The sequence below is a fragment of the Glycine soja genome, chromosome 12, assembly GCF_004193775.1.
Source record: "Glycine soja cultivar W05 chromosome 12, ASM419377v2, whole genome shotgun sequence".
In the NCBI taxonomy this organism is placed as follows: Eukaryota; Viridiplantae; Streptophyta; class Magnoliopsida; order Fabales; family Fabaceae; genus Glycine; species Glycine soja.
The window spans coordinates 37,626,178-37,676,700 of NC_041013.1; the positions used below are offsets into that span (position 1 = coordinate 37,626,178).

General features: G+C 31.7%; 4 protein-coding genes across 4 annotated transcripts in view; all 4 read right to left on the reverse strand.

Annotated features, from left to right (window-relative positions):
• Positions 1–323, reverse strand: part of LOC114378984 — a 1,500-nt gene extending 1,177 nt beyond the window's left edge. The window contains exon 1 of the mRNA XM_028337558.1: positions 1–323. This exon is cut by the window's left edge and continues 393 nt beyond it. Within this exon, the coding sequence (XP_028193359.1) occupies positions 1–323 (323 nt within the window).
• Positions 324–23,971: 23,648 nt separating this feature from the next.
• LOC114378120 (UDP-xylose transporter 1-like) lies at positions 23,972–27,546 on the reverse strand. Its single transcript, XM_028336664.1, has 9 exons — positions 27,355–27,546; positions 27,146–27,224; positions 26,513–26,638; positions 26,213–26,397; positions 26,035–26,102; positions 25,810–25,942; positions 25,484–25,645; positions 24,555–24,830; positions 23,972–24,320 (listed from the first exon to the last, which is right to left on the reverse strand). The coding sequence occupies exons 3-9, from the start codon at positions 26,631–26,633 to the stop codon at positions 24,216–24,218; spliced, it is 1,050 nt and encodes a 349-aa protein (XP_028192465.1). The 5' UTR covers positions 26,634–26,638; positions 27,146–27,224; positions 27,355–27,546; the 3' UTR covers positions 23,972–24,215.
• A 3,122-nt stretch (positions 27,547–30,668) lies between these two features.
• On the reverse strand, positions 30,669–37,172 carry LOC114378265. Its single transcript, XM_028336831.1, has 15 exons — positions 36,996–37,172; positions 36,071–36,180; positions 35,857–35,965; positions 35,604–35,747; positions 34,518–34,622; positions 33,963–34,046; positions 33,750–33,865; positions 33,469–33,570; positions 33,270–33,383; positions 33,096–33,152; positions 32,912–32,978; positions 32,729–32,782; positions 32,088–32,162; positions 31,218–31,253; positions 30,669–30,961 (listed from the first exon to the last, which is right to left on the reverse strand). The coding sequence occupies exons 2-15, from the start codon at positions 36,079–36,081 to the stop codon at positions 30,860–30,862; spliced, it is 1,176 nt and encodes a 391-aa protein (XP_028192632.1). The 5' UTR covers positions 36,082–36,180; positions 36,996–37,172; the 3' UTR covers positions 30,669–30,859.
• Positions 37,173–39,882: 2,710 nt separating this feature from the next.
• LOC114378247 (cytokinin riboside 5'-monophosphate phosphoribohydrolase LOG1-like) lies at positions 39,883–44,992 on the reverse strand. Its single transcript, XM_028336808.1, has 7 exons — positions 44,775–44,992; positions 44,219–44,316; positions 44,102–44,132; positions 43,174–43,273; positions 40,614–40,684; positions 40,320–40,463; positions 39,883–40,194 (listed from the first exon to the last, which is right to left on the reverse strand). The coding sequence occupies exons 1-7, from the start codon at positions 44,892–44,894 to the stop codon at positions 40,129–40,131; spliced, it is 630 nt and encodes a 209-aa protein (XP_028192609.1). The 5' UTR covers positions 44,895–44,992; the 3' UTR covers positions 39,883–40,128.
• Between the last annotated feature and the right edge of the window lie 5,531 nt (positions 44,993–50,523).

A 50,523-nucleotide genomic window follows, 5' to 3' on the forward strand; every position in this document is an offset into this window, starting at 1 on the left:
CCTCCTGAATGAAATCCTTGCCTGTTTTGATTCCCCATGTAATTTACTTTTTTAGCAGCATCATCTTGGGGTATACAACAGTTAGATTCATGAGCTCCTCCACAAATACTACAACCTCCAACTTGCATAACAACAGAATGAGAGGGCTGAGCCGCTTGTAACTGTGTTGTTAACTTGCTGAGTGTCTCGGTGAGTGATTCAAGCTGCTTAGCTAACAACTTATTTTGTGCCAACAATGCATCTTGTGAAGAGAGTTCTAACAGGCTTCTCTTGGTGGGTACGTGAGTTCTATCACGTAAGATAACATGATCACTAGAAGCCATATTCTCAATGAGTTTCGTTGCTTCTTCGGGAGTCTTCAACTTAATCTTTGTTGAATCAAGTGGCCTCAGAATAATTAAGAAGGGGGGGGGGGTTGAATTAATTATTAATGTGTCTTGACTAGTTAAAAAATTATCCTTCTTAATGTTACTAGATTCAACTAGGCTTTTACTACAAAGTTAAGAAAGTAAAGAACAGAAACAGAAACTTAACCAAAAGTAAAAGTGACAATTAAAAGTACACAGCGGAAATTAAAGAGTGTAGGGAAGAAGAAGACAAACACAAGATTTATACTGGTTCGGCCACAATCCGTGCCTACATCCAGTCCCCAAGAAACCAACGATTCTTGAGATTTCTTTCAACCTTGTAAAATCCTTTACAAGCCAAAGATCCACAAGGGATGTACCCTCCCTTGTTCTCTTTGAATAACCAAATGGATGTATCCTTCACTTAAACTGATCCACAAGAGATGTACCCTCTCTTGTTCTCAATACAACAACCCAAGTAGATGTACCCTCTACTTGTACCACAAAGGATGTACCCTCTAATGTGTTAAGACAAAGAATTCTTAGGCGGTTAGTCCTTTGAATCTTTGTAAGGGGAAACAACAGATATCTCGGGCGGTTAGTCATTTGAAATCTTTTGTTTAAGGGGAAGGGAAGAATCAAAAGAATTCTTAGGCGGTTAGTCCTTTGAATTCTATTGGAAAGAGAGAAGGGAGACACAAAAGAATTCAGGCAGTTAGTCCTTCTATTCTTTTGGCAAAGGGAGAAGTGAATGGAGAAAAAGAATAACACAAGTTTTTGAACAATGAACTTTTCTTGAAAGAGAAAGTATTGAACAAAAACTCTTAGAAAGAAGTTGAGAAATGAATTAGAAATTTCTGTAAAGAACTTGTTGAAAGATGAAGACAAAATGAGTTAGATGTTGGATCAAGTGGCCTCGGAATAATTAAGAAGGGGGGGGTTGAATTAATTATTAATGTACCTTGACTAATTAAAAATCATCCTTCTTAATGTTACTAGATTCAATTAGGCTTTTACTACTAAGTTAAGAAAGTAAAGAATAGAAAAAGATACTTAACCAAAAGTAAAAGCGATAATTAAAGTGCACAGCGGAAATTAAAGAGTGTAGGGAAGAAGAAGACAAACACAAGAATTTATACTGGTTCGGCAATAACCCGTGCCTACATCCTGTCCCCAAGCGACCTGCGGTCCTTGAGATTTCTTTTCAACCTTGTAAAAGCCTTTACAAGCAAAGATCCACAAGGGATGTACCCTCCCTTGTTCTCTTTGAACAACCAAGTGGATGTACCCTCCACTTGAATTGATCCACAAGAGATGTACCCTCTCTTGTTCTCAGTTACAACAACCCAAGTAGATGTACCATCTACTTGTACCACAAAGGATGTACCCTCCAATGTGTTAAGACAAAGTTCTCAGGCGGTTAGTCCTTTGAAATCTTTTGTTTAAGGGAAAGGGAAGAATCAAAAGAATTCTCAAACTGTGTCATTTTGAATTCTTTGAAAAGGGAGAAGGGAGACACAAAAGAATTCAGACGGTTAGTCCTTTGTTCTTTTGGAAAAGGGAGAAAAGAGACACAAAAAGAATTCAGGTGGTTAGTCCTTGTCGAATTCTTTTTGACAAAGGGAGAAGAGAATGAAAAGATATAGCACACTTTTGTTTTCTGTAAAAGAACAAGGTTTGGAAACCAGAAAACTCAGAAAGCTTTTGGCAAAGGAAGAAGAAGAAGAAGAAGTTCAAAAAGATGTTCAAAGAGATTCAAAGGTTGTAAAAGTATATCTTAAAAGTTTTTGAAATGCAAGTCAAGGTCTTGCTTTTATAGACTCTCCATGTCTGGTCAAGAAAAACCATTGGAAGAGTTATAACCTTGAGAAAAACCTGAAAACCATTGGAAGAGTTACATCTCTTGATTTTTATTCAAAACTTGTCACTGGTAATCGATTACCAAAACCATGTAATCGATTACACAAAACATTTTATGAAAAGATGTGACTCTTCACAATTGAATTTGAATTTCAACGTTCAGATACACTGGTAATCGATTACCAATATATTGTAATCGATTACACCATTTAAAAATCAATTGGTACGTTGCAAATTCAGTTAAAAGCTTTTGAAATCAAACTTTGCTACTAGTAATCGATTACAGGAAACTGGTAATCGATTACTAGAGAGTAAAAACTCTAGTAACTTAGAAAATTTTGAGAAAAATTCTTTTGATAAAACAAAATTGTGCTATGTTTGTTTTTTGAAAAATCTTTTCAATACTTCCCTTGTGAAGTCTTCTTGATTTCTTCTCTTTAATCTTGAATTCATCTTCTCTTGAATCGTGAAATCAAACTTCTCTTGATTCTTGAATCTTCTTGATTTCTTCTCATGAAACTTGAAATTAATCTTGATCTTGAACTTGTTGACTCAATCTTGAAATCATTCTTTGGGCTTTTTGTCATCATCTTTGTCATCATCAAAACTACTTGATTCGTCATCATGAAGCTTGCTTCTACATTAGAAAGTTCTATAACAACTTGTTGTTAAATTCATGCCATGGTCACATATTTATAATCATTTGATGACTCAAGTTAAAGTTTGTAACTCTTGGCAATTTCTTTAAAACTAGTCATTTAAAAAAGTTGTGACTTTTGAAATTTTTTTTTAGAAACAAGTCACTTTAAGAATTGTGACTTTTGGAAATTTCTTTTTTGAAATCAATTACTGGTAATCGATTACCATCAAGGAGTAATCGATTACACATCAACAGATGTGACTCTTCATGTTTAAATTTGAAAATCAAAATGTTTAGAAACTCTGGTAATCGATTACAGGTATTGTGTAATCGATTACACAAGTTTAAAATGATTTGAAAATGTGTTATCACTAGTTGTGAATCTTGAAATTTGAAATATAACGTTTTAAAACATTGGTAATCAATTTCATGATTATGGTAATCGATTACAGCTTTGTAAATCAGTTTTGAAAACAATGCTGGCTACTGGTAATCGATTACTACGTTCTGGTAATCGATTACCAGAGAGTAAAACTCTTTGGTAAAAGATTTTGTGAAAAATTCTTGTGCTACTCAATGTTTTGAAAAACTTTTTTTGGTACTTATCTGAATTGAGTCTTCTCTTGATTCTAGAATTTTGAGTCTTGAATCTTGATCTTGACTGTTCTTGAATCTTGATTCTTGAAACTTGATTCTTGAAACTTGATTCTTGAATCTTTGGAATTTGCTTAACTCTTGATTCTTTGGCATCATCAAAATAATCTTGAAAGACATTGCTTCCACAATCTCCCCCTTTTTGATGATGACAATCCTGAAATCAAGAGAATACATACAAGTTTTGTTCTATCGTTCATTCATCTCTTTCTCCCCCTTTCTTTTTGAATTTATGTTTAATTTTAAAGCTTTGAAAATATAATATCTTGATTTCTAAAATACCCATTTTTCTCTCCCCCTTTGGCAACATCAAAAAGGCCAAAGTGCGTAAAATAAAATAATTTAAAACATACAAAGCATACTTTGTAAAATAAACATAAAAGATTCTAAACCATACATACATCAAAACATGAATAAAACCAAATTGAAATACAAACCACTTAGTCATATATCACAACCCATAAATATTCAGTCATACCAAGCAAATATTAAAAGAAATAAAAAGTGTTCAAATGTCATAATAATATAGCCAAATACATGGCTAGAAATCAAAATACTAATAATAATAATGTCTAAACTGATGGTGGTGGAGGTAAATAAAGGCAGTCGTGAATGATGACAACATCTTCTTCAACCTTTGTGATCCTTGAGTCCATTTTGTCGAATCGCGTGTCCACTTGTCGTTCCAAAGCATCAAACCTTTCACCAACATAGGTTTGAAGTCCATCGAACCTTTCAAGAATTCTGTGCATAAGAGATGAAGAGTCATTTCTCTGAGAATGTGGTGATGGAGAGCGGTCTTCGGCGGCCTGTACTGGAGCATCCTTCTTTACCCAAGAGCCATCTCTCTCTTTGCGGTAACCGAAGGAAGAGACTACATTTGCACCTATAGAGAAGGATCTTTTGACTTTGACAAAAGGCTCAGAGTCAAGAGGGACATTAAAATGTTATATAAACAAAGTAATCAAATAGGGATATGGGAGTGGAGCATTTGATCGCATTGCCTTATGCATGCGATATCTCACAAGATGGGCCCAGTCGATTTGACGACCGGTTAAGAAAACCCACATGATCATCAAATCTTCCTTAGATACCTATGCAAGGTTGGAAGATCTAAGGAGTAGGATTCGCACAATCAAGTAGTGCATGATGCGGCATTCGAATGCCAATGAACTGGCAAGAAGCCTTCCGGTCATATCCTCTTGGTTGGTGCAAACCATCCAGCGGGCATCAGACACAGAGAAATCAAACTTCCACTCATCATCAAGTGAACCCTCAAATGGTACACCATCACTTGATAATTGAGTGAGATCAAAGAAAAGGGACTGCTCTATGACCATCTTAATCCCATACACTTCGAAAATCAAGGAATCTTCTTGAATTTCTAAGTTTCAATAAAAAGCTTTAACCAATTCAGGGTAAAAAGGAAGTTTCATGGAGATAAGCTGAATTAAACAAGAATTTTGAAATACTTGAAAGCAATCATATACTTCATCATCAAAGAAAGCTAAGTCTACGAACTTAGGGTTGATAATGGAAAGAGAAGAGAAAAGAGAATTGTACCGGTTACATTGTTCTTCTGAGGAAAACAACGTAGGAGATGATATGGAGGGAGGAATTTGAGATGTCTGCTCCTTGGATGTTCCGTGGCTTCGTGTTCTAGTGACTGCGGATGAAGTCGCAATCCCCTTTCGCTTCTTCGATGGTTCCGCCATTTGAGAGACTTATTTGAAATTTCAATCAGTTGACATGAAAGAGGATGAAAAAAAGATGAATTTTGGGCTTTGTGGGACATGATTTGGTTGAGAATTGAGGGAGAAATGAAGTTTTGAAGATTTAGGGATTTTGGGTTCGAGTTCTGCAGAAATCGCATTCTCACGGTTTCTGAAATTTCGAATTTATAGACATAGACGCTCTGTAATCGATTACAGGAATGTTGTAATCGATTACACTTAGTCTAACTGCTTGTAATCGATTACATGAGAAGGTAATTGATTACCAGACACTTCTTCTAAAAATACAATGAAGACATCAACACTTACCAAGATAAACATAGAAATTGTTAATATATAAAAATAATTTTATATCATATAATGGTTTTGAAAAACATGAGTAATCAATCAAATACTTCTAAACATATCACACAAGTAATCATACAACAATTGAAAGATATAGATCATGGCATCATTAATCATTTTGATTTATGATAAGCTTCATATTTTGAAAAAGGAAGATAACTCAACTTTTTCATATGAGCACAAACTCATTATAGCAATCAAACAAGACAAACAAATAAAATTTTGTTAGTCATCATATAAACAAGTTAAATAAAAGAGAAATTTCAACCAACTTAATTTTAAAAGATAATGGTTTTGATGTTACCTTTTTTCATGATTCAAGTGCTTAGATCTTTAAAGATAGAAGTCAGACTTTTGCTTTTCTTACTTAAACTTCTTGAGAGATGTTCTCATCACTTTCATAGTCCTTGGATAGAAGGTCGATCTCCTTCTTCGAACCATCAGATGAGTCATTGTCATCCCAAGCAATATACGCCTTCTTGGATCTTCTTTCTTTATAACTTTTCTTCTCATTCTTCTCGGGCCATGACTCATTTGAGGGACAGTTTGCTTTTATGTGACCGGGTTGATTACACTTACAGCATTTAAGTGTAGGAGAAACTTCTTGGAATCTCTTCCCATTGTTGAAGTTATGGCTTTTCTCCATTCTTCTATTTTTGACGAATTTATGAAACTTCTTCACAAAGAGTGAGAAGTCCTCTTCATCATCAGATTCTTCTTCTTCTTGCATTGAGGATGAGGCTTTGAGTGCTATGCTTCTTTTCATTTTGTTGGTCTCTTCATTTTGGTTGAGACGTTGAAGTTCCATTTCATGTTCCTGCAATTTGCCAAACAAAGTGGCAAGAGACATAGAGGAAAGATCTTTACTTTTAGAAATTGAAGTTACCTTGGGCTGCCATTCCCTACTTAAGCATCTTAAAACTTTATTAATTAAATCTTCATTAGGGAAGGTTTTTCCTAAGGAGACAAGATGATTGACTATGTGTGTGAATCTTTTCTGCATACTTTGGATGTTCTTATTAGGGTTCATCCTAAATAATTCATATTCATGTGTAAGGGTACTGACTCTAGATCTTTTCACATCAGTGGTGTCTTCATGTGTAAGTTGGAGAGTATCCCACATCTCCTTTGCATTTGAACAGTTTGACACTCTAAAATATTCATTTATTCCTAGGGCAAAAGTGATGATGTTTTTGGCTTTAAGATTATATTGGATTCTTCTTCTATCCTCTTTAGTCCATTTATCTCTAGGTTTTTGTGTTGTTGTGCTAGTGCTTGCATCTGCTATGGTGGGTATGTAAGGTCCTAATTCTATTGCTTCCCAAATGTTTAAATCTATGGCTTCAATAAAGATTTGCATTCGGGTTTTCCAATAGTGGTAACCCTCACCATTAAAGATAGGTGGCCTATGGATGGAGTTTCCTTCAGGAAACAGAGAATTTGCGGAGGCCATGAATCTTGAAGTTGTGAAACTTTTCTCAAGAAACCTGCTCTGATACCACTTGTTGGATCAAGTGTCCTTGGAATAATTATGAAGGGGGGGGTTGAATTAATTATTAATATGTCTTGACTAGTTAAAAAATTATCCTTCTTAATGTTACTAGATTCAACTAGGCTTTTACTACAAAGTTAAGAAAATAAAGAACAGAAACAAAAACTTAACCAAAAGTAAAAGCGGAAATTAAAAGTACACAGTGGAAATTAAAGAGTGTAGAGAAGAAGAAGACAAACACAAGATTTATACTGGTTCGGCCACAATCCGTGCCTACATCCAGTCCCCAAGAAACCAACGGTTCTTGAGATTTCTTTCAACCTTATAAAATCCTTTACAAGCCAAAGATCCACAAGGGATGTACCCTCCCTTGTTCTCTTTGAATAACCAAGTGGATGTACCCTCCACTTGAACTCATCCACAAGAGATGTACCTTATCTTTGTCTCAATACAACAACCCAAGTAGATGTACCCTCTACTTGTACCACAAAGGATGTACCCTCTAGTGTGTTAAGACAAAGAATTCTCAGGCGGTTAGTCCTTTGAATCTTTGTAAGGGGAAACAAAAGATATATCAGAAGGTTAATCCTTTGAAATCTTTTGTTTAAGGGGAAGGGAAGAATCAAAAGAATTCTCAAGCGGTTAGTCCTTTGAATTCTCTTGGAAAGAGATAAGGGAGACATAAAAGAATTCAGGCGGTTAGTCCTTCTATTCTTTTTGCAAAGGGAGAAGTGAATGGAGAAAAAGAATAGCACAAGTTTTTGAACAGTGAACTTTTCTTGAAAGATAAAGTATTGAATAAAAAATCTTAGAAAGAAGTTGAGAAATGAATCAGAAATTTCTGTAAAGAACTTGTTGAAAGATGAAGAGAAAATGAGTTAGAAAGTTCTGTAACAACTTGTTGTTAAATTCATGCCATGGTCACATATTTATAATCATTTGATGACTCAAGTTAAAGTTTGTAACTTTTGGAAATTTCTTTAAAACTAGTCATTTAAAAAAGTTGTGACTTTTGAAAAAATATTTAGAAAAAAGTCACTTTAATAATTGTGACTTTTGGAAATTTATTTTTTGAAATCAGCCACTGGTAATCGATTACCATCACGGTGTAATCAATTACACATCCATAGATATGACTCTTCATGTTTAAATTTGAAAATCAAAACATTTAGAAACTCTGGTAATCGATTACACAAGTTTAAAATGATTTGAAAATGTTTTATCACTAGTTGTGACTCTTGAAATTTGAAATCAAATGTTTTAAAACATTGCTAATCGATTACATGATTATGGTAATCGATTACAACTTTGTAAATCAGTTTTGAAAGCAATGCTGGCTACTGGTAATCGATTACTACATTCTGGTAATCGATTACCAGAGAGTAAAACTCTTTGGTAAAAGATTTTGTGAAAAATTCTTATGCTACTCAATGTTTTGAAAAACCTTTTTTTGGTACTTATCTGAATTGAGTCTTCTCTTGATTCTAGAATCTTGAGTCTTGAATCTTGATCTTGATTCTTGAAACTTGATTCTTGAATCTTGATTCTTGAAACTTGATTCTTGAATCTTTGGAATTTTCTTAACTCTTGATTCTTTGGCATCATCAAAATAATCTTGGAAGGCATTGCTTCCACAATCTTTCCCCCAGCAGAAGCATCTAACAATTGCTAGGACTATGGTCTCAAACCATCAATGAAGATATTCAACTAAATAGGCTCTGTGAATCCATGAGTAGGTGTCTTCCGTAGCAAACCACAAAATCGTTCAAGCGCTTCACTCAAAGACTCATCCGAAAACTGATGGAATGAGGAAATAACTACCTTGCCCTCAGCTGTCTTTGATTTAGGGAAGTATTTCTTCAGAAATTTCTCTACTACTTCTTTCCATGTCTTCAAGTTGTTTTCCTTGAAAGAATGCAACCATCTCTTTGCTTCACCAGCCAAAGAGAATGAAAACAAGCTAATCCTTATTGCATCTTCTGGCACCCTTGCGATCTTCACTGTATTGCAGATTTCTATATAAGTTGCAAGGTGTGCATAAGGGTCTTCATTGGGCTGACCATGAAATAGATTTCCTTGGATCAGCTGGATCAAGGAATGTGGATAGGTAATGTTGTATGCATGGACTTCCGACCGCACAATACTTGTGAAAAATTACGGCATGGAATAGCTGGAGTAGTCCTCAAGAGTAACCCTTTGTGGTTGCTCGTCTGCCATGTTGTGAGCTTCAGATGCACCAACTTCGGATTCCCTCAAGTTTGCTGGAAATGCTGAAGATGATTCGGATGAACAAGTTCTCTTGGAACTTGGTTGTACTGCCCTCTCTTGTAAAGCTTTTCTCCTCCTTTCTGTGTTGTTTCTCCTACAAGTAGCTTCAATCTCCAAATATAGTGGAGCTAAATCCCCTGGTGAAGAATTACCTCGCATACAAGAAGTAACTAAACAGAGCATCAGTTAACCAAATCAAGAAAAAAATTGAATTCTAACTATTCACAAGAAATAATTAAAGAATATAGAATAAATGTTTCAAACTAAATTATACTATCTAAGTGGAAAGAAATTCCCCGGCAACGGCGCCATAAACTTGTTGTTGGAATGACAAGTGTACCGATTCGCATAAGTAGTATAAAACGGTAAGACCGAGTATCGTATCCTCAGGGAATTTGTTTTACCTAGACCATGTACATTCAGTATGTAAACACTTATAAGGATTGAAATAAAACAAATGTTGAGTTCTGTACTAGAAAATCTAATTGAACATAAACATAATATCTTAAGCTATAAAAAGTGAAAACTATCAAGTTAAGAGCATTGGGGAGTGTCCTACTGAATTTCTCTTGATGTATAAAATGTGTTTTTCTCTATTTAACGTTATCCTAGTGTTATTACAGTGAGAAATTACTCAAACCATGATTCCTCACATGAATGAGCCTAACTCTCTTTAGACTTTGTTCTTGATCCCTCAACAAACTTGTTCTAAAAAAGTTGTATTAAGCCTACAATGTAAAATGAACTAGATCACTGCATTCCATTCCTAGACATACAAATTTCTAGCTTGCTCTATCAAGTTCTAAGGTTTTAAAGCATTTTCCAATACTAAAAAGCCTAACTACACATACAAATGGGTGATCAAGCCACAAGCATGTAAAATAAGCATAAATAGAAGCAATGAACACAAAAAAATAACATTAAATAGATAGTGAGAATATTACATCAAGATTGTTCAGTAGTACTCCCCAACAAAGTGGCTTAGCCTTCCATTACAAGTAAAGCTTGAAAACTACAAGAAAGAAACTCTTTTTGGTGAAAGAAATTGGAAGAAGATGATGGAAGATGTCTCCTTTAGCCTCTAAACCCTAACTTTCTCTGGTTTCCTGAACTAAGCTCTCTTTGTTGCCCAAAACTCGTCTCTCCTTTTGAAACTCCGCCAACCTCAGTGTTTTAAAGGCTCTTGGACTCTTCAGCTTCCGAAGGCTCGCTTAGTGAGCCTGAGTTTTCGCTTAGCGAGAGTGGGTGCACTGAGCTCGAGAAGAGACAACGTCCTCACTGGGCGGGCTGGCTGCGCACTGGGCGTGCAGATCTTTGGCTTATCCTCTTCTAGGGTTTCCGATCCGCTAAGTAAGCTGATGCCTCGCTAAGCGGATGCATCTTGCTGAGCGAGTCATCAGCTGCTTTAACCTTCTCTTCGTTGGCCTGAAACTGAGTTGGATTCAACATTAAGTCACAAAAATGAAGTTTCTACCCTATAAATCACACAATAAAGTAAAATATGTACAATTCTACAAAAAGAACCATAAATTAGAGGTAAAGAGCTATTTCCTTGCAATTTTTCAATGCCAAACTAACTAATGAATAACAACTAACATTTCTCCACCTTTGAATGGCTGGAAGTTGAATTATCTCTGTTGAAACTCAGCATCCAGAAAGTACAAGTATTATGAATCTCAAATGATATAAACCAATAAAACAAACCTTTTGGTACTGAGTTGTAGAACACAAACAAAACACAAACACGCATGTGAACACCAATTCAAAGAATTTAAAATTTGTGTATGAACACGCATAAGGCTTTGTTGTTGTTGTTGAACTCTAACCTTAGCAACCCATCTCAAAGCATTCACACCAAAAGAAAACTTGAGATATTTAGATTATTTGAAACACATAAACACATTTAGAGAAACAAATCATTTCACAAATGCAACAAAATATAGTTTGTCTCAAAGCATTCACCTTCTACTGTTGATTATTCTGGGATGCATGTTTATCACATTAAATATTCCACTTGTTTTGCTATTTGCATCATAATTATTCCGAGAATTCAGTTGACACATGTGAATGGTGTCCTCTGGTTCTTTGAGAATGATTTGTTATTGTATCCCTATTATTATTACTTTTATCAGTTGTTTTCTACTTTGGCATTCACATATCTTTATTTTCAGGTCATTGGTGTAAGTGCAAAAGGAAATCGAGGTGTTTCATTAATCATAGTTGAGATACTAATTGTCAGACATAACAGGTGAGTATTATACTATTATTAGCTGCTTTATTTGTGGTTTACTAAAGAAAGGCTATGATAGTAGAGAAGCTTTATTTTTTTTAATAATAATATTGGGAACTATATTTTTACGTGCTTTACATTTTGCTTTCTACCAATTTTCCTATTCTAGTAATAAAAGTAATTACAACTATCGATGTTGTCTTGAATTACATTAGGTAGCTATTCACAAAGCATTGTAGTTGCATTATGTAGTTAGCTGAAAGTAGGTTCAATACTACTACACCTTAACATTTAAGCTCCCATTGTAAATCAATGGTAAACATCACAGGAAGCATATTGTATAAGGGAGACAAACAACAAGACATAAGCTTTAAAATTTGTTGTGCACAATAACTATACTTGCGTACCAAAAACAGCCAAAGTAGTAGCAACACATAGGGCAGTGGATTAGTCCATTTTCATTGCAAGCAGGGCATCGTTGGATACCATAGTCCCCCACCTCACCGTCATATTCTTCTTCTTTATTACCTTCATAGTCAATTTTACAACTTCCATAACAAGTTTCACACGGCTGAAACCTTACATCCCCATATGCTTGACATGGCCCCTCATAATCAACGTCGTCTTCAATCTTTTCACAAGAATTGACCAAGTTCTCAATGTTTCCCCTCATCATTCTCTTGCTCAATTTCCTAAGCTCAACCAACATAGTTCCTCACAACAAACATTGTCGGCAATCCCAACCCTCCCTTACCATATCCATGAGCCAATAACTGTTTTAGCTCCTTGTTGAACCCTGAATGCATTCACACATCACTGTCATCCACCTCCACACCGAACCCCTTTAGAATGTGCCTTATATGGCAACAATCCTTGTAAGTGTTTGTCATGCCACGCAGGGTAGTCAAATACAAAACCACATTGTCCTTCCTAAGTGCTTGTTATAAAGTGGGAAGGAAAGGACGAGGTGGTTTGGTGTTGCAATGCAGCAGCACAACTGATCAGGATGTCAGGTTGAAGATTCAGAATGGTAACAGCGGAAAGCTTAAGCAGCAGTTAGAATATTTGGTTTGTGAATATGGGTGGAAAGTAAGAAGACTATTTGAAAACGCAGATGAGATAAAGAAGGCATCTCTAGTTAAGGCCGAAGCTTTTCATGTTCCTGTCTCTCTTTTCAATGACTTGTTCTTCCAATTCTTTTAGATTCCTTTTCCTTTTTTCTACTTCCAAGATGCAACTTTGCTTAAATAAAATACATATATATAGTACATGAATTAAATTTGACAAATTTAACAGGGCGGCATCTCATCATGCGTATCATTTTTTTACAAAGAGTAAATAATAATGTATATCAAAGGAGTATGAAATAATTATGAATGAATGTGAAAAAAGGCTAGCATAATTATACATATTATAAAACCTTTCAATTCAATGCTTCATTTGTGAGTGGGTCAGCCTTATATTTTGTGATGAGGCACCCATCTCTTAATTAATATGTGAGTCTTGTTGTCTTGATCCAATAGGCGAAAGTGCTTTCGGGGCTTCTTTACAAGCCTAAAAACTCACCTCCTAACAGGTAAATTTGTTCTTTCTTAGTAAGCTTATGAATATTATTGTTATGGAATATGTCAACTTATAATATAAACCTCATTTTTCCTTCCCACTCTATACCATTCTCAATCATTTGTTGAATGAAGAAATAACACCATGACTGATCTGTTGTTTCGTCAATACTGTGCCATTTGCTATCCATGCTATTTTGCTTCTGTTGAGGCCCACCATCAAAATTTGCAATTGCAATTAATTTTCTTAAATCATTGCCATTGTCATTTAAGGGTGGATCAGCATCAACATGCCTATTGACATTGACATGAAAATATAAGCTGTTGAACTGCTTTGGTGATCTAAAAGTCATTTTTGTGGCTTCAAGTCCTTCCATTAGTTTCCACTATTCACTTGAAATTGTTATGTTTCAAATGCTATAGTTGGCTCATGAATGCATACACAGATTGCTTTGACTAATTGAGTGAATGATTCATTGCTTCTCCTTACAAGTAGATATAAACTTCTAAAATATCAAGGTGACTAATGTGAATAATTATTTTATTAGATTAGTAAAGTATGGATTGAAAATGGATGATTACCAAGTGCTTATCAAAAGAATATGAGGATGAATTGGATGAGTTTATTAGGTTTGTTGTTGATCATGCAAAAGACCCAGGGGGAGCTAGTGTGCATGTCTTGAAAGATCATTTAGTGTGTAATGGAATTAATCGAAGTTATACATGTTGGACATGGCACAGTGAGACAAGAGATGAGTTCAATGATTTGGGGAGTAATGAGAGGTATGATACAAATGATGCCAACACAAATACATATGACGACGATTTCCTTGAAGAGATAGCAAAAGTAGTTAAAGAGGATCTTCGAGATTGTCCTGAAATATTTACGAAGTTGGAAAATGATGCAAAGGAACCATTGTATAGTGGTTGTACCAAGTTCATAAGGTTGTCAACATTATTAAAATTGTATAACTTAAAAGTAAGTAATGGATGGTCTAACAAGAGTTTCATAGAATTGCTTAAAGTTCTGAAACTTATGTTGCCTAAAGATAATGAGCTTCCTAGTCGAACATATGAGGCTAAGCAAATGTTGTGTTCTATAGGCATAAGATATGAAAAGATTCATGCTTGTACTAATGATTGTCTCTTATTTCATAATGAATATGCATCGTTGAACTTGTGCCCTAAATGTAAGGCCTTGCAATATAAGAGAAAAGAATAAACTCCAACGAAGGTGGTATGGAATTTTCCCATAATGCCGAGATTTAGGCGTATGTACCGTAGTGCAGAAGATGCAAAACACTTGACGTGACATTCAAATAAAAGGATTCAAGATAGCATGCTTCATCACCCAATAGATTCTCCTCAATGGATTAAATCTAATAAGGATTATCCTGAATTTGGGGAAGAAGCAAGAAACCTAAAAATTGCATTGTCTACTAATAGAATGAACCCACATGGTATTCAAAGTAATTCCCACAACACATGGCCATTGATTTTAGTCATTTATAATCTACCTCCATGGTTATGCATGAAGCACAAGTACATGATGTTGTCTATGTTAATTTCTAGGCCTAAACAACCAGCAAATGATATAGATGAATACTTGGCTCCATTAATTGAAGACCTGAAACAAATGTGGGATACAAGTGTAGAGGTGTACGATGGGTAAAAGAAGGAGAAGTTCACTTTGAGGGCTATGCTATTTGGGACATGATTTTCCAACATATGATAATCTTTCCCGATACAATTTCAAAGGACAATGTGCATGCCCTTTATGTGAGGATAATACATATTGGATGTGATTGGAAAATTGTGCAAAAAATGTCTTCCAAGGACATCATACATTTTTATCCCCGACACATCATTATTGATTGTCGAGGAAAGAATTCAATGGGAATACAAAGGAATATAGAGCTTCTGTGCCATTGACTGGTGATAAGTTGTTTGAAAAGGTTCAAAATTGAAGTGATAATTTTGGTAAGCCATTTGCAGGTGAGCTTGTCACTAGTAGGTGGAAGAAAAAGTTTATTTTCTTTGAATTACCATACCGGAAGTCATTGTATGTCAGACATTTTCTTGATGTGATGCATATTGAAAAAAATGTTTGTGCTAGTGTTATCGGTACATTACTCAATGTTCCTAGAAAGAGTAAATATGGGATACATGCAAGGTTAGACATGGTAAGTAAGGTAATAAGGGAAGAATCGAGACCACTAAAGAAGGGAAAGTGTACGTATCTACCTCCTGCAAATCATACTTTATCTAGAAGAGAAAAAAAGATCTTTTTGTAAGTTTCTTCGTGGAGTTAAAGTTCTAGAGGGGTACTTTTCAAACATTAGAAACCCTCGCATCTATGAAAAACCTCAAGTTAAAAGGTCTAAAGTCTCATGCTTGCCATGTTCTAATGGAACATTTACCGATGGGTATTCATTCCATTTTGTCAAAAAAGGTGAGGGTGACCGTTATAAAACTATGTTTCTTCTTTAGGGTGATTTGTAGTGAAGTAATTGACCCTGGAAAATTGTTGGCAATGCAAAAACAAATTGTTAAGACATTGTGCAAGCTTGAGATGTACTTTCCACCATACTTCTTTGACTTAATGGTTCATTTGACTGCTCACCTAGTTAGAAAGATACAATTGTGTGGGCCAACCTATATGAGATGGATGTACTCGTTTGAATGTTACATGAAGATATTAAAAGGGTATGTAAAAAATTGCAGTCGACCAGAGGTTGTATTGTTGAGTAGTACATAGTTGAAGAAGCTGTTGAATTTTGTATTGAATACCTAGGCAATGTTGATTCCATAGGGCTTTCAAGGTCTCGTCACACAAGAAGAACAAGGTAGACAACAATAACGAGGTTCAAATTGATGATTTAGGGTTCATGCGGGTGGATCTCATTAAGGAGGGATATAAGGATGAGCCTTTTATTCTAGCATCACAAGCTCAACAAGTATCCTACATCACTAATCCTGCTAATGAAAAATGGTCCATTGTGTTGTTAAATAACAAATTAAATGAATTTCATAGACAAGATCATGAATATACCAATATTGAGGATGATCATTTCTTAGGAACATCACAATCACTTGAAATTGATCCAACTATAGATGATGGTTTCTATATGAGAAATGATCATGGTGATGGGATTTGGATCAATCCATCATTTCCTGTCAAGAAAGGAAAAATAAGTCGTAATCCAATGGAAAGAAAAAGATTTAGCTAACTTAGAATTTTTTTTCTCGATATTTAGTATCATGTATAGTGCTATTAATTCATTGTGCTTGTATCTCTTCTCATGAATTAACATTTTACTGTTTTTTTTCTTCTATTTTTTGTTATAGCTAAATGGCATCTAGTGATATTGATGATGTTTCTTATGATGGTGATGCTCCCAATACTGATGAAAATGTTATTAAACATTGGATGACCACTATGGAGAAGGTCATTCATGCAAGAAATAAGGGAATAACATTTAAGGTACTATACTTACAAAAAAAATTATCTTTACTTACATTGATTTCTATTTAATATATTAAATTTCTTATTCTATCATTATTATTAGGTTGGATGGAATGAAAAAGGTCAACCAATTGACCCTAATAGAAATATGTTTGTGAGTTATATTAGTGTCATTTCTCAACAAATAGTGCCAGTTACATCTAATAATTGGAAATTACCAACATTGAAAGTAGTGAAAGAAAATATTTGGAAGGATATACAGGTACTATACATACTTGACATATTTTATGATTCTTATACAAACATACTTGATCAATTAAGATCAATTTTGTAGACAACATTCATTGTTGATAATAGCTGTCAAAGATGGGTTCTTAAAGAAGCAAATAAACTTTGTAGAAATTTTAGAACCTACTTAACAAAGAATAATGTTTATGATGAAAATGGTAGTGTTGATGAGCATCCTCCACAAATGTATCCATTCATATCCAAGGGGCAATGGAAAGCTTTTGTTGCTAAACGCCAATGCATCGAATTTAAGGTAAGGTTAGTCATTTAAATTATAGTATTAATTATCTTAATAATTTGTATTCATATTATTGTTATGTGTCTAAATAGATGCTAGGCTTTCAAAATCAACACAAAGCATTGAATCCTAAGTACCCTTATAGAAAAGCACACATAGGTTATGCACAACTTGAGCAAATGATAGTAAGCTTGCATAAATACAAAGTACAAGATGTTAGATATCTTTTTCAAGCAACTCATTAATTTATCAATGTACAATTGAAGGAGATAGGATCAAAGGACATATCCATATCTCGCCATGATTTATGGAAAAGTGCACGTGTAAATAAGTTATGAGTTGTTGATAATGAAAATGTTAAACAAGTGTGTAAGCAAATTGTAAGTATGATAATATTTTAATTTGGTTCTTTTATTATCTTCTTATGTTAGCATTATTGATATACATCCTTCCCTTTAAATTAATGTGTTAGGAGACCATATCACAAACTACATCACATGAGCAATTACAAGACTTACAAGATAAACTTTCTCAACCCTTAAATGTCCTAGAGTACCCTGGATGTGTTAGACCATTACTTCTCAATCATGTGAAATTTTTGATTAAGTATGTGATAGAGTTAGATGTGCTGCTACCTCTACCTATTGAGGATGCAAGAGTCATGGTAGTAGGTGATGCAATTGGTGCTTTTGTTGCATGGACAACCAACTTTATTGATTTAGTCTCTATGGTATAACTCCTTATGGTATATATACTTTAGATTTTGAATTCATTATTTTCTAAATAAATGTCTCACTTTAATGTTTTTCCATTAAGGTTCCTAAAAAATCTAAAGGCAAAGATTCAAGAAAAGAAAATGAGTCAGATACTACTACAAAGAAACAATAACAAGCAAAGTCAACATTAGGAGCCTACTCTGCAATTGGTGTAAATAATCTTCTTCACTCTAAAAAGACAAATGGGCAACTCGATTCAAGAACAATGTGAAAGATAGTTGCACGCTTCTATCTTGTGATGTTCCTGAAGCAATTATTTTCTTATCAAATTATTGCATTTACAAATAATTGATCAAATATATTGATTTATTATTTAGTGATTTAATTGATGTTTATTTGATAAAATTATTGTTTTAGGGCATCTCATCATGTAGTTTTTATTTATCATCCCCAACACATCATGTAGTTGGAAAAGGAAAGGTCTATAACCGTCTTGCTGATAAAAAATTACACAATAGACCATTACCTCTCAATCATGTGAAAGTTTTGATTAAGTATGTGATTAAGTTAGATGCACTACTACCACTACCTATAAAAGAAGCAGGAGTCATGGTAATAGGTGATGCAATTGGTACTTTTGTTGCATGACCAACCAACCTTATTGATTTAGTCTCTATGGTATGACTCCTTATGGTATATATTAGATTCTTTTATTTAATTTATTTATTTTCTAAATAAATGTTTTGCTGCAATGCTTTTTCATTTAGGTTCCTGGAAAATCTAAAGGCGAAGATTCAAGAAAAACAAATGAATTAGATACAAAGAAACAAGAAATAGCAAAGTTAGAACATCAAGAGTCTTCCCTTGCAGTTGGTGCAAATAATCTCCCTATGTACTGCAAATTTGTTGATATGTATGTTAAAGATAAGCTTCAAGATGGTGCATTATTGAACATAGACATAGAGAGAAACATTTTTGGTATATCATATACATAGTTTATTAGTCAACAAATTATCAATGATCTTATTCTTCATGAATGGTTATATTGTCCTATTATTTGTGTTTATATCTGGTACTTTAAGTAAACAAAGTTTTGCAATTGCTATTCAATTAAACATTGATGTTATTGGTAACATGTTTTTATCTTCATTGAATGTATTTCCATTATTAGTTGGTCCTTACAAGACAAAACACAATGAGATTCTCATACTTATGCCTACATAATACAACTCCAACGAACACCAAGGCAATAAAGTTTATAGTTGATGTACTTATTGAATTTAATCAGTGAGACAAGTTATTATTGTCACCTTACAATATAGGGTAAATAACTTTTTAAAAAATTTATTTACTTTATGAATTTCTAAGAATATATGTTACATAAATTTGCTAACTAATAAGTTTTGTATGGATCATTAGGTGTTGATTGTCATGAATGTCATCTTTTTGATGATATATTATATGGATTCTATGCATGGTGATCTAAAGCATAAATAACACATGAAAGATACATTTGAAAAGTAAGTTAAATGCATTTATTTTCAATATAATAAACATGAGATATATTGAATGTAATGACTCGAATACATTTATTTCATTTTGTTAGAGCTTTGCGCATTTACCAAGCTAGTAAGGAAATTAGGATGCCAAAATCTAGACTAAACAGTAAATAACTTGGATCCTTAACTTTAATCTCTTGCCCTAATCTAGATTAAACAAATTCATTGTCCAAAACAAGGATAATACAACATTCATTTAATCTTTCATTTTGATTTGTATAGTGCGCTTGCCAAACAAATATAATTGATTGTGGTTATTATGTTATGAGATTTATGAAAGAAATCATTTCACAAAATGAAAATATCATCGCACTTATGATATGTAATTTTAGTTGTAATTTATATTTATATCATTCCTAATTTTTACAAATAACTTAATGTTATTTAATTCTAACCTTTATTTACTTTGATGTTTTATTTTGTAGTACTTACCTAACTACAAGTGTGCTACTTACTCTCATGACCAACTAGTTGAAGTCAAGGAAGATTGATGTCGTTATATGATCATATTGGTTTAGCATAGTTTCAACTGTTAAAACTCACGTGTAGTTTGATTTTATTTTTTATATATACTTAAATGTTGAACAATACAACTTACAATTTGTTTTGGTTGATTGCATTAATGTTAAATGTTGAACAATGCAAATTTCATTGTTCACAATTAAGGGAGTGATTTTTAATTAAGTTGTATGTATTAGATTATGAAAATGGTGATGTGTGTATGAATTATTGTTTTGAACTATGCAAAAGAGAAATATAATTTTATTAAATCTTGAAATAAATTGTTATTGCCTTATTGGTGGTTTATTGAAGCATTTTCAAAATTAAATGAACCTATATATTAATATAGGTGAAAACAACAAAACTATAATTAAAAAATAAAAAACATTCGACAGTGCTAGTATAAATAGTACAAGTGCTATTTAAAATCTCAATTAGACAATGTTTCTACTAAACAAGTATCATCTAAGGTTCACATTTGACAATGCTTGTACTAAACAAGTGTTGTCTAGGTGCCCATTTGATAACACTTGTATTAAATAAGTGTTGTCTAAGGTGCCCATTTAATAACACTTGTACTAACCAAGTGTTGTCTAATGTCTAAGTGCTATTTAAAGTCTAATTTACGTGCTAATAAAGGACTCTTTTGTAGTGGTGATTCCTTGCTATTTGTTCAAAAATTGAAAGAGATTTAAGGCTTTTTCTAGTGTAAATATTTTTATTGGGAGATGAAAAATTATGCGATCTCTTATGATTTATACAATAAATATTTTTCTCTTTTCCATATATGAGAGTTCGGATCAACAAAATATCGGAGAGATTTACATCAATGAGTCATGAGTAACCATATAAGTGAACCTGACACCACACTTTAAACCAAAACCTTAAGGCTCGGGTTTATGGGTCTTGCCTTCATTTAAATGATGCTCAATCTTCTCATTCCTACATGATATGGGACTTCACTTCACACTTATATTCCAACAATCTTTCCCTCAAGAGCCAAGACCCATTGCCAGGAAGGGATCCCCAGGCCAAGGATCCTCCGCTGCCTCCATTATACTTGTTAGAGCTGGTCACCAAGTAGCACCATCGACTCTGGTACTAATTGTTGGAAAATCGAATGGGATAAATATTGAGGAGATTTACATCAATGAGTCATGAACAATCATATAAGTGAACCTGACACCACATTTTAACCTAAAATCCTATTTATGGGTTTTGCCTTCACTTAAATGACGCTCAACCTTCTAATTTTTATATGATGTGAGACTTCACCTCACACTTATTCTCCAACATTACTAATGTTAATAATGTACATGACATGAGACCATTAGAGTTAGGTTCTTAGAAAAAAAATAGATGACAAATAAATTTTAAAAATTGCTAGTGATTGAAAGGTGATAACTAGATACTAAAAGTTATAAGTGCATGCTTGATAGAGTGAAATGAAATGAAATGAAAGTGAATTAAGATGAAATTTTTGAATTAAAATAGAGAATAAAAATGTGAGTTTCACTTTATTTTATTATTTATTTCACTCTTTTTTTTTAATCTCTTTTTCACCTCTACCAACCACCAGAGGATAAATGAATTATAAGTGTTTGATTATTAGTTCAAAACATAAAAAAAGAAATAAAAAAATTTAAAAGAAAAAAGGAATCATAATAAAATGAAATAAAATTGATGAATAGTCCCAAAAGCTAGAATTTTATAATTACATAACATAAACATTATAGATTTATAAAATTATATAATATATAAAAATATTTTTCTAAAAAAAGTATAAGTTTGAGTTTCATGTGTCTAAATCTAATGTTTGAAACCTATATTATTTTGCGTGTTATTTTAATTCAAATCAATTCATTTTTTTTTTACTTTGGTCAATTTAGACTCATTTTTAACCCTAGTTTAACATAAAAAATCCCCAAAAAAATAAAATAAATTTATTATTTGTCATTTATCAATGTCTTGTAGCATTACCAAAGCAAGAAAAAAAAAAAGAATGAACAACAAGGGCAGTGCCCAGCCAATGGGTCAGTGTGTCAAACGTGCAAATGAGTGGATGAAAAGAAATAAAAGTAAATGATAAAAACTCTACTTTATATAAAAAAATAAAACAAAATTCAATAAATATTTGTAGAAGAAGAAAAAAATTAATATTAGAAATTAGTGTTTGAAAAACGTTACATGGAGTAACTTGTAAAAAAAACTACACAAATTAATAAAAAAATTATTTACCACACATTACTAATATAATTTAAAAACTTTTCAGTTAACAAATTAAAAGCTAAATAAAAATACTCTTACTAGTACTAGTACGTAGTATATGATAAGAATAGTACTAGTAGTATATGATAAGAATAATCAATTGCCCATTCATCAATCAATTTGCTATCTGCATGCTACCTAATCAATGAAAACTAACTACTAGTACAACACAAATGAAATGGCCATTTATTATACACAATTATTAATAAATGAAAGTTGTTGGAAAGTAATGAACTCCGATTCATCCTTCAACACTCTGCAGTCAGCGCAAATCAGATTGAGGGCTACGTTTTAACTTTGTTTTTTTTTTTTTTCAATGTCGTAAGTCGTAATTTGACATTTTACCACCTTGGATACCTCATTCTCATAAGCATGCACTATTTTTTAGAGCAAAACAAATAATTTTCCTTCGATCTTATGGTAGTGTAAGTTTTTATAATATTATTATAGTAGAAAATGAGATAATAATTGATAGAGAAAAAAAATGAAAAATAATGAATGATAGAGAAATTTTCTCCAAAAAAAATGATAGAGAAATTAATTAATAAGATGAATAAATAATATTATAATAGAAAATGAAATAGTAATTATAATAAAATGATTTTTTATTTATTATTTTCATAACCTTAAACAACGATTAAAAAGAAATAGATTCTATCAAATATCAACAATGGTTGGGACTTGTTGGGCTAATCTAGCTGAACCCATTAAATTTTTAATGCTTGAGATTTTTTTTTTATGTTTGATGTTCAATTGAGATGGGTAAATATGATAGTGATAGAGATTTACATTAATGAGTCATGAGTAACTATATAACTGAACTTGACATCACACTTTAACCTAAAATTAGGTTTATGAGTTTTTTCTGTATTTATATGATGTTCAACATTCTCATTTCTACCCGATGTGAGATTTCACCTTATACTTGTATTCCAAGAATCTCTCCCTCAAGTGCGAGTCTCATCCACATGGTAGTCTTTCCTTCGAGTGAAAGTCATTTTCATCTACTAGTATTTCCATGTTAGAACCCACATGTTCTAAATACTTGTACCGCTACTTCATCCATGAGACACGCTGTCTAGACCCACTATTAAGAGGATTTTTGATACAAGAGATTCCTAAATTAGGGATCCATTGTCGCCATCTTATTTGTCTGAATCGATCACCAAGTTGAATAATCGGCTCTTATACTAATTACGCGTGTGCACACACATAAAATCTTGATTACATGCTGTCAAGAGAGCAGGGACAGATCCAAGAGGCCTTGGCCTCCTTCCTCTCTTAGGATACTTTGTCATATATGGGAGAAAATTCAAATTTAAATTTAAATTAAAAAATATTAATAAAGAAAAATATATAAGAAAAATATATTTTTGAGTTAATATTTGCTTAAAATTTTTCTAATAGTTAATCATATTTCTAATTTTATCTATAAAATTAATAATAAATATTTTTTAAACTTATTATTTATTAAAATTTAAATATTTAAATAATTATGTAAAAAAAATTCCAGTTCCCCTTTGATCCATTCCTGGGTCGGTCCATGCTAGAGAGTAATGTGCTGATGTGGAAAAAAAAAAAAAGAAGAGAGAAAGTAATGTGGTGAAAACGCATTAAACGGAAAATTAAATTGAAATCTTATTCTTACCTGTAATAATATGGTTCTAAGACACCAGAGAATGAGTAGCCCGCTCACTACGCACACAACATTTGAATTTTCATCAGAGTCTTCAGATTAGTAAAAAACGATAATAACAAAATGGAATGCAACAGGCACCTTCTATGATTGTTATTGAGAACAACATAGCAATGAATCACAAAATAATTGATGTCTACCTTTTCATTGACACAAAAAAGGGATTACAATTTTATGAAATTTGAATTTCCTCCTGCAGTTTAATGAATATATGGTAGGTAAATGAAATGCACCGACTTAAAGTTACAGAAAACTTATTAAACAAATTTGATTTACACTCATTACTAGTTTCCTAGAAATTGAAAGAAACCCAAAATATACGAAATCTTAAAAAGACATGGAGCCTGTCCTTTCAAATAACAGAATCCTTGCTTAATTTCTTAGTCTCATGATTTTCCTCGTTTTGATTACCCACGTTTTTCCCGGCCAAAAGTGGTAAGCTATCTTTGTCTTTGACCTGTAAAGAATAAAAGATGAAATGAAAAAAAAATAGTCTTAGTCTATACACTGAGTTATCTAATAACAAATTATTTATTGTGATCTTTTGTAAGTTATTTGAAAAATTATATCGATCATAATTTTTTATTAACATATAGTATTGTGCTTTTAAATTAAATTCTAGCTAAATTGTCATGAAGATTTAGATAGAGGAATGAAAATGCAAGAAACAAAGGTAGAAGAGAATAAGTACCTGAGAGGCCAGTGGGAGATCACTAGCTAACTGTTTCTTTTTGTTCTCCTCAGTGCAGAAATAAGAGTATAAACCCATCCCAAAAACGGCAATTAGTATTCCAAGAATGTTCCTTCCGGTGAAAGGGTCATGCAGTAATGTGTAGCCAAATCCTAGAACAAGGCATGTCTTGAGGTGGCCTAGCACTTGATATGTTACAGGAGATGTTTTGCCTATGACCAGAAATGTGCTGAAGTTCACAGAAACAGCTATCAAGCAAGACAAGATGATGAATGCCTAAATTTTTCCACCAACAACAAAAAGAAAAACAAAAATTATCAGTCATATTTCATAGGATAATTCTAGCAATTATAGAGATGAATGTTATTAACACATTTTTTTTTTGTACATTAATAAATTTTATGGTTGATTAATATTTATTGAAATTTATGAAATAATGCATGACAATGCAGCTTATATATCTGGTTTTAAGATGAAATCTAACATGATATCAAAGTGTGAGGGAGTGTGTGACTAGCGGAAGCGTGGTCCCAAGATCAGAACTTGCTCTGATACTATGTTAGATTTCATTTTACAACCAATTGACATTAAATGAAGTTGTCTAACAGATATATAAAACTGTACTCCAAGAAGTGAAACAGACAATGTGAAATTTGGGTATTTCCCAACAGTTTTGATCAACTTTCACAAAATATACCACCAAGATTTTCAATTTTGTGAAAAAGTTAAAAAAACTTAATTAAATGTCACATGAAAATAATCTTCATGTGGCATATTCCCGAGATTCTCATTTTACAAAAAAGAGTTAATAAAACTCGGTTACGTGTAAGGTGAAAATTAGTTGGAACATTAGTAGTGGTCCTCCTGTTCCTATACTCAGATATGCATATTAAGTATAATATAATACAATGGTGAGGATTGAATATTACCAAGACCACAGGAGAATATTTGTAGGCAAAGACATTTTGCTTGGTGAGCATCTGATCCACAAGAGGGCCTGAAACAAAAAGAATTGCTGCTTGGAATGGAGCAGACTGGTAGAGCAGCTGTGTGGAAGAGACGTTAAGCTTCTTCTGTATTGTGTTGGTCAGCTAAATAGAACACTTAGTTAAGGATCCAAATATATCCAATCTTCCTCAGCTTTAATTAAGATTATTAATGATATCAAGTCTAAGCCATCATAATTAATTGATAACAATAATTACATGCAACAACTGGAAGAGTGAGTACTTAGCAATAACTGAATAAAGGATACGATTTGGCCAACACATGTCGTTATGATTGCCAGAAGGGAAAGAATGGTTCCCACAAAATTGAGCTGAAGGTCTGTGATAGAAGCAATGCCAACTCCCACAAGTAATAGGGATAAAGATAATTTTATTTTCGAGCTGCACGTATTAACACAAGACTTTACATTAGTACATTACCATTGTTTAAATTGAATTATTACAAATATGAAGTCCTTACAATAACTTGTTACCTGAACTGCTTCTTTAAGAAAATAGTTTCTAATAATACAGTGAATGGTATGATCGCAAGTTTTGTCATCTGCAAAATAATCATTCCAAAAGTAAAATTAATTAATACGTGTAGAATGACTCATTTAATTTAGTTTTTTATGCTATTATTATGGTAGTAATATTGTATTGAGGTGAAACCTGGTAGAATCCAATGGAATTAAAGCCAAGACTCAAGTTGAGAAATCCAATGGAAATGCCATTTAGAATACCAAAAAGCATGACCGTTTTCAAGTCAACGGATTTGGACACAAATAGATTCAAGCGTTGAGCCGCATGAAGGGTGCAAAATGTGACCATCAAATGCCAACTAGTAAGCGTTGTGGCTGGTTCAAATGGAATTAAAAAAAAAAACTAAGTTAGATATGCAAATGCTAATAAATTTTACTATTGATCGCCAAAATTATATGATTTTTGAAGAGGGGAAAAAATGATTATCACCGAAAGGGAAGCCAAGATTGCTCATCAAGGCTTTGTTGCAGATGACAATGGAGACAGAAGAAGCCACCGAGAGAAATAGTGCACCAATCACACCCAATTGGAAGTTTGACATCTCTCCCATCTTTTCTGTAGTCAACATATTTTTCAAGTTTCATCAAAGAACCGAATTAGAAGTTTATATCATTAATTTAGTTTTGTGAAACGAAAAAACAATAAAAAATTCACAGAGCCATTTCTTGCATACCCTTTTCTTTAAATATCTATCTATTCAATTTTTATTTTTTGTCTTTATTGTATCAATGTCACCCTCATAATTTTCATTTTCATACAAGTATAGCTTCATCCATCAGTTTATTATCAGGTTTGGGTTTTCTCATGTGACATTTTAGTCCAGAGAAATCTCAACCATTAATTAAAAATAAGAAAAAGAGAATTTAAATAATAAAAAAATCTAACATGAGATTTTGATAGTGGAGATTTTCATAGGAGAGAATCCAAGCTAAAGTTTCAATTGAGATAATCCAATCCCATTTATTATCAGATACTAAAAAGCGTGATAATTTACTAATAAGTAATGTGTTGCTTAGCTTTTACTGTATGGTTGGTGCCAAAAAGAAATTAATCAACACATACCTTATTTAATATTTGATTAAGAGGAATAAATGATATATTAATTTGAGATCGAGCTTGGAGTTATTGCGTAGTAGGAGCCCTGAAAAAGTATCAAACAAGGTAAGGAAAAGAAACCATGATCAACAAACTTGGGACTAAGAACATGAAAATGATCATTATTCATAAACCATATCCATATAGAAACTGGATTGATTGATTTTATCACATACCTTGGGAATGTTGAGATGACTCTGCAAGGTGTAAGGGCTCCTACAACTCCAAAAGATCACCCAAGTTCTCACGTTAAACAAGAGCGTTTATAGGCAGAGAGTTGTATTGTGGAAGTTCAAGGTAGAGAGAAATAATGGTAGGAGAAGAGAGAGTGAGTGATAGTGGATTGGAGGGTGAGCTTGTATGAGAATGAAGCCTTATGTTATGTGGCCTATATATTTTTGATGGGTTGTTGGTGCCTAATTAACGCCGTTAACTTGTTGGGATGGCGGGAGTTTAACGGCCATTTGAAGCAAGATTGTGACTATTGTCAAACACACAAGACATGTTTTGTCACAATCATTTGGATTACCAAAATGCCCCTGTGATGTGCACAAGAGTGTTGTTGTAAGTGCTATCCTATGAGCCATTTTGAATGGGCAGAGCAGCAAATAGCAAAAGATTGGACAGATAAGATGTTCAAATCAGGAGGGTGTTTTGGTCAAAATTTGAATGCTGCATATTCTATTAGGCTATAGCTAATGTCATTACCAAACTCATTTGTCTCACATGGCTTTCATGAAATTGTATGCTAAATGAGTCTTGACTCACAAGTCAGGAAGGTGAGTGAAACCAACATTTCTTTTTAGGCCAGGTCAAGGTATCTGGCATTTTAAGCAACACCCTCCAACCCCATTCCACAGACTTCAACCTCACTCCTAATTACCATACGAGACTTTCAATTTTTTCTTTTGAAGAAAAGTTGTGTCCTTCTAGCTCCTCCATAAAAATTAAAAATAAAAAATAGCTAGTTACTATACTACTAGTATTTCTTTCCCAAATTTCATGCTTGTTTGACATTCCTATAGTGTTAAAAACAGTAAAAATCTACGATACATTTGAAGATGATGTAAAGACTTACTGTAATCCTGTTGGAGTAAAACTTGTCAAAAATATTTCTTGGAAAATACAAGGTAAAATAAATAAATTTTGTTATAAGTTAAAATTAGTCTGTGGAGGAGTTAAAATCAACTTTTAGAAAAGCTAAATAAGAATACTTCTATAAATTAACATATATATCAACTAATTTTAACTTATGAAAGAAACTTAGTTTATTATATTTTTTTATTTACTTATAGGACCTATAAGTGTTTATTAAAAAAGTTATCTAAACAAGATCACAATTATATGGTGTTTTGATTAATTTGTCCGGATTGGCTTATGTGCAATATAGATGTCAGTAAGAAAAATAACTCGTGAAATTGACATTATGCATGTATAGCGTGTATAGTCAGATGTTATTGATGTAATTTTTCACCATTAATTAGAAGATAATATCAATAGTTTCCATATTGCTGATGCGATTCTTTAATTTTTCATTTTTAACCTTATTTTTTATTGATGGAAAAGTTCTTGCATTTCCATGCTGTTGTTGACACTGCAATTTCTATCTGACTATCTCCCCTGACAAGCAAGAAGAATGCTACCAAAGTACTTTTTTTAAGGCATTCTTAATTAAGTCACATTCTGTATTTGTTCGAGTTATATATATATATATATATATATATATATATATATATATATATATATATATATATATATATATATATATATATATATATATATATATATATATTTTCAGTTGTTAAACAAATAAGAAAATGACCTGATAATAAAAAAGTAACTTTAAAAATATATTAAAAAATAATATTTAAATAACATCCCCAGAGAACATGGATTCGGGCAACCAATTGAAAAAGACTGTTCATAAGTCTTCCATGGTCGTTAACTCCTTCATCTTCATGACCTATCTATCGTGTTTAGTCATCCCTTTTCCTCTTTGCTGCTGGTGCTCATAGTTCATCCCTCATTTTCCGTTCTGTCATTCAATCCTAAAGTTTCAATTTTCACTCTTTCCAACACAACTCTACGCCGTGACAACTGTGGTGGTGAAGCTGCCTAGGTGCACATTGGTTTGGTCACTGTTATAGTAAACACTAAACAGTGTTCCCTAGTCAAGGCTATAGGATGTCATGTGGTTCATTTGTTCCCTATATTAAGTGTTTGTTTAGATGTAGTTAAAATTAATTTTTAATGGATTAATTTTGTAAAATTGATTTTGATTAAAATTAATTTTATAGTGATGTTGTTTACTTAAAGTTATAATTAATTTTATGTTGAAATGTTTTTATTATAAAATTAAGTTATAAGTAAATTTATAATTAATTTTGGATCCAAGTTATTTAAAGTTGTTTTAATTCAAAATTAATTATAAACTTAAAATTAATTTAGAATTCTTTTCCAACTTAAAATCAAACATATGAAAATGTATCTAAAATAAATTTTGGATTTAAAATCATTTTCCAAACATAAAATCAAACACATTATACACTTCAATAAATTGAAAAGTCAAAACCCCGTCTTAAAAAGAATAGATTATTATATATCAATTGAATCAATGACTATATTAAATGTGTGTTTATTTAAGGATAAAAAAAGAAAGAAATTAATGTACTACCTTTTTTTACATCTTTTGATGTTTAAAGTTATTACACCGATTAAAAAAATATATAATAAAATTAAAAATTATTATATTTGAACTAAAATGATATTATTTAATACATTCATCTTTGATATTTGCACCAATAATAATGGGTATTAAATAATATTATATTTGAAAACGATACATTAATTAGACTTTCAATTCAAAACATCAAATGTTTTTGAAAAAATAAAACGCTAAAACATTGCTCCTTTGTTCTTTTATAATAGTCTGAATGCACTTTTCCTATTTTGTTCATCCCCACTCCACGTTTCTCTCCTCTCTCTAATTAACTATGGGTAGTGCTATGTTATCTTGTACTTTTAAAATGATAGATAAATAAAAACAAATTTTTGTTAAAAATTTGAAACTTAAAAAGGAACAGAGGGAGTAAAAGATAATTCACAAAAAATAGTTCTAAATTTTTATAATAATTAAGGTTCTAAATTTTTAAAACATTTTTCTTCACATATGCTTGGCCCCATTTTTAAATACTACCTTAATCAATAATCGAAAGTATTTTTTTTGTTTTTACAATGTCTGCATTCCAATTATAATACTTGCAAGTATAAAACTTAAATATTATTGCTTCTTTCAATAATTTCATATAAAATATATTTTTATTGATCTCTTATTTTTTTGTTATCAATTCTTATACAAATTGAACAAAAAAAATGATAAAATTTATTTTCATTTTCATATTTTATAATATATTACGTCAATTTTAATTCAAAGAATTAGATAATTTATATTAATATAAAATTTTATATGTACAACCTATAAGACAAGAAATTTCAATCTAACGGCTGATAAAAAAGTTATTCAATAACATAAAAGTGATTGATTTACATGGCTATAGATTAATTCCTCAAAAATATGGCTCAAAAATTCGCATGGCACCTGAGGGGAGGAAACAATGCAAAACAAATACTACCACCGAGTGTGTACGTAAAACATATACAATAGGTAGATGGATCCACATATCAATCCTTCCCATTACGTTTATGTCCTTCAAGATAAGACTTATCAGCATTGGTTACGCGAAGTTGAAACTGGGCCCATTCACTTTTGCATCTGGCTCGGACCTGAAAGGTTGGTTATTCAAGAAAATTATTTGTTATTCAAGAAAAAAAAAAAAGAAGGTATTGCAGTAGGGGGCAAAATGTCTGATCGAAATATAAGTATTTAACTAATAACTTTTCTTACATTTGCTACTGCACATAAATGCATATGTAGCTCTAATAGAACTTTAAAGAAAAACCAATAGTGTAGTAATCGTGTAAGCAAAAAATCGAGCAAATACAGTACTCGGTAGTATTATTGAACAGAAAGTATGCATACCGAATCCCATGGCATTTTTCCTTTGTCAGACTCTCCCTGAAAATTATGCATACATATCCAAAAAATTATATTTGGAAATTAATAGAACAAAATTTCTTGCAAAAGAAGTAAAGGCTATATGTACTGTCATGGTGAGTAGAAGCAACTATTTCGATCCTGTTACCCCATGATAAACTTTTCGACTCGATAATATATGGTTTGGTCAAACAATAAATATTCATATCCTAGGCAATATAAATATGGAAAAAATATAATCGTTACTCGAGAAGATGTCCTTATGTCTTTTACCTTCATCTTTTCGTCTTACTTTAATAGCTATGAAGCAATTCCTACCTCCACAGCCCGCCACCCTCCCAAAACAGGAATAAAAGAAAGGCCATCATGTGTATATAAAAATTAAAAGCAGAACCAATAAGTGAGAAAAGGCCTATTGTTCTGTCCAACATAAAAAAGTGCAACTCAATGCATGAGGCTCCGACCAAGTGGAGTATTAGGGAGGGGGGGGGGGGAGGAAGATGTAGTCAGCCTTATCCCGCAAACATCGGTTGTTTCCATAATTTGAACTTGGGACTTCCAAGTCACAATCACAATGCAACAACCATACTATATCATCAAGTTTTAAATAAAATAAAACCCTGTCATCTTAGTTTAACCTCCCAACAATATGAACTCCTCGTCATTGAAACCTTGTCCAGAATCAACTTTCTACAATTCACACCACAACTGACTAGGTTGAGGAGGTGGAAAAAAAAGGAAAAAAGAAAATAAAAATATACTCCCAACAAATATATAAAAACACACTCAATTTAAAATGATATCATCAAAGAAAATAAGTGGCCCTAACTATATTGTAAGCTAGTGAGGTCTAACCTGGTTCCCAAGAGAAGGAATTACTTGATGAACAATCCATTGTGAATCAATTACACCAATTTTTTCATGTGCTGGCTGCAAAAAAGAATTCAAATTAAAGCTAAATAAACTAAACCAAATTACGTAGAAGATTTTATTTAAGTAATGAGATCGTACTCCCATATTTACTATTTACTATTTAGCACAAAATATACAGGTTTCACACTCAAGAAAGAAAAAAAGGAGGAAGATTCATCATAAATATGAAAAGGACAAAAATATGGTACTGTGGAAGCCTCTTCGATTAATTCAAGAACAGATAAAACCATGAAATGCATTTCAAGAATTAAAATTGGCCATAATCCTGATAAATTATCTATAATAGTAACTTAAGAAAAAGCACAAGCCAAAATTCATTAATATGAACAGAAACACAAACACAAAGTGCTTACAAAATCAGGACCACTGTGTTGGATAAGTTCAAAAGGCAAAACAAAAAACAAAGATCATTTAATTTTTATTCATATGGCTTCTTATAAGCTTGGCACCTGAAAGCACACATGACCAACTGAAGCATACCCACCTATCAACAATGCTAACAAAAAGGATTCAAACTCTCATTGGTAGGAAGGGATAAAAATAAATAGATAGAATTTACTGACCTCTACACATCTTCTGAGAGCAAAGTCCAATCCCCATCCATGCACTAGATCATTCTACAAATAGATATTTGGAAAGTTCATCAGTATAATTATTAAGATTATATATCATGTAAGAGAAAAATTCACCTGTTCATCCACTACATTACTATAGCCATCATATGCGACAAGGAAAATAAAATATACCTGAATCATGTGCCACACACAACGCCAAGCTTCACGAGAAAAGACAGGTGCCATAATTTCCACAAATCTAAAATAACAAAAGATATAATAAAGTTAACTAAGTAGACAAAGAAAAGAAAATCTAGGTAAATGATATAGCAATACACCAATTCAACTTTGAACCAGGGTGGAAGAGAGAGCATACGCAGCACAAGGAGGCAAATGTGGATCACTACACCAGCCTGGTTTCTCTTCTGTCACCCTATTTGCCAACACATACAAAAATGTGTCAAGACTGAAGTTTGAAGTCATGATATACAAAAGCATCTTATTACATCAATGACTAAAGTTAAGAAAGAAAGGAAGGGCAAAGGAGTACATGTGAACTTCTTTGTCACCCCTTCTTTTTGTCATCTCCCATGTCAATCCATTATTAGGCTCAAGACCAGGTTGAGAGATCTCCAAACCATATTTTTTCACTAAATGAATATACCTGGTGAATAGAATACAGTTAATTAATTAAACTAAAAGTTGCATAAATATCAAATTTGAGCAGACTAGACAGATGAAAATAATACTTGTCTGCATTGAAGTGTTCTACTCCAAGATCTTCATCCCAAATAAAAATATATTCATAAGCTGATACTATATCAGGGTGCAAAAATCTTTTAGCATACCACCTGCACAACATTAAGTACGAGGAAATTGCATAAAAGCAATAAGGTCATCACTCCTAAGAATGATAAGGTCTTTTAAGAATTCCAAAGTTAAATGTGATCACCAAAAAATAGGCTTCCCATGTCCAATACCTATGACTTTCATAAGTTAAATGCAAAAAAATGATTGGAGAAAACTATACCATTTAGTTTGTTTCCTTGCACTAACATGGATTGCATTCCTTGACCACTCAAATTGATCCCATTCACTAGTCCGACCATCATAATGAAAGAGCAAAATTGCAAAATCATCAGAAAACTACAGAACAATTTGATAGTCAGCAATTTTGAAGAAAATAAGAAATGGTAGATATACAAATAAATTCTTATATATGAAGGTAGTCAATCTCAATAACCTTTTTCACTGTAGCATTGATATTATGCCTTTGTTCATAACCAACAGTGAATGTAACTAAATACTTCGGCTTTTTCTTCAGATCCTGCAGCATTCATGGTTTCATTGGAAGATTTGCAAAAAAGACATCAAGGAAATATACGTCTAACATGTCAGCACTATCCACACCAGCTAATCAACATGCATACTCCTGACAGACTAATATCCAATGGTCTCATGCATGAATAAGAGCTGCATAAATACACAATTGAGATAAGTGCACATCTCTAGGAAATATGGACATGTAAAGCGTGTGTAGGGGACATGGTTTTGATTTGCTTCCTATGTCATGTGCAACTTAAATGGAAGAATGAAAGAAACATTGCTACATCTGGCTCTCTGTTTTCCCATGCCACACCCACCATCACAAAAATAGACAACACATGCAAATGAGAGAGAGAGAGGCACTTTGGGGTTTGTTTAAGTCTTGTATTTGTAGTACTATATCATATATGAGACTTAACGGCTACAAGCCACAAATAATTTCTCGCATCATAAATAACTGTTTGTAACATACCTCACTAGGTTCACCCCATAGTCTTCGTAAATAAAAATCTGATTCTGATACAACGATTCCAGGGGGTAGTGATTCAGCTCCACGAGGATTTGATGCAACAAATATCTATCAAAGTAGCAGTTTCAAATCAGACTTTATTTGCTTGTTAAATAGTATGCTGCAAATCTATAGCAAGTATAATTATATAATGATGTCTGAAATTCATAGCCACAATGCATCAAGAACAACACCCAGCAGAAAATAATTCTAGAAAGTAGTTTAATCAATACAAAAAACTTGACAGTCCCTTACGGATGAGACATAGATAAAAGCTCATTCAACTTTAATGTTCATCAAATTGCTTAAGCAATGAATTTTTAATATTTCAGACTACTTCCAAAGTTGATAAGCTCATGATTCATGAACATCAGCACCTAAATCATTGCTCTAAAATCAACTACAAAATGATATTAGTTCACATAATAGATCATTTCATCTAATTATATAAATTGTGCACCACTTTGACAAGTTGCTAAGTTGACAAGCTCATGAATGCCTGCACCTAATCATTGTTTTATAAGCAATATATAAGCTTAGATTAGTTTGAATAAAGGCTTAAGTTCACATTTCCCCCCAAATAAAACAAGCAGATTTTACTTCCTTGCTGGAATTAAAGTTTGTGATAAATTTTCTATCTGGTAAGTTTTATGTCATATCTAAATATGGAGCAAGATCATAAATAATCAACCACAAATAAATGTTAAAATATAAATCAATTAAAATTACAAATATTATTAAATTATATATAAATAGACATTTTAATCTGTAATCCTTAAAATCTGAATAGAATAGGATTTAAAAGGTTCAGTTCATGATTTTTCCAACCCCTACAATTAGCCATGGAGAAAGCTTAGCAGCACAAAATATTTTATATAAGACAAAACCATGGCCAGGAAATGGTAAAAGTATACATAAATCAAACCCAACCTTTCTAAGGAACAGTATCACCAAATATATCAGTGCTAACAACCAAAGGAACCTCCAGCTTTACATTTCTGAGAATATACCCACATTCACATCCATCTAAAGAATAAGCATGGAAATTACCTTTGGTAATCTAATTGACCCTAGGGTTTCAAGATTTTTGGTTCCAGAAGACTCGTCAATAACAGCAGGAGATCTGTTTACTTCAGCTGAAAATCTGTCTATTTCAGATTCAGCTACAGGTACATCAAAAGAATTCCCTACAGGCTACAGATGAAGAAAGTAAGCTAATCTGCAAAATATAACAAGGGAAAAAATTATAAGGATGAAAAACGTGTGACAAAGCATTGAAAAGAATTACCATTGTAAATATTACCTTAGTCAAATGCACAGATGAAATTGAAATACCAATAAAAAATCCAAAGGCAATTCCCATAATAGCTGTGATGATAATCCGGGTACTATCATTTGATCTTTTAAGTGAACTAAAGAAGAGAAAGTAAACTAAATTTAAAATTGGAATATTAAGATATTTAAGATACAAAACAATGGCAGGCATCATTACTCTACAAAATAATTTTTTCTCTTACTTGCGATGCATTATTCCTGTCCAGTTAGTATCGACCACAATCAAGTCAAGATATGTATCACTTGGAATCGCCCCAAAACCTCAGGCAAACACCAACGCAAATATATCATCCTTCAACAACAAAAAATGAGACCAAGCATAAGACACATCACAGAAGTAGAATGGTAGTAGTCAGGTTGAATGTACATTTGCTATTTAAGTATTTATGTGCTATAAATCTATCTGTCTGTCTTTCCATCCAAGTGAAGGCATTCATGTCAATCGAAATTACATTCTCAGAATGAGTGAGTGAGTGTGTGTGTGTGAGAGAGAGAGAGAGAAAAAGAAAGAGAGGATAAAGAATGCAAAGATAATTGTAGATTTTCAGTAACATATTGAAGACATTGATATTGATACCAATCGACAGTATCGAGCATTTATTAAGCCACAAGGATTGTGCTAGTGATTAGGTGTTGTACATGATGCCACAAGTTCAAACCTCATTGTTACTATATCAAAGATAAATGGATCAAGCATTTTCAAGAACAAATAGAAACCTGATGTGGTTTTAGCGTTAATAATACTTCAGTACACACAGTACCGATTAGTAAGCATTTCTATTTTTGAATTCACGCTATCAAATGCGGACTCAAACCGTATCATAACAACCTAAAAGAACAAAACGAAACTGACGTGACATCAAATAACCACCGAAGAGAACAAATGCGCAATTTCAGAATTGCATCGTCGATCTGCGTTACTGAATCTCACGAAACAAAAACGAGTAACATATTTGATATTCATTCACGTCGTACACTACTTTCTTCGTAAAACGATAGCGAAAACACAGAAAGCGAATGCAAGAGCTTCCAGAAACACTACCGCGAAATACAGATTGAACAACTCGTCCATCACGAAGAGCGAAAAAAGAGTTTCATTAAGCTTACAGAATAGATTGTGCAAACGCTAGGGTTGAAGCTCGCCTTCTTCTTCGATTTCGATCGAATCAACAGAGCGCGATCGATTATCTGCTGAGAAGAATCATACAGAAGCAAACAGAGGCATTGCCATTATCAAATGTCAATGATGTTGAGGCTGTGTAGCCTAAACTGAAATTTTCCCTCTGCTTATGCGTGTGACGAAACTACCCCTGCCTTCGTTTTTTCTATTTTCCCCTGTATTATTTCTTAACTGCGTATGAGAGCGTGCCAGGTGGTGGACACGTGTGTGCGACTTCATGAGTTAGGTTTTGACCGGTCAACTCACTCCGTTGGATTGGATTGGAGCCATGCCATCGGATGGTTCAGAAAATTCTTAAGCGTCTGTAGGGTCACCTTTCTTTTTCTTTATTGTTTTTTTTAAATGATCAACATTCCTGTTTTCAATTACATGCATTGAAGTTATTGCCTTTTTTTCTTCCTTTTCACTATGATTTTTTTTTATATATTTTGAATTTTGCAATACCTTATTTATTTTTTATTTTAATTATATTTTATTTAATAATATTTAACTATACATAATTAATTTTTGGATAAAATTTTCTATAAAATGTATTAAAAGAAAATAAGATAAAGCATGAAATAAATTTTATTTATAAAAAAAATTATCTTATGCATAAGTTAACATTAAATTTTCAAAAAATTTGATTTTAGCTTTTTCAAAAAATTAATTTTATAACATTTTATTTGTGTTATTTTCTTTTTGGTTTTACAGAGAAACTTGTCCAAAAAAATAGGTTAATATATAGAAAAATATACAAAAATTAATTAATAAAAAAATATATGATTCATAAATGGTTAATTCCCTGAATCAAAGTGATGCCAACTCCTAATTTTTCAGTTTTTATTTTTTAACACTGGTCTGTTTTTCTGTTGAAAAAAACACTGGTCTATTTTGTGTGTGTGTGTGTGTGTGATGAGAGGATTTAATTTTATATATGATTGATGATATCACAAAATATTTGCTATTTTCTTTAAGCATTTCTGATGTACTACTTCTTAAAATTAAGTTGATAACATATCGTTTTCTCAGCGAATGTGAAGTATGATTGCATTTTTAAGCATCGCCAACCTATCACTTTTTAAGACTGAGGTTCAACCACAAAAGGTGGCACCAGTAACCAGTTTTACTCCAAATCAACCTCACCTTCCATAACTAGAGAACAAAAAGAAAAAAACATTATTGAATCATTGTATTTTTTATTTTTATAATTGAACCATTTTATTTGTAGCTTAGTATTTGTAGTTTGGATATAGTCCATCCATTATATAATATTAAATCCTGTCTTCTTATTATTTTAGTATTTAATACAAATAAACAATACTTCGGCTATTTGAATACACATGGTCAACAAGCTTGCAGTGGAAACCAGCTCAAGCCTTTCAGATTTAAATATTAAGTTAGTTATTTTAACAAAAATTGATCCTCCACCAAATAACTTTCTTCGTCCCTAGTTTAATAGTTTTCACTCTTGCACGAGAGTCGAGAGTTTTTGGCCATATTTAAAAAAAATGTCTTAATAAGTATTTATGAAAAAAAACAAGATAAAATAAGTTAAATTTTTTATGTATAAATAATTTATAAAATCTCTCTCATTTAATTTATCTAAAATTTAATTTTAAAAAATATTTTATTTTATCTTTTTATTTTCTTCTTTTATAAGTTTTTTTTTTTTTGTAAATTATCTAAACAAAATCTCAATATAAATCAATTTGGGTTGCTGAGCACACTTAAGTTTTTTTTTTTTTTTAAAAAAAAAGAATTCTGGCTTTGCCCATTTATGGGCAATAATGCTGACACAGTTCCAGAATGAAAGTTGTAGGGGCATTTTTTCATCACCTCAAAAAATTTCTACTGACATCCTTTCCAGTAAAGAAAGGATAATTCGGAATGCAAAGGATGTCTACAAATTTTTTTTGGAGTGGAAGAAGTTTTAGCCTAATTGTAGTGGTTTTGGAGATATGGGCAATGCTTAGGTTCACTGTCAAATTAGTTTCATTGTCTTAAGGGTCAACCGGAAAACAAATGAGCCAGTATTTTTACTTCTGAAGTTGATAGTTGTAATTTGTTTTTTAAATGTTAAGTATCATGAATAACCTGGGACAAATCAGCAACAAGACAACAAAGTAAAGTGGCCCGTAGGCATAGTAAATAGTGATGGGTGGTTTGTTTTGTTAAAATAAAGACTAAACAATACATGCATTTTTTATTTAGTATAAATTTTACAAAATAAAAAATACATGTATAGTAAAAAAATTATGCATGTGTTTCTTGAGGTTTAAAAAATTATATAATTTTTTCTATTTTAAAAATTTATACAAACTTCTAAAATATTGTTTAAACATTTAATTGTCATGTGCTTTGATAATTCTAATTAGAAAATGCTTGAATATATTTTTCATCTTCACAAATATAAAAATTTTGGATTTTGCCATTGTAAAAAAAATTTGCAAAAAATAAATTTGTTACATTTTGACTCAGAGCTAGGTTCAGATTAATTGTAGAAAGTGTATGTTCTTTTAATTTTTTTTACATTATTTATATATATAATCAATATAGAAAACATTTTAACCTACTTGTAAGCTATTGAAGAAATAAGTGTAAGGTTTTTTTTACTTTTTTATATCAATTATACATATAACTGATATAAAATAATGTTTTATACATTGGTTATACATATAAATGATGTAAAAAAATTGAAAAAAAACTAATATTTTTCTATAACTACATACATGCATATAGGTACCCAAATCTAGTTTTGAGCAAAAAAAGTAATAAATTTAAATTTTAAGAGGATAAAATATAGATAAAAAAAAATTTGTAGTGACCAACGGATTGAGTCTTAAAAGGAAAAAGGAAAAATTCAGGTTGAACAAAGTAGTTAGCCTTCATAGCTAGATTGCAATCAAATGTTTACACTAACAAGGAAATATAAGAGCACAAAGAATCTGGCTCCAGAAAATTGTGGTCACCTAGGATAGTAGTCTCTATGACTTCGAAATTCTAACTAACAACTACCCTCTACACAAACTTCCATCATCATCATCATCTAAATCACCATTGGATTTGACAAAGTGAGGACTAATGTAGCTGTTCACTTTCCCAGCTTAGCTTAGAGACAACTCTTTCATGTTGTGGGAAATATTCCTAAAAGGGTAAACCAAATCTCATCAGTGAAAGAATGAAAGCTAGTTAAAGAAAGAAATATGAAGGAGAAGACTCAACTACTTAAGGCTAAGTAGAAGAAATAAGAGATAACAACAATTACTTACCTCCATCTCTTTGACAAGCTCTTTTGGTGTTGGGGCAGATACAATTATATGGCGAGCAGTGGGGCTGATGAAGCCTTCCTCCACCGCTTTGTCAATAAAAGACAAAAAGGTATTGTAGTATCCATCAACATTCAGCAATCCCACCTTTCAAAACCAACACTTTGGTTTATACATTTGTATGCCATAAAAGTGTAATAGGCACCAATGTTCATAATTATGGTTCTAGGATGCAATGGAAATTTAATTTAGCTTTTTTTTTAAGGGGAAAATAACTTTGGAACATAAAGAGTTTACCGGTTTATCATGGATGCCAAGTTGAGCCCATGTTATCACCTCAAGGAGTTCTTCAAGTGTCCCATAGCCACCTTTATGAATTATGCACATAAAGGGTATATATTACTAGCTATTAGTATTACCATTACAGGCTGTGTTTTTTTTTTTTTGTCATTCATTAGAGACTTCAAAAGATGATTTGTGAATAGGTTTCAAAATTACAAGATAAAGCAAATGCTTGTTACAACATATATAGGGATGTTTGTCATTATATCTGCTTCGGTTACATGTTGTTGAAGGAATTTAATAATTATATTTTGTTTACCTTTTTCTACACATGCATATTTTCCTTTTATTTTCACTAACATGGCCAAAAGAATAATATCGGAAACCTCCCAATAATCTTGTTTAATTTTTTTACAAAAGACTAGAAACTTTTGATTTGGATATGCCATCAGAAATAGATCAGTATGAACTATCCCGTTGTGCTTAAACTCAACAATCATCTGTGTTTTTTTTTTTGGGGGTGGGTGGAGGGGGTGTTCAATAAGAAGAGAGAAAACTGCTCAAATCATGGGTCCCTAGTTCATTGGGCTTTTTTTTCTTATATTGCAGCTAAGTTCCAAAAACACACGCAAAAATTACTTGGGCCTTCTTATATTTTACTTTATGTATTATTTTAAAAGCAACATCCGTAAAACCTATTCACCAAAAAACAAAACATCTAATCTATAAAAGGTCAAATTGCATTTATATCCTCTAATGTGTAACAAAATTTTACCCGATAATCATTTTTTTACCTTACAAATGCCTCCTTTAATTATATAACAAAGTAATACCATATACCATTGCCATTAACATAATCTTTTTCTGTTTTTTATGGAAATTATATGTATTAAATTAAGGTGATCAAAATAATGCCTAAAAAAATATCGAGTGTAATTTCATTAAACTTTGAGAAAGATGCGAGTGTAATTCATATTTTATAAAATGGTAGTCGAAAACCTGAAATAACTTTTTTTATCATACATGTCATTTAAAAACATGGGATAATTCTTGTTACACATGGTGTATACAAGGTTTGGGGCATGCACTAAGTTAGTGCGTACCTGATATTAGATATTTTTAAACGTTAATCTCTTATTGGAAATTTGTCATGTGAGGACTGATGCACAATCGAAGCGATGCATCACGCAAGTTAAAAAAATCTATTGACAATGAATGGATTTTTTCTATACTCCATTTTTTGTAGAAGTTTTATTTTACTTTATTTTATGTAAGGATCCACTGCAATAAGAAAAATAAATTGTATTTTATGAGATTCAAACTTATTTGATTTAATAAATGTTCGTTAACATTTTTTTTTTGCAGAAATAGTCATTTTTAAATTAATAAAATTAAACAACTATTTTCATAGAATAAATTGAATGATTCGTGACCTTGCAAAGTTATTCTAATAATAAAATAAAAAAGTTTATTTTATGCCCAATAAAAATGTTTTCGTATTCCAACACACTATGATTTGGAATTGACTAGTCACATGTACAAATTGGTATCGTGTAACACTATCAAGAAGAAATAATTATCTTTCGTCAAAAAAGAAAAAGAAGTAATCGTACACGGCAACATGTTTAATTTAAGCATAAATTTTTTATTTGAATATAATAGAGACATATATAATAATGGTTAATTTTTAAAAAAAAGTGGATTTAATTTTTATAATTTTCAAATTTATTTTTTTAGTTTCTATAATTAATAAGTAAATTTTTAAAATTAATATTTTAATTTCTTTTTTTGTGTTGAAATTTTTTAACTAGCAAAGTTAAAAAAAATTTAACAGAAATCTTTTGAAAAATTAAAATATAAATATGAGGGACTAAAAACTCCATTCATTAAATTTTATGAACTAAAAAATTTATTTATTAACTATAAAAACTAAAAAAGATAAATTTAAAAATTATAGAGATTAAATGTGTAATTAAATCTTAAAAAAATTAAAGCATGATATTATTTGGTAGAGTATTTTTTATTTTCTATAAGAAATATATAATCTCACTCGAGTGTAGTGTTGTCCACATTAACTCTCATGTAGGTCTAATGGTTTTGTCTTTAAAGAAAGAAGGGTGTTTAAATTTTTTAACTTCAATTCTGGTAAGACGTGAGACACTTTTAGTATACTAGAATAACACCTCCCAATAAAGGTAAAGAGGCTAGAAGCTCTTGCGGTATTGCAGCTCACATGTATGGCTTAGCCTTCCTAGTGTCAATGTTCTAAACTCGCGTCCTTCATATTATTAGGCTTACACATTTAAGGTATTGTGCCTTTTATTTATTTTACTTTCATGCACAATTTTGTCCTTAAAATAATTTAGATGATTTTAAAAAAGTTTTTATAAATTATTCTTAGCCTCAATTCTTATACATGATATTTTTTTAACGGAACAAATTTCTTAATACCCTTGACAAACCATTAATATTGAATCACAGTCACAGGTGCATGATGTTAATTGCAATTGTTAATATAATTAAGATTAAGAAGAAATAATGGTGGAAGCATGCATAAATGTATTGTTGTACGAACCGGGTAAGGCAATGAAGGCATCAGAGCGCTTAGCCATCTCAGCTTTCCTTTGGTGCATGTTTGCTACTGCCTTCACTTCCCCCACTGTTTCTCCAGTGAGCTGCAACCCAAATGATAATAACTCAAACAAAAACAGCTTCATAGTAAAGTAGAAACAGCTTTTGCGCGTGTGAGAGAGAAGAGTGAAAATTGCTACAATACAATATCAATACTACAATACAATACATGCCACGGAATATTAGGAAGCTAGGGAGGGAGAGGGAACGGTGCAATGATAGGTTTTCAATTTATTGACAAACGTTATATAACCTTATATATTGTTAGTTTTCATTATAAAAGAAATAAAAATTACAATTTTTTTTAACCATTCAATTAACCTTATATATTTATATTGCAATGATAAATATTACAGTCTTGTTAGAAGTGGGCTCTATTGGAAATCATGTTACCACCCTTTTTCTCCTCGGGCCAAGAATCCAAATATGTGCAAGAGAAAAGTCATCAACAAAACTCTCTTACTTTCTCAATCATACCAATTTAATTTAAAATGCCACCAGAATCTAAAGTGGCTATATGGAATTAGGAGAGAAGGACAAAATGGTTCAGAAGGGAAGACCCCAGATTGCCAGGTGTATTCATGGATAATAAATAAATAAAATGTGACTTGTTTGTGAGTGAGCTCAATATACTAGTTCCACTCACTTGGAACCGCACATGAATCACAAAAAAGGACAAGTGTGAAGCTCAGATATTGGGATAACAAAAGTATGGTGGAAATTCACTTGGATGCCAAAGGATTGGAACAAGGGCATTTATATTGTGCTAAGATAGGGAAAAACATGTAGATAATTCTGTGTGTCCCCCTGCATATGTGTTTGGTCTTTCTTTTTATTTCCAATGAAATGCTTCCAAAACACCTTAACATTACCTCTCTTGGCATAAGTGTCTTGGGAATAACTCTGCACACAAAAGCAAGACAAAAATTAGTTGACTTCAACAAATTAAATATATACATAACATGAGACCACACGAAGAAGATGCTTACCCAGTTACATGGCGACCACCCTCGTAAACAGCCTGAGAAATCAACCCCATCAAACCAATGCTGCCCCCTCCATATACTAGATCAATATTTCTTGACACCTTTTCAATACCAAACAATATCTGTCAATAACTCCAATTCCGTGAACCTAAGAAAAGTATATGGACAAAAGTACTAAAAAATGGACAAATTCGTGAAAAGGTATAGAAGTTGAAATGAAAACTAGTTTAGAAGATACAAGTTGACTATAATGGACTGTAAAATTCTATTATAGTAGTAAAAAGGTGTAAGCTTAGAAAAATTGAAAATTGAAAACAAACGTTAGAAAACAAAAGTAAGACAAATCAAACAGAGAGGAAAGAAAAATTGACGTAATTCAAAGTCATCAATTGTCCCCAAAGATAAAATAAGAAAAAAGAATCTTAAAGCAGCACAAGAGAAGAAATCCAATTTATGGGAAGAAAAGTTAGATGGCATTAGAAAACAATAGTATTTGTATGAGTGGAATTGGTCCAAAAGGCTGCAGAAGAAATAAGAGAGTGAGGGGGGGGGGCATTACCAATTCTCTTCCAAGCTCAATAGCAGCGTCCTTATAACTAGTTTTGTTCCCTGGACTACTGCCACAGAAGACACAAATCCTCTTGAACTTGGATTGCTTCATCTCTGTTTCTTTCTCCATCTTTCTCTCTCTCTCTCTCTCTTGTTTTTTTTTTCCTCACACACAGGAACAGCTTCTATGTCCCGCACTGAACAAAATGGATTAGCAGTTGATGGTGTAAACGCGCGCCTATGCTATATATATATAACGGCAACACTTGCACACGTCCTCACCCCATCACCGATAATGAAGCTGACTCACACAACTTGTACGTAGAGACTGATCAGGGAGACTTGATCCAATGATGTGTGTGTGTTCTACTTTACCATGGTCCCCTCTACATCACCAAAGAAAGAAAAGAAAAAAAAATATAAAAATTAAAACAATCGGTGGTCGTATGTGAAGATCAAGCGGCTTGTATTAAGTGACTTAAGATTTAAATCTTTATTTTAAATATGAAATAAACTATGGTGTTGAAAGGAAAATACTTGTGTACGTGGGTTCATGATCTCTTACAAATATTAGTCTTTATTTATGACAAAAACTATTTTGTACCAATATTAATTTCAGAAAAAAAGAGTAAAATCATTGAGCTAGCTTGTGCCTTTATTTTATTTACTTATTTTCATAAATAAAAAAGTGTTTTCCGGGACATAGGAATGGATGCCCTACTTTTGTGATTCAAATTTCAATGACTAATGACACCACCAACAAAGCCGTTAAGGACATCCTAGAATTTTCAAATGTCAGTTTCAAGTGAAGCACACATAATTATCCGAGGCCCTTCAATTGAGGCATTGCCGGGCAGTCTAGTACCTTGAGATGTTACTTCTTGTGTATGCTAGACACAGCGTAAATTGACCCAAATATTGGGTATTATTTAACTTTGTCATAAGTCTATTAGATAGATCATATATATATTCTTGTAAATCTTCAACACAGTTTGGAATGCACTGTTTGTGATGAGCTCGTGAAAACCCTTGTCCCGCTCCACCGTTCTTGCCTTCACATTTTCAATTCTGTTGTGACTAACCAAATCATAGGCATCTTCATCTGGGTTGGCTTCTAAATTCTAATCGTGTCCACCCACCAACTCCTATTGTAATCTATCCCTCTCACACAGTTCCTTCTAATTTTGTTAAAACAATCAAGTTATTATTAAGATATCCAAGTCTTGTAGACACACAGTGGTGTCATTTACCAATTGCCAATTACATAGTATGTACATCATATATATGATGCCATAGATTATAATGTGAGATATTAAAGTTCGATAAGTTTTACATGTAAGTTTTCATTCGCATATATGGTGGCCCATCACCCAGATTGTAATGCATGTGCCCTCGGACTCTTTCATTCACTGGACAAACTTGATCCATGACTAGGAAACATGCATTGCTTTTTATCCATCAGAATTATTATGTTAATTAGACAGAGTATAAGCCACTCACCTCCATTTTATTTTCTATCGTAAGTAGGTTAATCTTGCTTGTCCCTATATTTTTCATACTCTCTACTGTGCTGCATTTCATTGCTTTGCTACCAGTAATTAATTATTAATATACAATTAGTTTTTTCTTTCTTTCAAGAGATAATCTTTTTTTAAAGCGAAAACATTTATAAATGTTTATAATATAGTGTAGCTGCCAATAAAGATTAGTTGATCATAAAGATCCGATTCATATTTGACAAGAATATAAGTTGAATCTTGTTAATAAATAATTTATAAATATTTCTATAATTTTTTTTTTAATTTTAAAGTCTATTTTAACTCTTGAACTTAATGAATTATTAGAATTAAACTCACCTAAACTTTTATGTAAAAAAAAAAAACAATAGTACAACTAAATTTTCTAACATAGTTTGTGTGTATATATATTGCTTAAAAAAATTAAACATGTAGAATGGTCTATAAACCATACAAGAAGTATTTTGAATTATTATGTGTGAATTTATACTAAATTATTATTAGAGATTTTAAAAATCAATTTAATTTGTTTTGATTGTTACATCTCCTGCCGTCCAGCATACCCATTTGGTCTGGACAAACATATGCCATCCTTAAGGACACTTTTCACATGCATAAGGTTAACAAATTGCAGGGATCGATGTATTGCCTCAAAATTAATCCCTTGCTTAGTATCCAGACACAAGTTTCTAATAAAAACAGTTTATTAACCCAGTTGGCCTGTAAGATGGACTAATTTAAACTTCAAGTTTGGATGGTTTTGGTGAATTCATCCGTGCAATAATAGATGTTGAGCAGAGGACAAATAGTGAATGTGTACCTCGCTGACACCAATGTAGCTTTAGGATAGGTAAGAACAAGCATGTGCCATTCACTAACAGCCATCCTTTGAGAAGAAAATTATGACAATTGGTCAGAGTCCTATTGGAAAGAAACATCTCCAAGGCCAATAAGAACTCGACGCATATAAAACCATAATCAAATTGGTTTCACCAAATTTGGAAACGTTTAATCTGTCACAGACTCGAGTTTGATGTTAACCTTTCTGTCTCCTTCTCATATTACAACCAGCCAAATTTTTTTGACTATGTTAATCGACTAGTAATAAAGTACGCGTATCCCATATCTTCTCAGATAAGATGTGTGGCATTATGTTGGCAAACAATGCGATTAGCCTACACTTTCTTTATCCTTTGTTGGGGAAAGCATTACATTATGTTTTTATCACGGGGTTGTCATTAATTTAATGCTCTATGTTTTGGAATTAAACTTGACTTTGCATCAAACTTATTTGTAAATAAACCATTATTCTAACCTGAATTGCTGAATTTTATTATATTTAAGTCTAAATTAAGATTTAAGTTATATTTGTTAAATAAAGGTTAAGTATTTTTTAGTCTTTTAAATTTGAGTTTTTTTAAGTCTTTCAAATTTTATTTTTTAAATTCATAAAATATTGTTTCCATTTTTTTTACAAAGTACGAGTCAAATATAAAATAAGAGTTTCATAATTTATGATAACTTTTAACTATTAAAATTTGATTTTCTATTTATATTTTAAAGTACACTTCTAATGATTAAAAAACATCATAATCAAGTTAGTAAAAAAAATTACAAATTTATTAACCACTTTAAAAATTACTTTAATTTTTTTATTGACTTGATTCTACTAGTTTCAAATTACTTTAAAAATTATACTTTAAAATATAAAATAGAAAATCAAATTTTAACGGTAAAAATTTAAAAAATTATGAATATCTTATTTTCTATTTGATTCACTTTGCAAAAATACTAAAAAGAGTATTTTGTGAATTACATGAAATAAAAAGAAAATAATTCATATTTGATGGACTAAAAACACCTTTAAACCTTAAATAAATAGCACCAATTTTTTTAATTTTATTTAATTAAAAAGAGAAATTTCAAATTAATCATTCAAAAAGATTTCAATTTATTAGATAAATTTATTTAAATCAATATAAAATAACAACAATAAAAAATAATAATGATAATCGTTCCGTCTATTAATTCAAAACATCTTCTTTATGAATTTAAGTCCACTAATTATATCCATTAATTCACAAATTTTCTTTGGTGGAGGCAAGCTGTGTTAACACTTCTCTTTGCCCTTTTTGCAGGAGTTTCAATTCCAAGGAGACATCATCTCGTGCATTTGCAAGCAAATGAATCATTGAGTTCCTTCCTCAACTAAATGGTGGGAATCCTACTCAAATAATCATCCACGTACTAGCTAGTTAATAACCCAAATACATCCCCTTTCCATTCTCTTTATTCATTTCATGTTATTTCTCCTCATGCTTTGTAGATTTGTCGGTGCAGATTCATGAAATTGCATCTCTTTATATAGTACATTAGTGTACAAGGTATCCATGCTAGGTCCAAGATTGTTCACGTTTAAGGACACAGAACCTAGTTGGTTAGCTTCTGGGGTTGTGCCACAAATGAATAAAACAGTAATCGCATATAGCATATTCCTAACAATCCCTCTTAATACTTTATACAAAAAAATTGTGTTAAACAGAAAACAAGTAAAATGATAATGCTAGCTTTAGGTAATTACATATTCTGGACAGAAAACTGGAAAATATGATTGCAGAGGTAAATTCAATTAAGTCAGCATTCTGTCATATTCGTAAGAGATTAGTTGCCTTTTTGGATAAGGCACACTTCTTTTTCATCATATCGTTCAAGCAACGCAAGTATTGCTACTGTTTTAGCTAATATTCCATGCATACTACTACCCTTTCCAGAGCATGTGATAGAAAATGGGCTCACTTCATTTGTTAATCAAACAGAACTTGCCTATTTGTAAGGAACTCAAAGGACTGTAGTGATGCAAAAGTATGTCTAACTAAAAACATGTCGAATTTTTACTTTTTTTTATGGTTTTGTATATTAACCACTAATTAATTTTATCGTATTGAGTTAAATTAATTTTAAACTCAAATTCGAAAATAAATATTAGAATTTAATACAATGATTTTTTTTCTTTCTGTTTTTAAGTTTATGATGAGGTTGATTCCAGCCAACATGTTTAATTATATAATTTTTATCTCATAAGTTAGTTTTTATGATTAAATAAGGGTTAGACCTAAATTTGAAGATTTGCATCTAATAAAAAATTATTTATTTGTATTTGCTTAATTATTACTCTAACAACACCTGATAACAGATTCCAAATAGTAAGCCCCACATCAAAGTAAAAAAATAAATACAAAGTCAAAGGTTCTATATCAATGAGAATTATTTGATAATTCAATTAACCAAGTCTAAACTTATAAAGGGGGATCAGATGTGGGCCAAGAAGAGTAGACTCATTGACGAGGAAACGTAGTGGTTGTCAACTTCGTTAATAAACAAATAGTAGTACAGTACTCCGTGAACCACACCGACTTCACATCTGTCCTTCGAGGAATGTGTGTCACATAATTTTCTTTCTTGCTTGCAGGGTCACTTCTCTCTCAATCAACGTCTGAGCAAAGCTTCCAGTAACAAACTTCGCCATTTATTGGTGAATGCTGAATATATATGGTGGGAGAAACAAAGTTGTATGCGTAATTATATAATTAGAGGTGGCTTTGCAACTTTGTCTTCTGATTAATTATATTATATTATAAATAATTAGAGGTGACTTTTGCTGGCTCAGTGGTTCTCCATAGGCCATAGCCCATAGCCCATATTGTTTCCAAATTAAGTAAAAGTTTTCATTTTTGTTTGATAGTGTAATAGAGGGCAACAATTCAGAGAAAAAAATGACAAATTTATAACCATTGATTGAAAAGTTAATCAATTGACATTATAATTAAATACATATATACATATACATAACTACTACGGTTGGTACATTTTGTAAAAAAAAACTAAAATTAACGAGGATCGGCCAAGTGATGAAATAAATTGGAGTAAATGCATGGAATCTTTGTACTTGTACACCAAAAAACATGTGTATTACATGAATTAAAGTTATAATTTATAAATGTTTTATACTATTATGATTTTTAATATACTGTCAAATTTTTTTAATTAAACAATTTTATATTCACCCATGTTTTAAATATGTTTAAATTATATAAATGTGTATTTTTTAAAAAATATTATATTTATAAATATATTCATATTTGCATATAACTTATATATATATATACTACTACAAAAAGCATTTGTTACGACGTTACTTTTATGTTGTTTGATAAAAAATTGACTTAGAAAGAACACACACAT

What these genes read in the sequence shown, in the direction of transcription:
- LOC114378120 (XM_028336664.1), bottom strand. Translation starts at nt 26,633, where the DNA reads ATGGGAGAGATGTCAAACTTCCAATTGGGTGTGATTGGTGCACTATTT. An exon ending in TTCTTAAAGAAGCAGTTCAG is followed by an intron (nt 25,943 to 26,034) that starts GTAACAAGTTAT and finishes TAATACGTGCAG; the next exon opens with CTCGAAAATAAAATTATCTT. An exon ending in ATCTCCCACTGGCCTCTCAG is followed by an intron (nt 24,321 to 24,554) that starts GTACTTATTCTC and finishes TATTCTTTACAG; the next exon opens with GTCAAAGACAAAGATAGCTT.
- LOC114378265 (XM_028336831.1), bottom strand. An exon ending in GGTCAATTAGATTACCAAAG is followed by an intron (nt 34,623 to 35,603) that starts GTAATTTCCATG and finishes CTACTTTGATAG; the next exon opens with ATATTTGTTGCATCAAATCC. An exon ending in CATTTGCCTCCTTGTGCTGC is followed by an intron (nt 32,979 to 33,095) that starts GTATGCTCTCTC and finishes TTGTTATTTTAG; the next exon opens with ATTTGTGGAAATTATGGCAC.
- LOC114378247 (XM_028336808.1), bottom strand. Translation starts at nt 44,894, where the DNA reads ATGGAGAAAGAAACAGAGATGAAGCAATCCAAGTTCAAGAGGATTTGT. An exon ending in TGCCTTCATTGCCTTACCCG is followed by an intron (nt 40,685 to 43,173) that starts GTTCGTACAACA and finishes TAATTCATAAAG; the next exon opens with GTGGCTATGGGACACTTGAA. An exon ending in AGCTTGTCAAAGAGATGGAG is followed by an intron (nt 40,195 to 40,319) that starts GTAAGTAATTGT and finishes TTACCCTTTTAG; the next exon opens with GAATATTTCCCACAACATGA.